Source organism: Beta vulgaris, chromosome 3, assembly GCF_026745355.1.
Source record: "Beta vulgaris subsp. vulgaris cultivar EL10 chromosome 3, EL10.2, whole genome shotgun sequence".
NCBI lineage: Eukaryota > Viridiplantae > Streptophyta > Magnoliopsida > Caryophyllales > Amaranthaceae > Beta > Beta vulgaris.
Window position 1 is genome coordinate 42,450,517 of NC_079204.1, and position 72,089 is coordinate 42,522,605.

A 72,089-nucleotide genomic window follows, 5' to 3' on the forward strand; every position below is an offset into this window, starting at 1 on the left:
AACTCAAACGAAAACAACCAATGCACTTGATAAGCTGGTTAATGTAAGGGAATTGATTAACCCATTTAATGAAAGGTCGGGTTATAGCTAAGAGTTGTTGACTAATTTAATCAAGTCAGTTGAGAAGACTTGTGAAATCTACCGTTGAACCCAACATAGAACCAACACGACGCAACCCATTTCCTTAAATTAGACATCTATTTGAAACATAGAAGACTTTTTCATGGACAAATTAAAGCAAGAACGATCAAGGTAGCAGATTAGAAGTTTTGGCCAAGAAATATGTCTCCTTTGCTGTTCTTTAGCCCACCCTTAATCTAGCATGGGATATTATCGTCATATCAAGTACTTAGTTCTTGGCCAAAACTGAGATACCTCCATAGTATATAATCAGCATAATCAAACGTGCCACACGGCTTGTTGACACTAGTAGATTACTGTTGAGTGTACATGAGTAGATCATTCTTGGATGACATCTCATGATTTAGATACATCTGAAAAGTGTATGGTTCTGATTAGTACGGACAAATCAGCACGACTTGGAACAAAAATTCGGTAATTGTTTAATTTATATCTTTACACCACACTAAACCGAAAAAATTATGCAAAACTTGAGAATTCAACAGTATCTGTGGTAACTTCAACTAATATAATTTTTTCTTTAGGGAAACCTCCATAGTATATACAGGCCCCGTCTTTATTGGGTAGCAATCTTGTAAAAATGCAGATTGTCTAAGATGCTCAATGTCCAATCACCGATTCACCGTCGTGAAATCCCTCAGGTTGAACCTGAGATGGGAGAGCAGAGCCTGCTTGGTTGAACCAACAAAAGGCTTTGCCAAGCTTGACCTACAGGTGTCTCAGTATACAATATACATTACAGATTTCCTCAAAGGTTGGTCTTGGGCTTCCCAGCACCAGGAACACGCCTCGTAGCTTCCCTCATTGTCACAAATTCTTCAGCTGCAGAAGGATGTATTCCCACCTGAGAAAAAGCCGTCGAGAAACTTACTTCAATAGGATAAATCAACCTAGAACTAAAAATGATATTATTCATACGAATGCCTGGGATACACGCATGAAAGCCATGTAAAGGACCCAGAGCTAAAATGAATCACGCAAAACAATCAATTTGCTGTAAAGACTACAATAAAACTAGAGCCAGTAACACCAAAAACATCTTTATCAACATAACTTGTGATTCCTTAAGGGTTAAATTCCAGTGAAGAAGGATGATTGACATAACTCAAATGGGAAAGGAAGTGGATGCATCTTTTTATCTTCAAACATGCACAAAACCAGTAATTTGCAGAAAGAGAACGGAAACACTTGAGCCACTTGGACTAAGGACATGTTTTGCATCATATCCCAATTCTTGACTGGGCCAAATTCCAGGTAGAAGGGGGGGGGGGGAGAAGTCCAGTAAGGCTTCTGAGGAGTAAACAGGACACAAACAAACAATAGCACATAGCGTGAATATAGAAGCTATTATAACATTCAGCAGTCAACTCTGACCTGAAAATAAATAGAAGAGAATGAAGTCTTACCGTACTATCAAACATTGCCTTCGTTGCTCCACATTTCAGTGCTACAGCAATTCCCTGTACAAGAAGAATGTGGACATATCATCAAAGTCTATCTGACAAAATAAGGTTGCTTGACTGAGTTGAAATCAGCATCCTAGTAACAAAGATACCAAATCTTAACAGACCATCACAGCCCAGATGTTCAAAAGAGCAACAGGGAAGACAAACAAATGTTCAGTCTTTTCCATCCTTATCAGCAAACACACACCATCATGCATGACATCCTACAGATAAATAGCATGATAGCTATTTTCATATTCTGCTACTATTTATGGTCATTAAGAAAGAAAAATGAAGGCTTTTCTGGCTGAGGATACCTTGTCCTACCAATTGTCTGAGGCCTTTGTTTTGTTTATATACAGTTCCTACATACTACCTCTGTACTTTCTTAATCGGGACATTTGCTTTTGCACATAGACCAAGCAAAAAGTGCAAAAGGTAGAGAGGAAAGTACAAGGAAAAAGTGAAAGAGGTAGAGAGAAGGGGAGTAAAAGTAAGGAGTGATGGTCAGTCGCCTACCATATAAGGAAAAAGGATCATATGTCCCATTTTTTTTAAAAAAAAAACACCCCTAAATGGCAGAATGTCCCAACTAAAAAACACAGAGGGATTCAAATACAAGTCATGAGACAACTGTCTACTGCCCAACAGCTTATGTCATAAAATCAACATTAGAACTATTAGCTTTGACGGTTTTCACATAATGATTCCAAGACAGAATATATTTACCTGCATAATTTCAGGTGCATCCGGGCCACACATGGATGCTCCGAGCACTTTATCTGTTTCAGCATCAACAACAAGCTTCATAATAGTCTTTTCTTGTCTCCTGTGACAGATGTAATATCGAATGATTAGACATTATAACTTTAATAGATATCAAATTACTGTAAAGTCAGACAGAAATATTGCAATATAGATAATGATGACAGAAAATCTGCATATACATGATACAATCCACAGAATCTCTCATAGGACCCTCCCCATTTTGCAACACTGAATTCTGAGATACTTCCGATTTGACTAATTGCTTATTCACTTTCTGACAATCCTTTGTGCATTGACATGGATACCATGACAATGGATGGAAGTTTCCCGATATAAAATGCAGTCTCTTCAACCAGAGTGCAAAAAAGTGTAATAGTCTGATAGAAGAAATATGTCCAGGAGGAAAGTGATCAAACTTCAAAGGATCTATTTTCTTTCTAATGCTTGAGAATCATCCAAGATCTTTCGACTTCTTTCCTTCTACAAATAAGTTACCTTTTTTTTGGGGAAAAAAAAACAAGAATGAGCACACAAGTATTTCAGTAGAAGACACGAAGCTGGATAGGTGGTAAAGCAAAAGAGTTAGCAAAATAACCAGGCTACACAAACAGAACTAGGAGAAGTACAAGGTCACAGTTGACAGTACTCGCAAAACTTATGTTCAAGAAGCAAAATTCAGAACTTTAGGACAGAGAGTGAGAAGCTCCACATACTGAGATATTGTATTCTTCATTGGGTTGAAGGATGATGTGTACACCAAAATATCACCATTTGATTGCTCAATGGCTTGTTCTTCACTAAGGCCCACCACAGATAAAGGGGGTATGCTGCACGATAGTCCAGATGAGTAATCATATTATGCACTCATTCAAGATAGATAAACCAGTACATGCTCAATCCCAATCATGAAGAAAATAAGAATAAACATGCAAGTAATCATGGAAGTGCTTTTAAGTTTTACCATCTACAATCATCTCAATACTGCTTTTGTTTTTATCCTACTTCCCGTTCCAAGGAAGTAAGAAGGGAATTCTTTTTTCCTATTATTATTATTAAACTAATCAAAGCATACAAACCAACGTTAAAGAGACATTTCACCACGGAAAAAGAATATATAAGAACGAGGATTTTTGTTCAACCATGGAGAACTTAATGTTCTCACACTTTACTTTGACCATATTTAGTGATTTATATATAAGGAAAAACACAGCTATGTAGGATCTTGTTAGATCGTCTCATTATGTATTTTCAAGATATGAACTTTCTATAAAAAAAATTATTGAAGGATTATCAAAAGATATTAATAGTCGAAGTGTTGCATCAGCAAATGTCAAAGTCAACATTGTTGCAACTAAACAAGAACAAAGGAAATATACTAGTAGTGCAAAAGCTATATTGTTGCATCTAACAAACGGAGGTGGTATTATTATATTACTATGCAAGATATAAAACCCACTCATACTTGTATTCTTATAGCTTTTTATCATACCAAATTCACCTAATTCATAGGTCACTCCCGAACGCATAACAATAACATACTTGAACGGCATTCGCTACCCCTAGGTGAATTCCTTTTTATTATGGTTTGAAGTACAAATTTGATCTATGTACGTAAATATGGACAATCTTTGGCCTTAAATCTAAAAAGAATAGTCAAATACTATAGAACAAAAGTGACAAACCAAAAATTTAGAATTATTAAGTGTCAATACTTACAATATAAAAGATAGTAAGTCATTGCCAAAGAAAAAAATGGGTAAAAGATGGTGAATACAAGAAAGCCTCACCCTCATACCCCACTAGCAAATTGTTAAGTGTTAATTCTCGAGATATGAAGAGGTCAATAAGAGGGTTTGCTTGTTCATTAAAATAATACTCCTTTGTCCCACATTAAGCGATACATTTTGACCGGCATAGAGTTTTAGGAGCTTTATTAAACTTCTTTATTTTGTTGTTGGTAGTTAATAGTAAGTTACTTTTTTTGAGTTGGTGGATTGTGGGGTCGGGCCCCAACGGAGTAGGAGTGTAGCCACTACAGTGATGTCTTTTTAATATTGTTGGATTTTGCATGAAGAGAGAGAAATCGTATTAAATTGGTGGAAGTGGAACCAATACCATACCATTTTAGAGAGAGAAAAAATGCCTCATCCTCACCTATCCACCTATTGAGTAGTGAACAGTTAATTTTTGTCTCTCTCTTCTAGAATATTTTTTCTCTCTTTCTACATCTCCCTCGCTTGTGTTCATCGTTTTTCCCACAAAGTAGCTATCACTTTCCGACAAAGCTTCAAGAGTTTGCTGATCTAGTCGTTGCCGTTCGTGAACCACATCGATTACGGAATGCAAGCGAACCACAAACTGGAATGTGCAAACGAATACGAAGTTTGCCAGAGTACCCAGCGGATTATGTGACAATGAGTCATACTATGTTGTGGTCAAAAACCTAGTAATGTGAAATTTTTTGAAAAATATCCCTGTCACGTACCATGATCCAATCCATTTATCCATAACAACCACTTCCATGACAACCCAAACATGAACGCATATGTCATAAATTTCCTTGCCTATGATCTTAATCAGGTTTGATATGCTTTACTTCATAAATGAACTTAGCCTGCAACTTGTAGCAAGTTCAAATCAAAATTTTCTTGCTTAATTTTTACCATGTCACAATATACTTCACAGCATCAAAAGTAATATAATTGTTTTAGGGAGACATTCAGAAAGAAGAAAGATTTTAGGTGAGCAAAAATAAAGGTGAATTATGACCTATACCTAAAAGTAAAGACCTGAGAAAAGTTACTTCTTAACAATTGACTAACCCAACCCAACTGTGGAAGTAAGTTGCTTGTCTTTGAGCTTAGAGAGCAGGTTATACTAGAGCACCATACTGACTCCTTATGTAATCCTTAAGTAAACATGAAAAAAATTGAAAAGAAACAAAAAAATAAATTACAAACTTGATGGTAAATGTTGCTCAATTAATAGGCAGGAACTTAGTTTTTGATATTCAGAAAGTTTGCTGTATATTTGAGACAAACCTATATCTTGGCATAATTTGTAAAAACCTGACTAAATAGCAATATGAAGCAATGATCACCAACACAAGTTGCCACACAAAAATATAGAGTATTATAGAGCATACGCCACATAGAACAAAAGAATCACAAAAGAATCAAAAAGAAGGATACCAGAAGGTAGCACATGCTATATAGCTGTAGTCAGGTTTGCTATTCTGGCTTCCAAATACTGATTTCTGAAAACAAGAAATAATTGATCAAGACTTAGATTTACACTGAGATATTCTACTGTACACAAAGAGTTAGAGCTAATTGAGAGAAGCAAATACTGCTAAAAATAACAATATACAGAACCATACAGCAAAACAAGTTCCTTCCATCAAAGCCACAGGAGTAAGGTTCATTCGATTGGTAACATCACCAATAGCCCATATGCTTGGCACATTTGTTCTTGAATACTCATCAACCTACAATATGAGAATCATTATTTAACAAAAAGAATAACTTAAGTGCATATGATCTGTCCAAGAATGTCCATGCACAAGTGTATATGGCCCTAGCCAGCAACACATTCAAACGAACTAAGTTATCTGACATATCAAAAGGGATATGAAGTGTCTGATGAAGGAATTGGCATTAAAGAAGAGAGATGGATACATAGTTCGTTACTGAACTAGACAATATGCTGATTTGGCCATGCATAACAGAGATGTATTAGTTTGAATGTTATCCTTCTGCGACAAGTATGTTCCTTTCGCATTATTGCAAACGTGTCTCAACAATTCCGGTGTGATACAGGTAAACCAAATATGACAAAGGTGCAAGCCTGATTTGGTTGGGGGTTTTGTACGCATAGTGTGCACAAAAGTCTATTAGGGGGAGGGGGGCACTAAGTGAGAAATTAATGGGCACAATCAGAGCTGAGACAATAAAAACAATACTACAGAAGTCTGGAAGTTCCAAAGCAAGACGTGAGACGATTTTAAGGTAGGCTGAATAACAAATTTAAGCATTAAAGCAGAGGCAGCAACTAGCGTAAAGTTCTGAAATTATTAATTATCACCCCATTGAGAGGGTCAAATGAACGATAATTGTGGACCCGATGAACATTAGTACAGCAAAATCACAATAATCACAGAAAAGATATAACATACTTCCTCTGTTCTTCTTAATTGCAATATTTCCCTTACTTGGAAGTTTCATATTAATTGCAACGTTTCTTTATTTGGTAATATCTTCTCTCTATCTCTCTCCTATCACATGGCTTCCACTTTTTATCTGTCTCTCTCTTGTTCATATGGATTTCTTAAAATATGTGCAAATGGGGTATGTTGCAATAATTATGCACGGAGGAATAAGTCCCAAAATTATAAAGTAAAGCACTCCCTCATTCCTAGATTAATTTGAAGACATATCATGACACATATTTGTAGGAAATAAGTTGTTGAGTGGCTAGCAATCGTTATTTTATTAAAAGGTTAGATGTGATAGGAGTTGGTATGATTAGTATCGCCAAAGGGAGTCGGAGAGAAGTATTAAAAATTGAGTGAAACCATTCCCAAAATTGAATTGCTTTTACTATTATGAGAAAGATGATAAAAAGATGCATATTAGGGCGATGTGATGTGGAATAAAGAAACTAACGGATTTTCAGGGGTTTAACTTGCTTTGCCAAGGCCTCATGTTAAGTTTTGGCATCATAGTGGTACTTGACATTTCTTGAATTTGTACATATAGATAACTTCATGACAGCTCAAAGGCATCAGTTCTTTCCTTAGCCCACCTTTCGTATATGGAAGACATCGATGTCTTTCTTATATAATTTTAAAATTTTATAAAGGCATTTTCTCTCTATGACGCACCAAACGTCTTCGAAAAGGAATAGCCTTACAAATAGTTTTTCCAGCAATATGAAGAGTAACGATAACTGTATTAGCAGACATGATCCACACTCTTGCCATTCTTGTAAAAATGTACGAAATAAGTCACTAAACAACAATAATTGTTCGCCATATCTCGAAGATAAGTACAAGATACTTCACATCAGCCTAAAGGGTTCCTAATACGATCAGTTTACAAATACGCATATATGGAGCTTAAGGTTGTGGGAAAGAGGAAGCAAAGTAAAACCTTAATGGCTCCTATTTGGTCAAGTTCAACACCAACAGCTTCTAGATTCAGCCTCTTCGTGTTAGGAGAACGGCCTGTGGATCAAAACGTGGAAAGATTAATAGAATGGTTAAATGAAACATATCTGCACAGATCATCATGATTTAAAACAAATCTACAGATGTACCATTCACAAAACATATAGCATGAATTATGTGAGAAAACCAACGTTACCTTATTCGCATTATGAGTACAGGTTCACATTTTGCTAATTGGGAAAATTTGGATGGTCTTCGTATGGATTTTGGGAACAAAAAATCATATAATTACTTCTTCATATACAGAAAACTCAGTGAAAATAATGATTTAGAAGAGGTTTTTACATTCATATATATTTTACTATTTCCTAGTATCTTGATTTTTATAAAATACGCATGGTAAAGAAAACAAAATGTAACGGAGCAAGAAAGTATTTCAAAAGCAGTAGATAAATGCTTCTCCTGTTCTCCTCACATCATTTTGTCCCTTCCCAATTGAAAAAAATTTCTTCTGGCACACCAATTAAAAGAGTTATTGCTCTCATAATCAAATTCTAAAGTGCGGTCAAAGTCAAACAGAAATAGTGAATGAATGAGCCAGGGCTGTCCCAAACCGAACTACCCCACAAACAAATTATTTGTAAAATACCAGACGCACGTAGTTTTCAACACCCATCACCAATACACTTCAACTAAAGCTGAAAGAGTGTGAAAGGATTACCAATAGGAAATCAGGGGAAATCACATCACTATGTTTAAGATCTACCTCACTAATGAAAACTCCCTTCAGTAAATCATCCTTGTTTTGACACGTGTTAGTACTTAATTTTCGTCACTGCTATCTAGTTCTCTACCTCCATTATTTTGCTTCACTCCTTTTTTTTTCCAATGCCCTTACTGCACCGCCTTCTCCCAAATTCCTCAAACAGCCACTAACTTGGAACGCAAATATCAAACCCCTAAAACACACCATCACTGCTGAGTGACCACTAGATGAGCCTGCATCCACCCCTTCCTGCCACACTAACCACCACCACATCACCTATCCTAATCAACCTCAAAAAGAGGTAACAAACAAACGCGCGCTTTAGCATCACTAACATCGAGAGGCATGTATGTCAAAGCAGAACAAGTAAGTTCATGAAATCAACAGATGTTAATCTGATGAAGCACAGAACAACTCAGAACCAGTGTTCTACATTTCTAAACTGTTTTAGAAAGCAACGAAATCACATAGGTTTACTTTTGTAGACTGACAAGTATTTAATGAAAAAAAAGAAAAACGCTTCCTGCAATGTGTTTTTAAATGTATTTTGAAAAAAAGTATGTATCTTATTTATGAAAAGCCTAAACTGACATCAAAATCACAATTACCCTTCCATAATCACTAGCAACTCTGAAAGAATGATGTTTGCTTCTACTACAACAAAGATTGAGACTCTTTTCGGTTGTAAGGTTTACGCAAAAAAAAAAAAAAGAAAAAAAATTAGGTGTGGATTTATAAAGAAAGGATAGTTTTAAGAATTAGGTGTTAAGGATTCTGTTTGACAAAGTGAGTCAATACTGAACCCCTTTCTCAATTGATGACCATTCATAGCCTCATAGGTGACAGGAATAAAAAAAAAAAGAGACGAGAAGTGTCTACTGGAGTGTTTTAAGTTCCAGAGAGTACTAGAATAGGGGAATGTGTTCTGATCAAAGAATATGATTCGGAGCTAGTCAAACTACATTTCTCTGTCTAAATTAAAAAGATATAACATATGAATATTCCTTTCCATTTTGTCCTATATCTTCTTCTTTACTCTGTCTCTACTCTGTTCAGATATGAGTTACTTGATTTATTAGCGAAGAATCGCCAAGAAGTCTAATGTACAGAAATACAGAATGAACGCCCAAAAATAATAATAAAGATGAATAAGGAGTAATATTAAAATTTATTTATCTCTTTCTCTTCTTAAACTAGCAATTTCCCTTTCCGTGTCCTTTTCAGTGCTAAAGAAAAACACTGAAATATAAATTATGAAATGATGTTATCAGAAATACACTTGAGCTCCTAGCAATAGTCAATCATGCAAAGCATTACCTACTACCACAGTCTCACACTCCCACATCAAAAATTACACATGTAAAGATTGTAATAAAATTAATTATTTTTCACTAATTTATCATGCATCAAAATATTCTGTGTTTCACATATAAACAGTGACACATATACTACACTCCACTTACAGCATTTCTGGTTTCCCTGGACCTTTAGTCAAACAATAACTAAAATTAACTTCAAGAAGTTCAATAGAAACACAATCGAGCTACAAGCTTTGGCTTCATAATGTTTCACTGGTTAGAAAACAGAATTTTCCGCTTTTTACATTTGATATCAAGTATCAACTCATATCTGTGAGAGGGTAATGGAAAAATACCAGTGGCAAAAAGGACAGCATCTGCTTCAATTTCTTCACCATGATCTGTTCGAACTTTTACACCTCCATCAGTTTTCACTAGCTGGAAAAATAAAACGATTTCAGAAAATATGTGAGCTTATTTGTGAAAGTATTTAGATCAATGGTTGGTTAAATGACAAGATCACAAAAGCAGTTGAGCAGATGCAGCAAGATGGCTGACACTAGAATTATAATAAAACTACAGAAAAGTAGAGTAACCTCTGTCAGAGTTGTCCTTGGGCGCACATGAATTCCTCTACCTTCCAAATTTCTAGCGACAACAGCCCTCATTTCATCATCAAAGCCCCTGCATTTTCATTCAAACCAAAGGACTATCATATTCATAATAAAAGTATTAACATACAATTAAGATTCAACACACTCTTTTTCTCTCATGTATAAAAGAACAAGAAGGTCAAGGTGGAGTATGGATAGAGTCACAAGTCAATGTGGTACAATTAAAAAAAATAAAGGTAGTATAAAAGCTAACATTTGAAAATATTCATCAAAGCAATTTCAGATTTTACATAATCACATTTGTTTTTCATATATGAGTTAAATACGAACAAAGCAAAAGTTAAATTGTTGCAATTTTAAGAAAACAGGGGAAGTATTTATATTAGGAAAATCTAAAAAATTATTTTTGTTACGAAAGCCAAGTTCACACCTTTACAGAGGGGAAGCAAAAAAGAAGCTAACCTACTACCACTCTAGAGAACTCCACTCACTCAGAGCATCTTAAATGACATAGCTAAATAGAAATTGGCTAAGGATGCCACCTAGGTTTCTCCAGCTTTCCAAGCAATAAGCTCCCATTGCTAAGCCAGTACATGAGATGAATATCATGAAGGAAGAATTAAAAGAAATTGTCAACCTTGCAGACAACAAGCATACACGTGGTTCCCACACAGCAAATGCACCTCTCATTTCTGATGTCATGCATTGTGATCACAGCAAATTCCCAAATGTGGCTTTTGTACACATAACACTCAATTGCACTGGACCCACACATTATGTGAAGCAAATTCGGTAAAGCCACTTTGCTTGGCAAAGCAAATGGCTTTGTTCCATAATAATGGTAGAGCAAATAGCTCTAGATTTTCTAAGCAATAAACTCCCACCGTGGCACCCATCGCACACCATATATAATAATACATTCTTGTGCCTGACACATAACCCTCCCACCGTTCTCTGATTCATACTTTTCCATATAAGATTTTCTCCCTCCTATCTTTGGTAAGAGATAATAATACTGGTCAAATAAGGGAGCTTTTAGGCAGATTGCCATTACATATAAACCCAAAATGTGAGCAAGTATTTCCAATTTAATTGTTTAGTACCTTAAGGGAAGTTCCTTTCTGAAGCAAAGGTCCACCATGGCACCCATCCCACACCATATGGAAGCAAATTCAACAGCAATGTACCTTTAACAAAGAATGAAAAAGTTATGAAAATGTATTACTCTTTCTGTCCCATGTTAATCAATACACTTCCTATTCTTGTTCGTCCCACATTAATTGATACACTTTCTCAGATGGCATGTTCCCACAAATTTTATATTATTTCTCTCTTCATGAGAACCCCCACAATAATAAAGAAACATCACCCGCTTTCTTACTTCATAATGTTGAGGCCCCCGTACATTCCACTAATTACAATAAAGAATACCCATTTACCATATACCAATAAAAAATAAATAAGTCAGGTAATGCTCGTATATCTTTGTGTCGGAGAAAGTGTATTGATTAATATGGGACGGAGGGAGTATTAAACAAAATAAGCCATGTAGAAACAACAGAAAGAGACCTTTGTCCCATCCATTAGACAATAGGCCCTTCTTATTACGACCTTTAAGCACTTATACTTACCCTCCCCCGAGTATCACAACGCGTCTAGGGAATTCCTCCAAACTTAAAGCCTCATCAGAAGTTATGCCCAATTCCTAGGAGGTCATGGAAAATCATGTAAGCAGCAATTCACACCTTTTAAGATCAGTCAAAACACTCATTTATGCTAGATTGCCATGAAGAATGGCAGTTACCTTTACCTATACTATATTATCATAAATCATAAGTTGCCTCTTGTACAACCTGAACATGCTGTATTCAATTAATACCCTTCTATGCACTTTGAGTGTCACATCAATGGCCAGGCATAAACAAATTACAAGGCGAGATAAGGGGATAGCAAAAGGCTTTATAGCTTGAAAATATAAGCTTTAACCATCAATCCAATGAGAAAGTTTGCACACTGCAGAAAAACATAGTCAATGTTCCCATTATACTCTAATTATTCACTTGAGTCTAATAACTACAAGATGCAACTAATTATCGAAATTGAGCTACCGCTAAATTCGTCGTCATTTTCTTCAAACAAATCAGGTATGTGTTATATATATATATATATATATATATATATATATATATATATATATATATATATATATATATATATATATATATATATATATATATATATATATATATATATATATATATATATATATGTATATGTATATGTATATGTATGTATAGAGAGAGAGAGACAGAGACATACACACACACACTACCGCCACTTTACTTGTCGGCAACATATATTGGTTCATGTCAAGCAATTGATATTATCCCCACTTCATGAATTTTGGGCCCATGATGTAATTGTTTTCTTTTTTTTTTTTGGATGCATCCATTATGTATTTATGACTTGCAAAGAATTGGCTTTGGTAATTGAAAATTGAAACATGTGCCTAAAAGTCAAAGGACGTTAAATGACGCAAAATACCACCTCCTAGGCCTTGCTTCCTAACCATTTCAAAATATTGAAGTGGCATATCAAATCATGGTTGCACCACATCGCAATCGCATGGTAAAGGTTTTTGAGTTTATCGCGACCATGATACTGGGCAAGACAACCCTAAATCATTCTCATGACCCACAAAAATGTTGTTCCAACTGCATCCAAGATCTAAACCATGCGTTGAAGTTTTGAATAAACTTTCAAGGGCTAAAAAGAAAATGATAGATCTCCCTTGAAGAGAAGCTACTGCACCTTCTAGGCTTCTACCAAGGTGCCTGAGCTACCAGTGGTGGTCAAAGACTGCCATGGTCGTGGAGCGTGGACAGGAAGACAAGTACAAGATAAGAAAAATATTGATTCATAGGCAGAAGAAAGGTAGCGCCTGGGAAACATACAACAGCTTAAAACAAAAAAAGAAAACGAGACAACCTGCCCAGGGATATTGGGACGTTGCGCCCGGCTACCAGTTGCGATCAATATATGCTTTGCTGAGTATGACAATTTTGTACCATCTATCTGTGTCACTTGTACTTCGTTAGGACCAACTACCGTGCCCTCCCCTTCATATAGCTTTACCCCAGCATTTGACAACAATCTTTTGTAAATATTATTGAGTCTGATGATCTCATCTGTCTGCAATATATGAGGGGATGAAAATTATAAAAAGTAGATAATTTATCAAGCACATATTATATGTAATGTATTCAAGAGGATAAATAACAGACTAAAAATCTAAGTCCACAAAATCCATGACATTTTTCTCCTATAGTGAAATAATTTGCCAGCCAATTTCATAGAAAACCAAACCCCTATATCTCAACCAGGCACTAGAAAAAAAAAACTGTTATTTCAGTAGCACTTAAGTTTAGAAAAAGGAACTGAGACATTATACTGTATACACCATAGACATAGAATGTTACGTACAAGTAAAGGCTAGTATAAATATCAAACAATATGGAGGTTAAGAATTATGAGCATTATAATGACCAAAAAAAAGGAAAAAAGATACGAGCACCAATATTAACTATTAACAAAAGAAATGTATAAATCACATTTTCGAAGCAAGTAATAGATTTGCATTAAAGCCTTGAGAAATTCAGAGGTTTGAAGCATAGATATTGAGGGGAAGATCTGCTGAGAGAAGAACAAAGTTGGTGGGAGAATGATAGAATTATGTGGAGGAAGATGAAGAAGAAAATGAAGATGGGGAGGAAAGATGAAGAAGAAGAGGATTTTATGGGGGTTAACCCTTTGATTAACAAATTTTAACAAGTATTAATGATCAAATGTGCGTTTCTGAGACCATTAGAGTCAAATAGTCTGATACAAGGGATATATGATATATCATGCTTTTTTTAATTTTTTGTTCCTATATTTGATTTCATATAATTCCTAATATACAAGGAGAAAAGTACATTTATGTGATTAAACCTATTCATTAAAGGTGAGTATCTATCTTGACAAAAAAAAACAAAAAGTACTCCCTCCGCCCAAAAATTATTGTGCAAACTCATAATTAATGAGATAATTTTATAAGAAAAGAGTCCTCATAATAGTTCCATTTCCATCCTCTCCATGTCCATTAAATTTAATGGTTAATTAGTTAGAAAGCACATAATAGCAGTATTGCAGTTGTGATAACGACATATTAGCAAGCTGCATATGAGGGACAGCTATCTTTTTTCGGCTTAGTGGACAAATTTACATAAAATAGCCTAAAGCATGATATTTTTGTCCAAGCCCTTATTTTGTAAATGAGATACACATTTGTGTGTGCTATCCATTACTCCTTAGATGAAAGAAGATATAATAGTTCTATCAACAAAGACTTTGAGAGCTACTAACCTTCTTTTGTAAGAGCTTCTTCCAGTTGAAATCGATCTTCTCATTTAACTCCCAACCAAAGTTTCTTGCATCCTATAAAACCAAAATCATAGCAAAAATAAAAACATTTCAGTTTCAGAGACCATACAGCTCCAGATGTTGCTAGCTCTCACAAGACACTTTGAAAGCTACCAAATGAGCTACAAGATGGATAAGATAATTTGACAACCCACCAACAAAGATGAGGGAAAGAAAAGCCTGGAGATGGAGGAGACGTTTAAAAGTATTATGAGTGTCACATATAGCCAACTAAGTGTTCTTAAAACCCCTGAAAACTAAAAATAGGAATTAATCCCTTGTTCCCATGGGTTTGCCCTATTGAGACTTTTACTTCTTAAATGTTTAGGTGGAGTGGAATTGAAGCAAGACAAGAACGGTGGGACCAAATATTGTAAATGTAAGAGTGAAGTGATGAAATCCCATAATCATTTGTAGAATGACGCAGTCTTTTGGGGACATTCCAAAAAGGAAAACAAATGAAGTAGTTAATTACATCTCTTGCTACCTTAGAAAAAGTTGCAGCTTTGCAAGCAAATCTGACATAATGATTTCAGAGTATTCTAACACCCTAGAAATACTTCAACTAAGAATTCCTCACTACCTACAAACTAATCAAGCATTTCACAGTTCACACCCAAAAAAAATTGCTAACCAAGTACTGGTCTTGATAACTTTATTACTGCTTAATGTATTTTCATCTATCATTAATTCCCACAATCACAAACTCAATCAGCCGTTAGCACATATAAAATAATTTGAGACACAAACTCACCTCAAGTTCACCACCAAAAGAGGCTCCATACACCAAAATCTTCTTGGGAACACAACCACGTATTACACATCTAGAGGATCATAAAATAAAGATGCTTGTTTAGCTTCAGAAAGCAGCACAACAATGATAACAGTAGCAACAACAAGCCAACATCGGCAATAACACCTAGCTACTGGAAGAGTTCACCAATAGGATGCATAATATCCCCTAATAGGCAAGGCTACTAGTAGCTAATATAAATGAATCCAGCATTTTGAAACTTAGAACGTAAAAAAGATATAAGGCCTGCCTAGAAGATAGGTCTCCTGAACACCTAAGCATAAGGTAAGAGACAAAAATACTCAACTAGGAATTTGTAGACTATATGAGATAGCAACCAATATGAGAAAGCCACCACTATAACTTGAATTTACGTTGGACAAAATCCAATTACAAAGATGGTGAGGCCCATGACATTTCTTCTTTTCTCATAGCAAGCACGCAAACAAGAATAAGTCACAAAGCTTTCACAGGCTCAAGACCCAGGAAATGCCTCAGTGAAGTTGCCTTCCTAAGATCCATAGCCTTGTACTCAGATCCTCAAGCTGCCCCATTTTACAAACTACACAGTCAGCTAGGCTGACATTATATTAGTCCCTTAAATATGTAATGTGAACAAGTTTTTGCTCGATTTATGTTACAATAGTCCTTACAAATAAGCAATACAAAAAAATGGTAACAGTTAACTGAGCGCTTCCAAACTGTGTAACACATAAACGGTCAGTAGAAACAGAAACATTATCAGAACAGCAAAAGTCGGGTCCCATCCATTTCCGGGCTTCAATAGCACAAAAACGATGGGAGCTTCCGGAATACATTGCTGGCAAATGAAGGCATGTATTAATATCAAATCAGAAGCACAAAAAAGTGAAACAAGGATAACCTAATAAACTCCAAATATCCCACAAACACAGATACAACAACAACAACAAGATTAGAGCGTTAAAAGGAAAATGCTTACGTTCCACCGACACCTCCTATGACCTCGGAACTAATGGGATGAAATGGAAGCTCGCAAATTCCAACCTTCAAACATCAACCATTCAATAAATTAAATCAATACAATAACAACAACAACAACAGCAATAAAGCCTTAGTTCTAAAATGATTTCAGGTCGGCCAACATGAATAGTCATAAAAAAAATCACTTATGTGACAAATGACACAATAATTCAATCAATGAGTTAGTAAAAAAAAAAAAAAAGACCACAATAACAGTAAATTCAACAGAAGTTTAATGATAAAAAAATTCCAACATCGGGAATAACCTTAGCACCAAAATTGGCGGAAAATCGAGCAGCGCGAACACCACCGCTTCCAGCGCCGATTACGAACAAATCGAAATCGTAATGAGTATCATCTTCAACATTAGATTGGTTTGATTCTCCGTCAATTAGCATCTTCCTTGACGTCATGGTTGGTCGATCCTTGTTTTTCTGTGTTCTTGAGTGTAAGAAAAGAAAATGAAGAACAAATTGAGAAATTAGGATTAAGAGAGAGAGAGAATAGAGATGGATTGATTCAATGTTTAGAGTTTAGACAATTAGTGCAGCCGTGCAGCCGTGCAGGTGTCCAAGGATAGTTTTGGAAAGTAAAGAGTTCTACTTCTTGTGCTCCAAGGCAATGTCGTTTGTCAATTTAATGTTAGTCTATTTGGTACTACTATTTACTATTTAGGCAAGTTGGGTAGGGCACTAGGGCTGTAGGAGTGTTGACTGTCGAATTTAAAGGAGAGACCGAGAGATTGAGTTGTGGCACAATCTAAGACTGGAAAAAAAAAATCATTTGACTTATATGGATTCGGTTCACCTTAATGTTAATGTGTCTTAGATTAAACACAAAGTATTAGGCTAAAATGCCTAATTATAACATTACAAGTAGGCACCTCAGGCTCAATATTTTGTGAGTCCCCAACCCATAATTAAACCATGCACAATATAAGACTGAAAAAAAGAAGAAGTCATCTGACTTATGTGGACTCGATTCAGATTAATGTTAATGTGCCTTGGGTTAAACACAAATTATCAGGCTAAACTGCCTAATTATAACATTAAAAGTAGGCACCTCAGGCTCAATATTTTGTGATTCCCCAACCCATAATTAAACCATGCCAAAAACATTTGTCATCTTAGCCTATATAAGCCATGAAATTCAGCTGCCATATATATTATGTTCTAAACCACTAAACCAAATTCCATAATCTCTCTCTAAAGAAAGAAGTTCATCGCCATTAATTGCATGAATCTTCTTCGTTTTCTTCGCAATTTATTCTTGATCTTCTTCGTCTTCTTCTTCGCAATTAATTCTCGATGAAAACAATGAGTAATCAACTGTTCCTAAATTTTCTTATTTTTCACTTAATTTTTTTAGCTAATAGTTGTTGCATGTAATTTTGAATTTCTTCACAAATAGTTGCTAGCTGCTACAATTTTTAGCTTGATTGAGGTATTTTTTTTGTATTATGTTCAATTTGGAGAAGATTTTGTTCAATTTCGTCTACACTTTGTTTTTGTTTGCTTTATAATTATTGATTGCAATCAAACTTATTTATGTCCAAAATCGATAATTCATTTGGATTATTTGTTTGATTTTGGAAATTCAGCAATCATGTTTGTTCAAATTCGAATTTAATTGCAGTTAATGAATTTTCGAATTCATTTTCGAATTCAATCGCTAAGTTTATTTTTTTGAATGGATTATGAAATGTATGAACGTTTTGAAGAATTTTTATTGGTTGACGCAGCACATAATGAAAATGAATCAGCAAATCCAATCATTCATAATCAATTACAAGTAGTTGATGCAACACATAATGAAAATGAACCATTAGATGCAATGATTCATAATCAACTACAAGCAGTTGATTCAATTGTTGAAGAATGCACTGGTAACACAAATTCTTATATTTCTGTTCATTTTCTAGTACATTTTGTTAGATATGTGTTGATTCAATTGTCCATAATGCATTAGTATATTTTGATTCAATTGTTATGATAGTGACTTTATGGCATAAACTGTTCACTAGTTAAGCTTTTCTGGTGTTTTTTGGCAGAATATATTGTTATATTATATTTGAATATGACATTATGTATTTTGTTATAATAGTGACTTTATGGCATAAAGTGGTAAGTGATTAAGGTTTTTTGGTGTCTTTTTGTGTTTTGTGGCAGAAGATAATCTTGATGTTAGTGGTAGTCTTATTGGTGTACAAAATAAAACAATTAAGGAATTGTTGTATCGTCTGCATTCTGAAGCATTGGGTTTTAGCATTAGGAAGTATACATCTAGGATTGGTAGGGTTAAAGAAAGTGTGTATTTAACGAAGGAAAAGTATTTTGTTTGCTCGTGTCATGGAAAACCAGATGGTCGAAGTGATTCTGTTTCTGCTCCGGATGTTGTTGTTGATGAGGATGATAATGAGAGGAAGCGGAAGCAACGGAGCGTTATTGTTACAAAGACGGGATGTAATGCAATGATGAGGGTGAAGTTAAATGATTCTGAGATGTATGAAGTGATAGGTCATGTGCTTGTGCATAATCATGAGCTCACTCGTAGAATAATTGCTTATTGCTGTGACTATATTGTTGCGGTTTTACCTATACGCAGCAATATACACTACTACATTAAAAGGCAAAGGCAACACACCAAAATCGTTGCAATAGGGCTAAAAGTCGTTGCAATAGACCTACTGCAACGGCTTTGTACCGTCGCATTTGTTGGCGTTGCAATAGGCCTACTGCAACGACTTTTTAGCCCTATTGCAACGGATAAATGTGTCGTTGCCTTAGATCATATATCTATTGCAACGGCTTTGTTAGTGGCAGGTTATACAACATTGTTGGCTACTGCAACGCCTATTATTTAAGCTAGTGCGACGGCTTGAAGCTACTGCAACGGAATTTTTTTTTTCCATTTTTTGTGTTGATATTGCAACGATTATTAATGTAACCTGTTGAAAACCTAAATATTACAGCTCTTGATATATATTGGTAACGATACAACAGATGCAAAAATACTCTTGAAATGCCAAAAATAATTATCAATATATCTGTATCATAATATCCAAAAATAATCGTCATATATATCTGTATCATAATATCCAAAACTAATTAAACTAAGAGTATACATGACAAATCCTAATTAACGATAATTAACGTACTCAATCAAACCCAACTAATAAATATTTGTTTTAGTACCACAAATTCCTTTTAAGTACACATATAGATCATTTTGCTTCTAAATATCGCTCCACTTGATCTATTTTGCTGCTCCCGAGTTTCACTAATTAACCAAAGGTTGTCCGGCTCGGTTAGATCCCAAATCTTCCGGAATTTCACCAAGTCTCTCCTGAAAAGCAAATATAAAGCAATGAGTAATAATTAGCCCATTGATTTCATTTGGTAAAGATTCTATATTGCTTTGCACCAAGAAAAATATTGGAAAAAAAAACATTAATGCTTATTATTCTGCAGACAACAGTAAATCACTTGAACATGTATGATAAGTGGAAGCTGAATTACAAAATGAAAAAGATAGCACCCAACAAAAGAAGTGGTAAGAAAACCAATTCCCTTCCACGAAGTTTACTATATGTACACTTGTCATATTTTGTGGCAATTAAGTTCATTTTCAAGTACCCCAATTACCCAACCGCATAGAAAATCAATAGACTTACTGTTTAATATTATGATAGGCAGTCAAAGAAAGACCAAAATCGAGCATGATTCAGAGAGATAGGCAGTCAGAGAGAAATTCTAGACACTTTCTTAGGCAGAATTGCTAATACTCTAGCTCTAATTATGCTTTTAATCTATTATTTAACACTAACTTCAATACTGGGAACACAATGCTACCAGTATAGAATTTATTCCTTGCTATATTACATACACTTTCTATTTAACAGTAACTTTCTTAGGCAGAATTATGATAGGCAGCTTTAGTATTATGATAGGCAGTCAGAGAGAAATTCTAGACACTTTCTTAGGCAGAATTGCTAATACTCTAGCTCTAATTATGCTTTTAATCTATTTAACACTAACTTCAATACTGGGAACACAGTGGTACTCCTTATCATAATTATAAATTGATGTGCCTCTAGTTCTCCTTATCATAATTATAAATTTTCAACAGGTCTGATTTTTTGTTTTGTTTTCCTTATCATAATTATAAATTGATGTGCCTCTAGTTCTCCTCACCTACGACTTGTTACTGTACCTAACACCTTATGTGCTTCCTTCCATGCATCATGATTAATCAGCTGTCATAGCTCTTATTAGGGGACATGAAACTCATGTCAACTTTAAATGTCTAGATATATCTGGCACTTAACACCTTATGTGCTTCCTGTAGTATAATTGAAATGGTACTGGTTGAGACTTGATACGTGTATAAGGAACAATGAGTTAAGAACTTTAGTGCCATACATTAAGTTTTTATTTCTTAAATTTTCACCAACTTTTTTTAGCAAATGTAGCATTGGATACAAGGTAGGTGATACGCCAAGTAAGCGTAGCTGAGGATAAGGTTAGAGATTGAACCAATAGTTGCATACTTTATCTGTCTAATGTCCATACAATATCAGAAAGTAAGATGGAAGATTCATGTAGTTTGTACTATATGCTTGTTTTCTTGGGTGAACTAACTTACAGGAATAAAAGATCTGTATTGGAACGAAGTTAGATATTATTTAACAGTTGTATAAGAAAGACAGTACGTGCTTCAACAATTCCAAACTTTATTTGTATGAAATATCTTTCATTACATGCAATGCGTAGGTAAGTGACGACAACTTTTGGCCCCCACCTTCGGCTAAAATAACAACCAATCAAGTATTCGAACAATTGCTACCAAGATTAGAAGTTTAAGGTGAAAAATGTATCGTTAGAAGCGAGGTACCTAGGCACTCTAAATCTTATAGTCACACACTCACACACAAGAAAAGGGGATGAGGTAATTCATACTCCGGAAAGTTGACTCTTAATAATATTCAACAACTATTACAACTAAGGCACAACAGCACAAGAGTCTCAATTATACCCATCTGGCTATAGGAAGAACAGAAAACAACTAAGGCACTGCACTACCACTCCCCCCTCCCTGCACTACCACTCCCCCCTGCACTGCCTCCCTTCTTGCACCCCTCCCTCACTGCACACACTCCCACACTCACTGCACACCACCCTCATTGCCTTGCACTCCCTGTCCTGCACTCACCACACACCACTCCCCACACATTCACTGCCCACCCCTCCCTGTCCTGCATCACACACACACACTCCCCACACACTCACTACCCACCCCTCCCTGTCCTGCACTCCCCACACTCACTGCACACACTCACTACCCAACCTCCCTGCCACTCCTCCACACACTCACTGCCCACCCCTCCCTGCCCTGCCACTGCACACACTCACTGTCCACTGCACACATCACTGCACAAACTGCACAAACTGCACCTCCCTCAACTCCCCACTCCCCTCCCTGCCACTCCCCCACACACTCACTGCCCCCCCTCCCTGCCCTGCCACTGCACACACTCACTGTCCACTGCACACACTCACTGCACAAACTGCACCCTCCCTCAACTCCCCACTCCCCTCCTTGAAAAATTTGGTTTGGGCATTGCCTTATTAACTCAATACTTGTATATGTTATCACGAGCAAGCATTTGACAAGTCATATTTTGAGAAACTGATTTCCAGAATCGCATCCATAAACAAGACAACACAAATATGCAGCAAAAAATGAACCAAAGAAAAACATATGGAGACCAAAGAAATAGATAGATGAATATATAAAGGTTATAATAAGCCAGCATAACCTAATAAGACCACTAGAGATAATATACACGTAGAAATTGAGCGGAACAAAATCACAAACCTCCATAGTATTTTGCCGCGCATCATTATTAGTTTCGTTCTCCTCGTCATAACCCTCATAGTCTGATGTGAAGTACTCGTCATCAGATGAAAATATTTCATCATCTTCCATCCACTGAGAATCTCCTGAGTTTTGTCGAGTAATGACTTGTTTGCCAAACCTCCAAACCCTTTTGCTTTCATTCTTTCTTCGTTAAACCTCACTCTCTCTAAACGTTGCCTCTCATAAGGTGGAATCTGATGTTGTCCAACATTAAGCTTCTCTCTATTCCTTTTCATCTACAGGGGGGGAATGAGACAATCAACGTTATTGTATATTTTTGGGGAAAACAACAGGAACACCAAGCAGTGGGAAACATTGTACTACATGCCATTGTCCAGCATCCAAGGACACAAAGCCAGCATGTAATGATTTACAGAAGAAAGAAAATGCTAACACTATCTCTGTCAAAGACATGAAATCTGATGCACACGCAGTGACAAAGAAGAAAGCACACGCAAGTACAATCCATAAGGATGCCAAACAAACTACTTGTGCAGAGCTGAAGGAGGAAAAGCAGCATATAGCAAATTTTCAATCAAAGGATTCAAGAAACCTGCTAGTGCAGAGATAAAGAAAGAAAAGAAGGAACACCATGCAAAAAGCAACACAACTACTGCATGCAACACATTGGTCAAGAAAGAACACAAGGATGAACCAACCAACCACTGCTTTTCAAGCATGGCAGATCACTGGAAGGAGAAGATCATTGATGGTTAATTACAAAAATAAAAAAAAACCGCAAAGATATATTTTATGAGACGATAAATCATGAATTAAACACATGCATTGTAATTCAATATAGACACGAATTCATATCGAATACCAGAGAAAAAGCCATATATAGTACCATCAGAAAGTTCTCTAGGAAGATTTTGAATAGCATAATGCCAACCCTCTTTAAGCGGATCCTCAATAAAAAAAACTTGATGTGCTTGAGATGCCAAGATGAAGGTTCTCCTTGTGAAATATTCTTATTCTTATTCACGACATCCATCCCAAAATCATCCTTTTCCGAATGAAACCACACACATCTGAACAAGATAACACTAAAGTGACTATGATAAGATATCTCAATAATATCTTCTAACGAGCCATAATAGTTCACAGCCCCCATAACAGGATTTTGATCTCTACTACTAGCAAAACTATGCGTTAGAGCTGTTAAGGTGACTCCACTATTTTGAGTTACGCCATTTTTCTCTCGTTTCATGGTGTGGAACCTATAGCCATTAACAGAGTAGCCACTGAACTTCTTAGCAACACAAGATGGTCCTTTTGATAACCATTTGATATGATCCGTTATTTCTTCCCCTTCTTGAATATTGAGATCAACTTTCTCTCAAACCACTCCATGAAATTCTTGCTATGAGTATGCGCGAAATCCCATTTTCTTTTCCTGTGGCTGCTTACAGACAACTTATGTTCACTGTGATTTTACTAAATATGTTAGTATCTATCACAATTAGCAAGATAAAAAAATTAGAAAAATAATTAGAAAAAATTCCGTGTTAAGTTATCTTACTCGATGTATCTCTCAACTTCCTCAGAATCACAATTGAATAAGACATATTGATGGACTTGGGCCCGTGTAATGTGATCCATCATAAACCATAATCCTTCTTCTTTCTATTCCTTCCCTTTCCTCTAATAGGTCGGCCAATATTGGGAAATAATGTATTTGAGATACTAGGATCAACGGCATTATTATCTGAAGGACTGTTTGATCGATTCAAGTATCTTCTACAGAATGCGAGACATTCTTTGGCCAAATATCCTTCAGCCATTGAGCCCTCCGGACGACCCTTGTTCCGAACATCAGATTTTAACTCTCGGAGGTACCTCTCTATTGCATACATACACCTAATTCCAACTGGACCACCAAGCTTAATTTCTTCCACCAAGTGAATTGGTAAATGAACCATGACATCAAAGAAGGTAGGTGGGAAAATTTCTTCTAACTGACAAAGGGTTTCAACAATCTCAGTTTGCAAATAGTCGAGATTTTGGGGGTCGATAGCTTTCTTCCATATGCCCTTAAAAAAGGCACACAACCTTAGCAAAGGTTTTGCAACATCTTTGCTCAAAGTTGTCTTGATTGCAACAGGAAGCAAGTAATGCATTAGAAAATGAGCATCATGACTCTTATATCCAGTGATCTTCCTTTCACCAACTTGCACACATCGAGCATATTTGAAGCATATCCAAGTGGTAGCTTTGCATTTTTAATGACCTGGCAAAACAATCGCTTCTCTTCTAATGACATCGAAAAGCGTGATTTTGGAAATACTTCCTTACCATCTTCTAGTAATTGAGGATGAAGTTCAGGCATCCAATTTAGGGCTTTCAAATCTTGACGAACATTAGCATGATCTTTGCTCTTTCCAGGTAAATCTAACAGTGTGGCAATGATATTATCACATACATTTTTTTCAATATGCATTACATCAAGATTATGGCGAAGTGAACAATGCTTCCAATATGGAAGTTTAAAAAATATTGGTACCCTTTTCCATGGAACTTCCTTTTCTTGTTTCGTTATCTTTTGCAACTTTCCACATTTATTTCGAAAACCACAAAGTAACTCCTTAGTTTCGATTCCTGTTAAATGCACTGGTTGGTCTCTTTGCCCCGTAACTCCAATAAAATATCTCTTATTACGACGCCAGGGGTGGGACAAATCAAAAAAGTAGGGTGACCCATATAGCAATGTTTGTGGCTTTTGTTGAAAAACAATGATTCAGTTTCATAATGACAAGCAGGGCATGCAAGTTTCCCTTTTGTGCTCCAACCAGACAACATTGCATAAGCAGGAAAGTCACTAATGGTAGACATCAATGCTGCGTGCATATCAAACCTTTGATTGCTTAAAGAGTCATAAGTTTCCAATCCAACCTCCCACAATTCTTTCAAATCCTTAATTAGTGGTTGCAAATAAACATGAATATCATTTCCCGGGGATAAGGGACCGGGAATAAGCAATGCTAACATAAAAATTCAGGCTTCGTAAGTAACCACGGAGGTAAGTTATAATTGATCAATATCACTGGCCACGTACTATGTACAATGCTCATATTGTGGAATGGGTTAAACCCGTCTGAAGCTAACCCAAGCCTCACACTACGAGCATCTTTGGCAAAGTCTGGATATCTCTTGTCAAATGTTTTCCATGCTTCACCATCCCTTGGATGCTGTAAAAGCTCATCTTCTGAATCATTCGTTTTATGCCATATCATGTACTTTGCAGTTTCCGGACACATAAATAACCTTTGCAACCTTTTCTTAATTGGAAAATACCTTAGAATTTTAGCAGGAATTTTATAATCCTTCCCATTAGTCTTTTCTTTATTAGTTACTTTCCACCTTGAAGTCTTGCAAACAGAACAACTTGTTGCATTTGCGTGCTCCTCCCAATACAACATGCAGTCATTAGGGCATGCATCAATCTTCTGACAATCTAGCCCTAAAACTCTTAAAACATTTTTTGCTTCATTAAAAGACTTGGGCAAATTTGCATCTGGTAGCGTGTCTCTAAATATTCCTAACAAAGCCGACATTGCTACATTGCTCAACTTATGGTCACACTTGTATATAAATAGATGAATAAGAAAGGACAGTTTGGAAAATTTCTTGCAACCTGGATATAATTCTTGTTGACCTTCTTCTATTAATCTATAAAACTTCTTTGCATCTTCATTCGGCCCTTCTCTCATTGTATCATGCAACAACCCCTCTATGTCATCATTCGTGTCTAATATCGCATCATGTTCTTCTGTCACATCCGGTTCTTTTTCAATATTTATATCTAAGTCTAACAACTTATCACTTCTGGGAACAAAACCATTAACAATGATATGATCCCTAACAACATTTCTATACTGCCAATAACGATAATGACAAACATTGCAAGGACAACAAATCTGGTTCCCTTGTGCTTTAATAGCAAAAGCCTTACTAATGTACTCCTCAACTCCTTCTTCATATTCATCGCTCCATCTTTGAAGCATCCACCACTTTTTATCTATGTTATCCATTTTGTTCCTTAACGGTATGTTGCAAAACAGATTATTGAGTCAGCATACAATTTTAAAAAATTATAAAAATCCTTATATTTCAAAACAAATTGTTAATATAAACTTTGAACTTCAATAAAAACAAACCAGCTCCCAAAGCGTTTCACCCGCTAATATAGGAGTAGACATCTTTTAGAATTGCGACTAAATACATTTATCATATGCTATTACCCTCCTTTTTGCTCGCCAACCACTTTAAGAAACTGAGATAACTCACAATAGATATCTTTGATTCCCTTTAAAGTGCAAGTAAACAAATGGTTAGTAACTTAGAGGACACTTCTACTTCTGTATCAATGCTCTTTTATCTCCTTGACTCAACGTTATCAACTTAGAGGACACTTCTACTAATATCGACTCAACGTTAGCTGCCATAAAGATGTGGTCCTTTATTTCCTTGTTTAAAGTCTTCATATTCCACTAATTAACATAGGACTGCTGATCACTAAGTTCAACAGTTTCTACAATAAATTGAAGAAGTTGATGCAATATTCCTTCCGCATTTATTCACCGAATAAAATCACAGATTTTTTTAATGTTTTATTAGGTAATTGAATTTTAAAATTTGTCCCTATAGAGCATCCAATATGGATTTGAATCACACAAACCTACACCACTTATTGGGTGATCAATTAAACATCATCATTCATCAAACATAATGCACACAATAGCTCAATATCAGTTTTGGCAAGCTTTAATAAGCAACAGGTAGTGCACTTAGTTCTTCAATTTTCACAAAGTTTCAACCTTTCGAATTATTAGAGTTATAAATCTTCTACATTTAGACTTAAATCAAAACTCGAATAAAAGGAAAAACCTCACATCTAAGTGATTCCATGTACAGCTAAGTCGGTAAAACAAGGTAATTTAGAAGTTCAATTTTCCCAATTTTATTGTATTAACGAAATCCTATCAACACTTATAATTGATATTAGTTTAGTAAATTTTTTTCTATTGATATCAACTGCATAATACTTTTACACATGAATACTAACCAATTAATGAAATAAATAGTGCAGCGACAGAAAATAATTGAAGGAGAAGTGAAAGTAATATGATACAGACTACAAGCACATAATCTCGCTGCTATATATGCATAATTCGAGAACCCCATGACAATGGAAATTGAAGAACATACCTCTTGTAACTCCGAGTTTCGTCTCTTTGTTGGGGTTTCTTGAATGTCGTCACTTTACTTGAGTTTTCTTGAATAATTTCACCTAATTGCTTCGCTCAAGACTTGAATTTTGCATATATTCATGAAATTTGGAAGAATTTTGGAAGAAATCTCGTAAATTCTTAACCTTCCTCTTGCAAGATGTGGGGGATTGGATTTCTGTTCGTTGTGTTTCTTCAGTTATGTGTTAAGGGTTTTTGTTCCTGATTTCACGACGAAGTATAGCGGGTATAAGTTTTTTTTTTTTTTAAGTTTTTGAATTTTCGGCTAAAAATATAGAGGGAATAGAATTTGCGCCAATTAATTATTAATTAATTACTACGTTGCAGTGTCATATATAACACCTACTGCAACGACCCTATTTATAATTTCATCTAATGCAATGGCAATCACTAAACCGTTGCCATAGATATACCTAATGCAACGGTCAACGTAAAGTCGTTGCAATAGCTCAATTCATGAACCTAAATTGAAAAGGACCGTTGCAATAGATGATCCTACTGCAACGGTATAAAAAACAGTCGTCGCAATAGCTTATTTTAGTCATTGCTTTTGATTAAAAATGTAGTAGTGATATCACGTAAAAAGAAAAGGAAAATTATAAAATAACTATATTGCTGCGGTTTTAGCCGAAAACCGCAGCAATATAATTTTGGCAAAAAATTTTTGAAAATTTTTGACTGTTTGACCTAATATGTTGCTGCGGTTTTTAAGAGAAACTGCAGCAATACATTAAAATATTAATACTTTAATGTATTGTTGCGGTCTATAAAAAAAACCGCAGCAATATAAAAACCTAATATTGTATAAAAACCGCACCTCTCTCACTAAACCCTAAAAAACCGCCTGCCTCACATCTCTCACTCTCCTCTCACGCCTCTCTCTCCTCTCCCCCTCTCTCTCCTCCTCACCCTCTCTCTTCTCTCCTCTCACGCATCTCCTCTCACGCATCTCTCTTTCTCCTCTCCTCTCACGCATCTCTCTTTCTCCTCTCAGCTTTAACCACCCAACCACATCAGATCTAGTCCTTCGTCAGTCCTCCTGTCGTCGTTCTGTATGTTCCGGCGAAACCAAATTCGTCTTTGTTCCAGTTCGTTCGTCATTCCTTCGTCGTTCGTCAGTCCTTCGTCGTTCGTGTGCCGTTCTAGTTCACTGTTTTACTCGCCGTTCGTGCGCCATTCATGCACCGTTCTACCAGTTCGTCGTTCGTGCATCGTTCTAGTCTAGTCCTCATCGTTCCTGTTTGTTGTTATTTTGTTTTTTTTAAGAGATGTTATTTTGTAAATGTTGTTACTTTTGTAATTGTTGTTATTATAATTTTTTTGCAAGTATTTGTGTACGAAATTACTTTCAAATCTAGTGTTTGTAATATTAAATATAGTTGTAGTATATATTTTTCCTTATATTTTTTTTGGAGTTACATTCCTATTCTTATGTTGGGTGTTTTTTATGATAATTGTTAGGGGGTGTTTTGTTCACTAGTTTTGGGTATGAGGTATGGGTTTGGAATGAACAAAACCCATACCTAGTGTTTGTTTAACTTATTTCTAAATTTTAAACCCATACCTCAAACCCATAAGGTATGGGGTTTAGAAACCCATGGGGGAAGGTGGTATGGCTCATACATTACCTCTAGGTATCAAATAGAAGAAGATTTTTCATTCCTAAATGAAACCAAACACAAGGTATTAAGTATCAAGTTCCAAACCCATAACACATTGGTTTCATTCCTGATTCCAAACCCATACCATTATATGAACCAAACGCCCCCTTATATTTTTTTTTCAGATCTGTTATTTTTGGTACTATAATTTTAACTTTTTTACAATCTGCCTTAATATATTATAATAATATATTTCAATCTGTCTTTTTGTATTTTTTTATGTTTTCGAATTTTGTATAATAATTTTTTGTCATTAATTTCAATCAGTAATGTTTTATTTTCTTTTACCTTTTTTGTTTTTCAAATTTGATGGCAAAATGCAAAAAAAAAAAAATTACCTGTACCAGTACCTATTGCTGCGGAAAACCGCAACAATAGGTGTAATATAAATCTGATATAAAATAATTATATTGCTGCGGTTTTAGCTAAAAACCGCAGCAATATGTTCAAATATTGCTGCGGTTTAAAACCACAGCAATATATTAATTACCTATTGCTGCCCCCTTAATTGATGCGCGGCCAAAACCGCCGCAATAGACCCCTTTTTGACCGCAGCAATAAGCATTTATTCTACTAGTGGCTTAACGTACTGAGTGGCAACAATACCGTCGTTCGGAGATCTAGGATCATTGGGGATTGGCAAAGCGAAAGAAATTACTGTTATGACAGAAGCATCAATGCCTCCTGGTGTGCAATATTGATATGAAAGTCACCAATATGGTGGTGCGAAGACCCTTGGTCACACTTCTCGTGACCACTATAATTTTGTGAATAGGCTAAAGATTAAGGCAATTGAAGGAGGTGATGCACAAGCTGTCATCGATAAGCTTAGCCAAAGTGCTACTGATGAGGATGACTTTTTTCATAGGGTTAAATTGGATAGCATCGGTAGGTTGTGTAATCTGTTTTGGCGTGATTCTATGATGAAGAATGATTATGAATTGTATGGAGATGTTACTATTTTTTATACCACTTATCGTACGAATAGGTATAATTTGATATGTGTTGTATTTGTGGGTATAAACAATCATTGGAAGAATGTAATGTTTGGGTGTTGCTTTTTGTCGGACGAGACAATTGATTCATTTGTTTGGCTCTTTGAGGTTTTCAAGAAATGTATGGGTGGAGTTTGTCGTGTGTTAATATTTACAGACCAGGATCAGACCATAAGCAATGCTTTGTCTTAGGTATTTTTGTTCAAATTTTTGAGTCTTTTTATCTTATATGTAAAAGTGGTCACAAAATTAACTAAACTGGTAACTTGTAAAGGTATACTGAGTACTTCAAAGAAAACTGACATTTATGACTTTTAATTATTATGTAATGTTTAGGGATTATGTTGGTCACTAAATGACATAAAATCATTACTTAATGGATTTATCTGGCTACGGAAGTCTTAAATGTGTTTATAACAAAATCGTGGTATGTAGGTGTTTCCGAACACAAGCAAGGGTGAGGCTATGCCAGTGGCATCTTTATCAGAATGCAGTTAGTCACTTCAGGACTTTGAAGAGTGATGACACATTTTTCGATGCTTTTAAGAAATGTCCTTGTGGTTGTTATGATAGCGTGTTTGAGGCAAGTTGGGATTATATGATGCAGAAGTATGGCCTAATAGGAGACAAGTGGTGTGCTCGTTTGTATGAGTTGAAGGATAAATGGTCCACAGCATTGAGTAAGAACTTCTTCTCAGCTGGAATTTTATCTTCCCAGCGTAGTGAAAGTATTAATAATGCTATAGGCTTTCAAGCTTCCAAGGCAACAAGCTTGTATGACTATTTTTGGTATGTTCCAAAGCACTATTTTACGATGGAGACAAACTGAAACCAATGATGAATTTGTCGATTCTAAATCTGTCCCTAAGTCTTATTTTCCTATGGCGGGTATGTTGAGACATGCTAGTCAAATTTACACAGCTACAATGTTTAGGGATTTTGAGCAAGAATTTTGGTATTCTTTGGGTACTATTTATGAGTTGTTGACTATGGATGACACGATATTAGTTATAAAGCGTGGCCTGAGAAACATCCACACACGGACACACCAAGTCAATTTTGATTGTGTCAACAAGTTTGTTAGTTGTTCTTATAGGAATCTTGAGGAGGTGGGGTTGTTATGTTATCACTGCCTAAGGGTACTTCACATGCACTCGGTTAGTGAGATATACCTTCATCTTATATTATAAGGCGGTGGACAAAGTTTGCCAAAACAGAAGTTTGGGACCGTTTGAAGCAATAGCGAGTGAACATGTCATCACTAAAGAAAGATTGCATTCCGTGGTCATTTCAGATGCTGTTTTTGATCCTCCTTGGGTTAAAACGAAAGGAAGAAGTGTAAGGCTGAAAAGTGGTATTGAGAAAAGCAAGAGGGGCAGAGGTCGTGGGAAATCTATTTCAAATGCTGCAAAGGGGTTTGGCTCTTACACTCCACTTGCAAGATTATTTTGACTTGCTTACAGTGAGTTAAAAGGGTGACTAATAAGCTTTAAGTGGTCACTAACGGGCTTAAAGTAGTGACCAATAGGATTATAATGGTTAGTTAATAATATGTTTTTTTTATGACTCATTTAAGGGGTCACTAATTCGAAATTTATTTCTTCATTACAATTGAATAATATTTTTGTTTTGACCAATTTTTTCTTCATCACTTATGATTTTCGAAGAGTTGCACAGTTGGTAATAACCAAATGAAATAAACTGATGACTATATGACTATACTAGGTCACTAATTAACATAAACTACTGACTAATAGGCTTGTAGTGGTGACAAATAAGAATATTGGTTTTAGGCTTATGACTAATATCTTAATTAAGAATACCCACAATACAATACTGCTTTCTAGTGTTTTATACTTCAAACGTTATGTTTTCCAAATATTTAAAATTACTTATGCATACTAGGTCACTAATTAAGATAAACTGGTGACTAATAGGATTAGAGTGGTTACAATTAAGAATATTGGTTTTCTTTTAATTATTTAATACCCACATTTGAATACTGATGAGATAAACTTAAAATGTTAGTATATTGTATAAACTGGTGAGCAAACAAACAAAACATTTTGAAATACTTCTCCATACATGGTTACGAATTAGCATAATCTGGTGACTGAAAGGCTTATAGTGGTCACAAAATAGAACTTTGCCTACTGCCTACTATGTCCTTAGTTTTCATATTTACATTTCAAAATATAACCTAATATACCTTATCAAAGTTGTTGACATATTAACATATAACCTAATTGATTGGAAAATGTGGCATCAACATTTATGCAAAATACCATATGATTAGAATGCATAATATGGCTTTCTAGGAGACATTCTTTGTTTTTCTAGGAGACATTCTTCTTGTGGGGTAGCCTTTTGGTGGTACTTCATCGACTGCTTCTTGGTGTCTCTTTGATTGTCTTGTAAAGACTTGGGGAGGAACAAGTTTGTGTTGATCTTCCTGTTGTTTGGGTTTTTTGGGTTGCTTTTGTTGCTTCAATTCGGGTATACCCAAGTCAAATGATATCATGTCTTCAACTGTTTGCCTTGTTGTTGTTAGGAGCTTATCAATGACATCAATCTATTGAAGAACTTCAGGGTTCTCTAACAGTTGAGTCAATGCGGGTGATCCATCTTGTGGAACATCTTCCTTCCTTTGTTTAAGCTCCTCCAACCTTCGCGTGTGCATGTTATAACAAACATCTAGGTCGCGTCCCAATTTTAGACGAGCTTGATTAATAGGCTGTGAAATTTCCAAGTATCATCATTGCAAATAATTGAAATAATAATATATTAATGAAATTAATCTAGTAGAACTAATGTATACTCACTAAAATATTATGACAGTACTTTGTAATTAACCTAGTGGCAAATGTAATTAAACCGGTAACTTAAGTAACTATAATGGTAACAAAAAAATGTACTGCATTTTAAGAGAAAATTTGATTTTGGTTGTAATAATTTAAACCTACATCTTTTGTAGTTTGTTCAATTTATTCATCAGTCATCGTGCCTTTGGGAAGCTTGATTATTATTACCCTCTCTGCAGAATTTGTGATCACCATTGGTTGTGGCTTTGGGCCCGTCATTGTAGGGTTTTATTATGATGCAATAGAGGATCTTCATTCATGTTTTCATGCTGAGTTTCATACCTGTTTCCATTGAGTAAGATTGGGAATAGTAGATTATATACCTAACATGAAGGTATTCTAAACAGACATCAAGGGGATAATTGACCAATCAACTTTAGGTTAAATGAATTAAAGTGATTCCAAAATGACTTAAAATGGTCACCAATCAAGTTATAGTAGCTACTAATGTATCTAAATGACTCAAATGAATGAAATTAGTGAAATCAGATTTGTAGTCTGTAATTTTCATATATGAAATAGAAGTACTTAAAATGTAACTAGCTTAGTATTGAATTAGCAATGATATAATAATTTACAGTGAATACGCATGTAGTTTTAGATGATAAGTTGTTATTTAGTTATCAAATGTTATTTTATTGAAAAGTAGATGTGATAGGAGTTATTAGTTAGCAAAAGTAGTATTATTTTATTTTAAGGAGAGAGAATGTGGGCCATGGTTAGAGTTGGTAGGTAATAAGAGTGGTATTATTTTATTTGGTGGAGAGAGAGTGTGGGGCAATAGTTAAGAGGTAGAATGATTAAAATAATAATGGGTCATATCCCAAAGTAGAAGTGTAAAGTGTATTCTGAGACAGATAAAAAGGAACGGTATAAAGAGTATTCTGGGATGAAGGGAATTGTGTCTAAGCTTCTTAGTGGCCCAGACTAGTGCAAGACAAAGTTTTTCTAAGGGAGTGTAACGGGATTCATAGTCTAAGAGCTTTTTTTTACTAAGGTAGTAAATGACACACTCTTCCCCCTCAACCTCTTTTGCCAACATGGCCCCGGCTGCGGTCTTAGTCACAATTAAATAGAGTCTAAACGGTATGTCGGGTAAGGCATGTGCTAGCTAATTGCCCAAAGTGAGAAGCAAAAATATTCTTGAATATTTACCCAGACGTGATAGATTATACATTTATATATAATATATAGATAAATGGATTGGATATATATTATGTGATTTTGTCAAAGGCTTTTGGGCAATCTTCATCCTATTCGGCAGCGACACTCTTTTTAAGCTTTTTGAAGATAGGCTCACACACCATGGTCAGTTTAAACATGAACCTACTGATGTATTGAATTTTGCCTAAGACCCCCTTATCTGATTTTCATTTTTAGATGGAGGCATGGTCATGATAATTTTTATTTTAGTAGGGTCAATTTCAATCTCTCTAGAGCTGATGACATAACCTATTCCCTCGAAGTGACACCAAAGGCATAATTTTTGTACTAACTCTCGTGTTATATTTTTGAAGTCTTTTGAAGAACTTTTCAAGGGAGGTATGGTGTCCCTCTCGACTTTGGAATCAACTATAATGTTATCTACATAGACTTCTACCTCTTTATGCATCATATCATGGAGAAGGGTAGTCGCAGTTCTTTGATAGGTTGCCCCAACATTTTCTAATCCAAAAGGCATATGATATGATGAAGGTGGTCTTTTCCATATCATCCTCAACCATTTTTACCTGATTATATCCCCGCGTACCCGCATCCATAAAGGATAGAAGGGAATGATTGACAATATTATCTACTAGGATATCTATGTGAGGTAAGGGGAAGTCGAATTAGGACTTGCTTTATTGAGGTCTCTATAGTTAACGCACATCCTAACCCTCCCATCTTTTTTAGCCACGGGCACAACATTAGTTGTTTAGTCAGGGTAGTTAGCTACTTGAATAAAATCTACATTAAGTTGTTTAGTAACTTCTTTAATTTTTAAGGCTACTTCGGGTTTCATTTTACACAACTTTTGCTTGTCAGGTTTCATGCCTTTGATTAGGGGTATGGTATGCTGATCAATTTCACAATCAATGCCTGGCATGTCTAGATATGACCATGCGAATACGATGATATATTCAATTAACGTTTTGATTAATTGGGCGCGTTCGCATTGTTTAAGGTTAATGCAATTTTTACCTCCTCTGGTTCATTATCATCCGAAAGATTTATTTTTTCTGTTTCTTCGACGATTGGAGTCTTATTTTCATGTTCTTTCACAAGTTCAATTATTTCTTTTTCAATGCATTGTTGCAATCAAAAGGAGAAGAAGAAGTACATATAGTGCATAAGTCATAAGCAAATGGGTTCATATTATTAAAACAAAAAATCATAAGGTTGAACAATGACTCGGTAGAAAGTAAAGACTCTACTTGGACACTAGAATTAACAGACTTAGACATAGTCCCATCTGGAACGCTAGACTCAAAAGACTCAGACTCAGACTCAGACTCTCACTTGGACGACTTGGACTCTTTTAACACCGGGCCTTCCCAAGTGGTGAAGATTATCTTATTTTCATTTGGAGTAGTTAGTTTGATAATCTTCCTTCAACATTACATAGTGCTACTTGTAAGAGTGATTAGCATAGCAGGGTTGAAGGCTTCATGTTGTAGTACAACTTGAATGAGAGCATTGTGGTTTGGGCATTCGACTATTTCTTGACTGAATATAAGTCCTAATGCCTTGTAGTCTAAACAGTCTTATCTTATTTGTTTAATAATGGGATCAGGAATCCTTTCTTCCGAAAAGTGACAATCCAGGAATATCTCAAATCCTGGGTAGATCACTCCAACTTGAGCCTAGTAGAATGATTCAGGGAATTGGTACGGTAACAAGGATAATCTTCTCCTTCCCTTAGAAATTTCCCAGTTAGAGTGGGTTGATAAAGAGGAAAAGGGATATTGTCCATGTCCTTGGTGTTGCGATATGCAATTCATTGTGCGATACACTTTCTAAGCTCCTTCCTAGTAAGCTTGCATCCTAAGGCAAATAGATTTTTCACTGATTCAGAATCCGTGACAGGAGGTGCTCTGGACTTCTTACCACCAAATGACATGCTTGGGAAGGATCCTTTTTGGCGCATGAAATAATAGATTGCTAAGTTGGAGAAGCAATCAAAATTGAATGACGCTAAGTCCACTTATATGAGGGATAGTTCTTCGGGAACGAAACCTCGAAGACCTTCGTCCTCTTCATCATGATCTATGTGAATGAGAGGCTTTTATACTACTTTTTCTTTCATTGTAGAGACATCAAGTGTTATTTGAATGCCATCTACAATCATATTTACCTTGTGATGCAAGGAAGATGGGACTGCACCAAGCTCATGAAGCCATGGTCGTCCTAAAGTAGGTTGAATGAGGCCTTGATATCTGTAACAGCCCGCTCTTCCGAGTTGCTAGCGAAACACAATCAACATTCATGAACTAAAATTAACTATTAAATAAATTAACTCACAGCGGAAAAATAATCGTAATTACACCAATATCTCGACTAATATTCCCAAATATTATATACAACGAAATATAAATAACTATTCTCAAATCAACTATCTAGATACAAACTAAATCCTCAATCTAAGACGACATCATAATCTTGATCCACTTCCAATTTCGACTCACAACACCAAACCTGCAAATTCAGGAAGAAAATACAAAACAAACAAAATTCCAAAATGAGTGGAAAACTCGTAACCTTTACTTCAGCCCGTTATAAACATTTTATTTCTCAAATCATTTTCATCTCATTACAACGCTGGCATAGTTCACTCTCTTAAACAAATCAGTGGCAAGTACGGGCTTTGGAAAAAGGACAAAAGCTGCCTCCAAGGTTCGTTATGGAGCCCAGCAAAACTCCCCCCAAGGTTCGTTATGGAGCGTAGCCAACCATATCAGGTCAAAAGAGTAACCATCCTCCACCCATACCTTGCCCACTTTCTATTTTCAGTTCATAAACTAAGCCAGTAAAACAGTTGCGTATTCAGAATCAATCAATGACATTCATTATCACATTCATATCTATGGCCATAGTACGAACTGAAATATTAAAAACATAGATCCACACAGAAGGGCATGAATAAAGGATTTTACTAAACATAAAAGTTACCTGAATCGCAATACAATTCCACTAACATAATTTCCTTCATAATCCCGAATGATACTTCACTCCGAAATCATCCTCCAAGAGTCATCTCACAATTAGAACGATAATTAACAACCAATCTTAACTATTCTAAACTAGAAAATGAAACCATAATCAATTCTCAATCTAGGAATTACCTCCACTTTAGCATTCTAATTTCCTATATTCTCAATTCATAACTACTACTCTAAACCATCAAACTAAACCATCTTAACTCAACTAATAACTTTACTAAACAAGCAAGCAACTAATTTTAATAATATGAAAATAAGACAAAACTTAACTGTACCATTATCCATTAAGAAATTACAACCTTAATGACGTTGTTTCTTCAATCACAACACACACCACAACCACTAAGAGTAGCAACGACAACACACTAACAACAACAGACAACAACAACAACCCCACAACAACCACTACAATGCAGCATCAGCAACAAAGCATCACCACCACCAACTACAATATAACAGCAACAACCATAACAGTACCAAACAACAACAACCCAACAACAATTCAATAACCCATTAACAATAAACCACAACAATTGCTCTTAATTAAACTAATACTCCATAACCAATTAGCTAGTCAAGAATTCTGAATTAAAAACAAAGAGGTAACTTTACCTCTGCTCTACTAGGAGCAGCAAAGAACAGTACCCAGGGGTGGAGCACCGATGAACTACTAAGCATCGATAGCCTCCACGCACAAAGCAGTAGCAATAAAACAACCACAACAACAACACCAGCCGCAGTGGTCACACGACAGAGGGGAGAGAGAGAAGTCAGCAACAACGCAACAAAAACAAACAGGGGCAGCACCACCTGCCACGAACAACAACAGCACGATAAGATTCCGACGACTGTTCATTGAGCAACAACTCAAGGCAACAATAGTAGCGAAGACGAAGATAACAGAGGAGTCACGAGAAAGAGAAAGAGACGCGATGGGTTGCGGGTCCGACGATTAGCACAGCTCCGACGAGCCTGGTGAAAAGTCAGGCGAACAAAGGGGAAAACGCGAGGTAGGGGATGAGAGAAAAATCACGAGGTCTGGGGTCGGGGGTTCCGTGGGTTTTCTCACGGGAGAAGAGAAAATGAGTTTGGAGGGGTTTTGAGGTATTTTGGGTTTAGAAGGCACGATAGGTAAATAGATAATGATGGGTTTTGGGTTTCTATTTCGGGCGAAATACAACTCAACTAGTTGCACAAATCCAAAGTCCAAAATAATAATAATAGAAATAATCTCATATAATTAAATAAATAAATACATTACAACACGACAAATAAAAATCACATTCCACAACTCAAATAAAATAAAAATTTTCTGAACGTAATTAACTTAATAATTATATTTAATGTTTAAATAATCGCTCTTAAAAACAGGGCTATTACAATATCAATGACCTAAAAGATTGTGCACTTTTCTATAACCCCTATAAACATATTTTGGGATATAGTACCAAGGATTGGCGGCAAGCATTGTCATATGCTTGGATGCCATGGTGGGAAGGACTGAAATTCGTATCTTTGAAACCTAGACGGCGCAGAGTCCTCAATGGACACAATTTGATCACAAATCCATTGTCTACTAATGTTGTCGGGACATTCAAGCCCATGCATGCTACAGTAAAATGCGGAGCCTTGTTATGTTTATTGCTTTCGAAGGAAGGTGAGTTTTAGTAAAGGGAATTACTTTTCCTTGGATTGGCTTATCAACAGTCAGGAAGTTGACCAATCCTTCAGGGGATGTGTCGGATGACACATTCATTTTCGCAAGGGCGTTCAGTAGTGCCATACGATGCTCATAAGAGGAAGCTATTAATTGCCACATGTTAATTTCAGCTTTTGTTCTCATGAGTTGTTGAATGAGAGCGTTCTATTTGAGAAGAAGCTCTTTAAGAGATGCATGCAATTATGGAGCACTACTCTGAATTGGTTGGTTCAGTCTTTCAGTTCAAGTGAGTACTTGCACAACTTCCTCTTCGGTACTTCGATACCAATCTTCTCTTAGAGTGATAGGAGCATCATGAATATCAATAATCTCATTGTCGTCATATAATCCTGGGGGTGGAGGGATACATACTCCCTTATCAAAGTCACTTTCCTCAGTGACATATTCGTATTTATCATCACTTGCATAAATACCATTGATATCGGGTGAGGTTTCACCAATAATAATGGTGGGGACAATATCCCCTAATGGTGCAATAAGGAAAGAGGGATCATAATAATATTGATCCTCAGAGATAGCTAAGACTTTCTTTAATGGTCCATTTTTGGTCGTTAGGTTTCTTCCCTGCAGGAGGAATGAAAAATCTATCTTCATCAACCATGTCTAGGATAGCATTTTTCAGCTTGAAACATATGTAAGTGTCGTGATCATTTCCTCAATGGTACTTGCAATGAGCATTATTGTCCCATTTTGGACCCCTTTTATTTTCTTCTGGATTGGGAGTTGGTCCAATGGAAAACAAAGCGCCTTTTAACTAAAGACGATCAAAAGTTTTGGCATATGACATGCCTATTGGAGTGAATGTACTCCATTTCCTCCGCTGGAAGGATTTGTTTGGTTCCTTAAGAAGGTTCACTCCCACCTTTAGAAGTGGATCCATATTCATTTTTCTTGTTGTTATTATTATTTCCTTTAAAACGATTGTTCTCATTTTGGGAATTTTTTCAACAAGTCATCTTGAATTTGCACGCCTATAATATGCAGCTTTGTAAAAAATTTCGATACCTAAGTACTTGAGATGGTTTTTGTATTTAGACAACAAATTGGTGATGAAGATCCACGCTCGATGATGCCAATTAACTTAGTAATATTTTCGTCACCCACACTTGTTTATGAGAGTTCCCTTACTTCAGCTATTTCAACAGATGGGAATTCTCTTGTATGTGTATGAACTTTCGAAAATGTCTTCTCAATTCCCCTGTTTGAAAAGTACACATTGACTGATGACTCACTAAAAAAATGGATAGGACAAGAAACAAAAGAAATGAAGGAATACATGTTCTAAAACAGTAACTTTTCAGACAATGGTTTTTAATTTGCTCAAAACTCTTGCAAAGAGAAGGAAATGTTCATGGAAAGAAGTTTATTTTGCAGAGGGAGAAGTTTATGATGATATTTTTGGTTATGGATTTTGTGGAAAATGATGAAGTATTTGGTTATGGATTTTGTGGAAAATATTATGTGGTGATATTTGAAGATCGAAACATGGGATATCGATCGTATGATGATTTGGACATTTGTAAAAGTAATATGCAGAGGTATAGAATGGAGACTTGGCAAGCAAAAGTGTTTTACAAATCGTAATAAATTATCGAACAAAGATAAGAATATTTTGTGAAAACAAAATGCGATAAAGTTTTGTTAATAAAAATGTATGTGGTAAATTGTTAGGAGGATAGAAATATCATGGGATAGTTAAATTAACAATAAACATGGGATAGATAGACTGCGCTCCACGCAACTTAGTGTGCGTTGCGCGCATGCTATCCATCTGGCGCAGGAACAGTGCGCCAGGCGCAAATAAATGCATTTGGCGCACTGTTCCCTGGCATGCATATTGGTAGTTTGACGAAAGATCAAACGATAAGTACGATCTATTTTAGACGTGAGTTTTCGGTGCAAGGCATATCAATATGTTAATAAATTAGCAGCAAGCAAAGATTGCAATCATACACAAATGTCAAGTAACATGGATGCAAGAGTTTTCAACCTAAAGTCTAGTTCTACATTCAACTTTGATCAGGTTTAGGGTAAGGCTGAAAAAGGTACATGACTAAGAGACCGATCCCACACTTCGTACCTCTGCTTAAAGAGGTAGCCACATGTAAGACACACTCCAGTTCAAGTCAGGAACAAGAGAACAAATGCTATTGTTGGGTAGGTTTGCTTATGACTAAAACCAACGCTATTGCTCAGGAAGCTTTTTGGAAGGGCAAAGCGCAAACCCCACGGTGGTGGCCTACACATAGAACATGTGCTAATGAAGCAAGGTATATTGTCCTTATGGTGGATGAACAATAGCCATGCATATGCAAAATGATATGTTATTCAAAGGCATAAAAAGAGAATGAATCGTATTTTTCAAGTTTCACCCACTCATTTATAAAATTAATTTTTTAAAATCCTCCCCGCTGAAGTCGCCAAATTGTAGGCGTGTATTTATTTCGCCTACGCGGTATGAGCATGTATTTGACTACCCCATTGTTAAATTTTTATTAAAATACGTTTTTGAAGTCACCAACAAGCCTTTTAGAGGAAAACTTATTGAACTAATTGGATATTTAGGAAACTGTAGGGACATTTTAGGGACTTATCGAATATAGATTTCCCCATCCTGACACCATACAAATTTAATGAACCAAAAATTGAGTTCAAGGGTAAGGGGTACGAATACAGTCATGAACTATGTCGCCCATTTGCTAGAATAACATAAAGGTTAGTAATAACGATACATCAATTTGTGTAATAATTAAAGATTTATAAAAAAAATGAGATATAAGTAAATAATAATGACATAAAACTAAGTACTAATACCATAGAATTGAGTTTGCCTAAAAAAATATATCATAGAAGATAGTTATAATGACATGAACCAGATTTATAAAAAATGATACGTGACAGCTCAAAAATGACATGAAATACTACTTCCTCCGTCTTTTTTTAGTTGTTACATTTACTTTATCACACAGACCAATGAAACATGTGGCACTATTGAAAAGTAGAGCAATAAAGCATAAAGTAGTTGTCTTTTTGTGTGATGATGACAAAAATAAGGGTATAAAGGTAAATAATATGTAGGTACCAAATACTAAAAGTATAAATATTTGGCAAATGTAGCAACTAAAAAGATACATGTCGAAATGGTAAAATATAGCAACTAAAAACGAAGGATGGTGTAATGACATAACAAGGAGTAACAATGATATGGTATATAAAGAGTTGATTATAATAATAAAATAGGAGAAATTGATACAAATTTGCTGAAAAATGACATTGAATTGAATAATAATGACATAGAAATCAGTAATAATGACATAGAACTGAGTTTACTAAAAAATGTCATGGAAGATAGGTATAATGACATGAAACATGTTTATAAAAAAATGACACAAGACAGCTCCAAAATGACATGAAATAAGTCAATAATAATATGAAAATGAGTAATAATGGTATAGTATATAAAGAGTTGACAAATAATAATAAAATAGGAGAAAATGATATGACGATACAACTTAACTTTGCTGAAAAAATGAAATAGAAGTGGGTAAAAATGACATACAAATGAGTAATAATGATATAGAACTAATTTTACCAAAAAAATATCATAGAAGTCAATTATAGTGACATGAAAGAGTTTTATAATGACATAAAACTGAGTTTGCTAAGAAAAGGTCATAGAAGTTAGTTATAGTAACACATAGAATTGAGTTTTCTAAACAAATTTCATAAAATTCAGTCATAATGACATGAAAAAGTTTTATAATGACATAGAAATGAGTTTCCTAAGAAATGTCATAGAAGTCATTTATGATGACATAAGAGATTTTTATAATGACGACATATAAATGAGTAATAGTGACATAAAATCGAGTTCGCCAAAAAATGTCTTAGAAGTGAGTTATAATGACACGAAAGAGTGTTATAGTATCATAAAAATGAGTAATAATGATATAGGAATGAGTTAGATATAGTAGAATAAATGCTTATTGTTGTGGTCATTTTTAAACCATTGTGACATATAAAGAGGGGGCAAAACCACAACAATTAAGGGGGCATCAATAGGTAATAAATATATTGTTCCGGTTTTAAACCACAACAATATTTCAACATATTGCTGCGATTTCAGGGTAAAACCGCATCAATATATTTATTTTATCAGATTTATAAAGCATACTGCTGTGGTTTTCGGAGAAAACCGCAGTAATATGTTGTATTTAATAATAAAAAAATAGGCATATTGCTGTAGTTTCTTGGGAAAACCACAGCTATAGGTACTGTTACAGGTAATTTATTTTGCATTTTGCCTTGAAATTTAAAAGACAAAAAGGCTAAAAGAAAATAAAGCACTACTGATTGAAACTAATGACAAAAGATTATTATACAAAATTCAAAAACATAAAAAATACAAATTGAAATATATTATTACAATATATTTAAGGCAAAGTATAAAAAAACCAAAATTATAGTACAAAAATAAAAAAACAGCAAATCTGAAATCACATATGAAGATAAAAAAAACTAGTTATATAAATAATACAAAAGATCAAAAAGTAAAATGAAAAAGCAAAAAAAAAAATTGCTACAACTAACTGACTAATTACAAAAAATATAATAAAAACAAAAAATACATTAGAAAAAATAAGAAACTGATTTAAAAAAAAAAAAAAAAACAAAAAAAAAACAAAAAAAAATCCTAAAACACAAAATCAACATACACATCTAAAAAACGAAAAAAATAAAAAAGAATCCTAAAACAAAAAATCTACATACAGATCTTAAAAAAAGAAGAAAAGGGAAACGAAAAAAAGGAACAAAACAGATCTATTCTCGCTGATGGCGCCGGTACGGTGGAGATGGCGCTTCAAATTAACTGATTTCGACGAAGGGATATGGAGAGGGATTTAGGGTTTTGAGCGAATGATCGACCGACGAAGGACGAACGAAGGAACGGTCGACCGACGAAGGACGAACAAACGAATGGCCGACGAAGGACGAACGAACGAACGAACGAACGAACGATGGAGCTTCAAATTCTGATAAGAACGAAGGACGAACGAGTTTGAGAGGAGTTGTAGGATTCGAAGTGTGATTGGTAGGACGAACGATGGCGCTTCACATGAAAAAAATTCAATTTAGGGACGAACGAGTTTGTCCAGGTACGAAAAGGAAGAGGAGAGGGTAGGATCGAAGATGGCGATCGGAGTGAGATGTGAGGGAGAAATAAGAGAGAGGGAAGAGGGAGATCGACTGGGAGCGAGATTTGAGAGTGAGAAATGGGAGTGAGGGAGGCGCCCCACTTAGGTTATATTTAGGGTTTCATTTTTTTTTGTTAGATATATTGTTGCGGTTCCAGATAAGAACCACATCAATATATTAAAATATTAATTTTTTAATATATTGTTGCGGTTCTTGTCAGAAACCGCCAACAATATGTCTGGTCAAATGTCAACTTTTTTTCAATTTTTTTTTTCCGTTGAAACCATATTGCTGCGGTTTCTGTCGAGAACCTCAGCAATATGGTTATTATATATTTTATCTTTTCTTTTAACGTGATATATTGCTTCGTATAGGTAAAATCCCGGCAATATCACCGCAGAAATAAGCAATAATTATACTAGTGTCTTAGAAGTGAGTTGTAATGAAATAAAAATTAGTAATAATGACATACAAGTGAGTTTGCCATAAAAAATATATCATACAAGTCAGTTATAATGACATGAAAGAGTTTTATAATTAATGACATTAAAAAGCTCACATGTGTGAGATGCTATATTGCACGGAAGATGCTTTTCTTAGTGTGATTACAATTATATTCTCATAGAAAAACGAGATCAAAAGAGAAAATTTAGGGGAAAACAACATTCAAGCGCTCGGATTAGATCTGACTCGGGTGGGTCAACCCAACAACCAAGGCGGGTCGCCTTGATAAGAGTTGTGTTAAGGTTTGTTACAAGGTCAGCCGGCTGGGTAGCCTAACTTAGGCGCTCAGGTCACCTTATTTTTCTCTCCTTGATGTCGTTTTGGCTCTTTTGATGGTCCTTGAGGCTTTCTTGATGCTTCTTTGACTAGTGGCGGATCCAGGAACTACGACACGTGGGTTCGAACTTGTAACAGCCCATCCGCTTAGTTGCTTAACTTATAATCCAATCCATAATTCTCTTATTATGCATGCATTAACCATCTAATAAGCGTGTGAGTGTTACTAGTACTACCTCCAACTACTAGAGAGGTAGCTTCATGATATAATACTTACTCTAATTAATATCAACAAAAGTAGTTACTAATTATTACATCCTATTCTAGAGGATTTAAACTAAATTCCCAACTTAATTAATTTACATAGCTGATATTAAACAAAATTAGTTATTTAGGTAACGTAGTTTAGGTTACCCGCTTCCGTTCTTCTTATTACTACTACTTCATCCACAAGCTTAGACAAGTAAGATGATCCTCCCACCTTTTCTCCTTAATCTTGCAAATGAGGGGACTCTGCCCCCACCATAATAGACAATCCACAAGATATTTAATCAGCAAGGCTGGTACACAAGATCCACTCATCATAAGAAGTAAGTAAAAGTGATTTTTCGTAAATTAATTATTTTCTGGATTTCGTTCCAAAAACACAATACCAACTAGTTCCAAAATTTAACATATTTCGTTTATGCCTATATTTGAACGGTTGAGAATAATGAATAGTCTTACGACTTAACTTCGCAATCACGTAATCTTGACTAGGAAAAGAGAACCTGACTAGAGAGAGATATTAATCACGTCTCTAGACTGATGAGGGACGTCTCCCTTCCTTATCATAACTGCTTGCAAGACTTTCAGGACATGTCCTGATACATATACATATTACTTATCATATTCCTTATAATTTCACATAAATGTTCATCCCTGCTAAGGCAGCTTCTTTCCCTAATCGCTTAACAGAAGGAAATGATAGCGAAATTATAATATTAACATATACGGAAAATAAAGAATACTTAGGAATTTTGTGGAGACCTCATTTTCCTTTAGAAAAAGATTTTAACAACCAGTGGTGTCATGTGAAGTTCCCACTAGAAGAGATTTTTTTTTGAAAGAAATATTTTATAACAAAATTTACAAGAAGTCATCTTTCTTTAGATAAAAGAAACCGTTTAGTTGTTAGGAAAACAAGAGTAGTTCTTCCTTTTTAAACAAATTAGTTATGTATTAGTAAGTATTAACTCTTAAAGAAAAACATCAAGTATTCTAAGTAAAAATATCATCCCTTAAGAATTCCACCTTATTAAGGTAATTAGTGTGATTTACGAATGAATCGTTATTCTACTTCTTCGTAATTAAGAATTCAAGATTCTTATATTATGATTAGCTTTGTGACCTTCCTCTTTATGAGATACTTGTCATTAAAAGTGTGTTTATGTTCCCTATTTGTTTTCTTTGTATTATTACTCTTATTAGACAAGTTTAGGATGTGGAAAATGCATTTTTCTTGATTAGGAGTCTAGTTGAAATAGTATAAGTTTTCAAGTACGGTGATACATAGGTTTTATATTCTCTTAATAGACCCTAATGCTACTGCCTTAAACATGTTAAGGTTGGTTGGGACCCAATTTATAAAAATTAATCATTCTATCAAATATGATAACAATTTTCGGTTTTAGTACTTTGACTTAAGATCTATTACTTTAATCTTTTAACCATATAATTTATCTATTTAAAAACAATATAGCTATTGTCCTAATGTAATTTCTAAGTCTTAGCTTCATAATAAGCATTTGACTCAAGAATTACAAAGCTTTAAGTCCAAAATCACGTTTTAGAGCAAAATAGGCAAAACATAAATGGAAACTTCACATGCACTTAATTAAACATTAAAATCATTGTATTTACAGAATTATAAATCACATAATTCAATATGCAACTCCCATTTTCGTATCAATCACAACACACATAACAATTAACGTAAATATAACCCAAAATAGAGTATTCTAGAGTAATGCTTGTGTACCTTGCCTTCTTTCCGAGTTTCTCACACCTAATCCTCCTTGAACTCTTGCTTATCTACTGTATTTTCTACTACCTATATCCAAAATTATATCTCAACATCAATTCCTTGATACTTCTTTCAAGAATCAACCAAAAAAAATAAGGTTACAACCTATAAAACACTTACCTCACCTACATTCTTCCTTCCTTGTTTTAGATTAGCTTCCTTGGATCTTTGGCTTGTATAAATTACTCGCCAACATCTATCACAAGCTGAAGTACTTAGATATTAATTTGCATGTAAAATTTAGGAAGTTTTGATGCAAGATTTTTAGAGAGAAGTGAAGTCGTGGTGATGTACCTAGAAGAACCAGAGCAGGCGAGTAGAGAGAGAGAAGAGAACTTCTGGGTTTTTTCGAGGTTTGCTCCATATGTTACAATTTTAACCCTAACTTCCCATAGGTATTTAAGACAGTAGGGTATAGTTTATTCCAAGGTTGGACGGAATTTCCTAGGCCCAAATTCCTATTCCCCAAAAAGGTGTATCCAGAAATTTCTGATCAGTCCAACCTTATTATTTTATCTTTATTAACCCCTCTTAAGCTTTAATACCAACTTAAAAACTTGTACATATGTTTATTTTAAGCATTTCTTTCTATCTCCATATCTCAATTCCTATTAAAGAGTTATTTTAATAACACTTGTTTGGGGACTAATGGTTTTCAAAAGAAAATCCTAAATCCAACTATTTAGCTATATGTATTTATTATCCTTAACGACTTTCATTAATTCCTAACGTAATACTATTTAGGACGGGCTATTTCAGAACTTATTCAAATATAGAACAAAACTAGCCTTATATGCCGCAGGCAATATTAACACTTATACTGGTTGCTTGTATTTTAAGTTGGCACTTTTTAATTTTAATTTTTGAATGAGATCAACAAATATGTATTTAAAATTATTATTTTAAAATTAAGCATTAAAACTCTTTCTTTTTAACATATATTGATAAGTTTTGATATGTTCCCTTCTAGGAAAATAAGTATAGGAAACTCTATTAACTTTCACAAGTGAAAGGAAAAAAAATGAAATACTATTAACGATAAAAAAGTGAAATCTAACATATAGTATTAAATGAACACCAACAATGGGCTCTTTTTTTTTTTGAGGGGCTGACAATAAGCTCTTTGTATTGTAATTTGCTAATAAATTATTAATGCTATCGATAATTGATTGCTTAAACAAGAAAAATTTGAAGAAAAGATGAGTTTTTTAAGGGAAAAGAAAGGATGAATGAAACAAGGTATTAGTACTTGGTGGGAGGGGAACATTTATAAATTGAGAAGGAAAGCTAGAAAATGGAGCATTAAGAAACAGAAAAAAAGCCAAAGAAATAAAAAAACATAAGTCAGAAAAAAAAAGTTGCAATAATAAAAAAGAAGTGAAAAAACACATGCTAGTCTTATAGTGGCGGATCCAGGAATTACGACATGTGGGTTCGAACTTATTCAAATGTAAAACAAAATTAGCCTTATATATCGCAGGCAATATTAACACTTATACTGGTTGCTTGTATTTTGAGTTGGCATTTTTTAATTTTAATTTTTCAATGAGATCAACAAATATGTATTTACAATTATTATTTTAAAATTAAGCATTAAAATTCTTTCTTTTTACCATATATTGATAAGTTTTGATATATTCCCTTCTAGGAAAATAAGTATAGGAAACTCTATTAACTTTTACCCCCTCCGTTTCCTAAAGATCTTCCCTCTTTCCGTTTAAGTGCGTTTCCAAAAGATCTTCCCTTTTTTTACTTTATTCCTTATTTGGAATTTTTTTCCCTTTTTTACCCTCTCATGTCCCTATCATATGGTCCACCATTACATTATTAATTCAATTTTACCCCCTTTCTCTCTCCTCCTTTAACCCCTTTTCATTTGTTTATTTATCTTAACCCTTTCTCTCTCCTACTTTACTTACTTCACACCTCACACAAATGGATCCTCCTTGGTATATGTAGGAACAGTAACAAGGAAGATCTTTAGAAAACGGAGGTAATACAAGTGAAAGGAAAAAAAATGAAATACCATTATTGACAATAAAAAAAGTGAAATCTAACATATAGTATTAAAAAAAAACCCCACAACGAGCTCTTTTTTTTTTTTGAGGGGCCGACAATAAGCTCTTTGTAATGTAATTTGCTAATAAATTATTAATGTCATCGATAATTGGTTGCTTAAACAAGGAAATTTGAAGAAAAGATGAGTTTTTTAAGGGAAAAGAAAGGAGGAATGAAACAAGGTATTATTGCTTGGTGGGAGGGGAACATATATAAATTGAGAAGGAAAGCTAGAAAATAGAGCATTAAGAAACTAGGAAAAAAAAACCAAAGAAATAAAAAAAAATAAGTTGCAATAATAAAAAATAAGGAAAAAAAAACATATGCTACATTAGGGGCTTGATCCCGCAACCTTTGCACGCCAAAGGTCTTATAATTTACGTTGCCAAACCACTGAGCCATACTATATGATTTTCATTATTTTGTGCATTTTTTGTCATAAACCTTTATTCTTTTCCTCTAAATTCCAGTTTCATCCGCAGATCCACTGAACCCACGATAGATCCGCCAATGTCTTTGACCTTCTTCTTTGATCGTCATATTTGGAATCGTGCAAACATACCTTCTGAACATGATATATTAAGTCCTAAAAATATGGCAAAAGCACAGAAAGAAAGATCATACAAAGAAGAGTACTAATTCACATTTCAATCAACTAACCATGTGAACCAAACTAACTGAAAAGCCCTAAAAAGATATATAAAAATTCCTAAGAAGTAACAAGATAAACTAAATGTCAATAAGATGAGAAATTGGCTAAGAAGTTATGACTTATACAATGTTAATTAGGACTGTTCAAAGTGCGGTATGGACCGCACCAAATCGCAACCCAAACCGTTTTTTCGCGGTTTGGGTTGGTTTGCGGTTTTAAAATTGCGGTTTGGGTTATGATTTCAAGCAAACCGCGGTTTGCGGTTTGGGTTGGGTTTTAATTTTTGTAAACCAAAACCGCACTGCAAACCGCAATGTTACATATTTAAAAAATAAAATAAAATTAAATACACTTATGAAGGTGACATACAAGTATAAAATTGAAAAAAGAAGTTCGAGGTAAAAAACTTGAACATTTTTGATAAATCATTATATATGTTTAATTATGCATTCAACTTCATATCGATTTGGACTCTTATTAACAAATTTTTTTTATCTTAGATTACAAAAGTAATGTCGCGGAGGAAAAAATGGTTAAACCGCAACCCAAACCGCACCAAACCGTTTTGCGCGGTTTGGGTTGCGTTGGTTTGGGAAAAATTACGGTGCGGTTTGGGTTGGAAAATTTTCAAACCGTATATTTGCGGTTTGGGTTGGGTTACATCCCAAACCGCACCAACCCAAACCGCGAACACCCCTAATGTTAATATCTCATAAACAAGTTTTATTGCATGGACCATTTACTCATCAACCGACCTAAAAAGAAAAAACCAATATCCATGAACACTTTCCACTCTCTACCCTATAATCCAACTAATTACTATATATGCTACATCTGCCGTTCCTTAGTATCTATGGAGATGACTTATATCCCCAAACTTTTGAGCTTCAACACATATCAATAAACAAGGAAGTTGGAGTCCAGCTAATAGGGTGATCGAGTGGATCCCTAACATTTAATCCTGAACTCATGTAATTTACATTAAATTCTACTTTTGGTCTTATTATCTGCACACCGCCGAATCACAGGGATTTATGGATATGCATGCACGACACTGACGGCAAAAATGCACTACACCATTGCACAACCTTAAAGGAAAATATGAATCTGTGTATATTACATCATAGGGGAGTTGGTTTAAATCAGAAACTATTATCTGAAAACTTCGTCACATTTGGAAAATATAAATGAATCCCGTCTCATATGTACCAATCAAGTTGACCATTTTACTTTCGCATTTTCAACAGTTCAACTTCCATCAATTGATCATATTCACTCTACCTAAAAGCTTTTATTGTGTGTAGTCCTAAAGATTGATTAAGAAGTATTCTAATATTTTATAAAATTGTAAGAGTTAATTTTTAAAACTAAGGGAAAGGTACGCATCAAAAAGTGCCATATATCTCCAATAATTATAATCATATCATTTTCTTTAATAGAGGACTTCTAATGAAATTTTATTAAATACTCGGGTATATCGTGAGTATGGTACACTCAAATTTCTTTTTTCTCATTGCTCATTTTAAATCATTGAAATAGACAAAATTATTAAAAGAAGAGAGTTCGAAATAACCAAAAATTATTCATGGATATGCATGGTACACCCAGGTATATGATGAATGAACTTGACCTTCTAATAAAGAAACTAGCAATTGACTAATAAGTTATCGTATCTCAAACGAATTTTTGTGGGTAAAAACTAATTAAAATACGGTTTTTGTGAAAGCGTCACTTAATTTTTTTTTTTTGAACGGAACGATGAATTAAAATACACTTGTTGGCAACTAAATGCATATTATGATTTTCTAGTCAAATTGTTATTTTCTCGACTTTGAAAATTGTTTTCCCTCCAAAACCTTATTTTATTTTTATTTTGTCTTACTCACCAAATCCTTCTAGATTTCTCTTTTCCCCTATTAACACCACATTATTACTTCTTCCCAACCATCAAAATGCAACCATCTCTATTTTTGAATCTTTAACCCTTCTTCAAATCACTAACCAGGACCAGGGTCTTCTACTCCATCACATGATTATTTATGATATTTCTTTGCCAATCTGTGCTACCATCATCCAACAATCAAAACATGCTATTACATCCCCTACTCTAATTTTCGGATTATAAAATTTGCAACCAACAAACATCGTACCCGGATTATCTTTTGTCAAAGATCTAACCATTGAAATAGGAATGCCATAACCACATATGATTGGGATTTGAGTGGTTGAACATGACCCCTTTGACATTATTAAATCTCTAATTGAATCTCAGAAAAAACAAAATCCTAAATTACACGAACTCTAAAACAAAATGGAAGGCCGAAATTCATTTCATTATAATGAAATTAAGAACTAACCTTGGTTAGAAATCGTTTTAATGGTTGAGAGTTTTACCTGATGCAATGGTGAGGGAATGACAAAAATTTAGGTAAATTGGTGAAATTAGAGATTTCGTACAATAAGAAGGGGGTGGGTATAAGACAAAAAACTGAGGGTTTGGAGGGAAAACAATTGACAATGCCGGAAAATTGACAAATTGGCCTGAAAATCATATTTTGGAATGAATTTTTTTATGATACTTCCTTTTATAAAAAGTTTTAAATGTTGCTTGTCCATAAAAACCCTGTTTTTCCACAAAACACCCTGTATCAAATTTCAAAGTTTTTTTTTGTTGTTGTTGTAATGTAAGCTCCGATGCTCAAAAATCTTGTTGAGGATGACTTTCCCGAGTTGGAACATTTGGAAAACTAAAATTCTACATAATGTTTTGTGTATGACCAGTTACAATAATATATAGCAGGACTACATTTGTGTATCAAAGTAAAATATATTTATTATTCATAAATGTGGTCACATATACTCACACGGTAACTTTATTATGTTCAGTAAAATTAATCTCAATTTAATATATATGTAAAATAGCCAATTATAAAAAGGTACCTCATTTGTTTTTTTAAATAATCCTATTATTTTGACTATCAAAAGAGTCATTCTACTGGTTAGTAAAAAGAAAACCTCATATTTCCATTCGACTAACCCCATATATCAAGATAAAACCCATTAAATATCGTTGTAACTCCTGATAATTCCTTTTAACTCTTATCTTTTTAGATAAGGATAATTGACTTCAATGTATATATTTAAAATTCGACAGATTATTCCATGAGAATAAGAGTGTAAAACTTAAACATGTTCAACAATTGAACAAAATAATTTCTTTTAATAAGTTTTGTATAAATTATATCTTGTAAATTATAATATATAGATGTAGCTGTGCAGTTAGTTAAGAGATTAGTTAGCTATAACTAACTATAAATACTCTCTTCTCTTCTTCTATTCTGGTATTGTAAAAAATACACATTGTAAGAACTTCATTCTCTCTCTATCAATAATATTTCTCTTCCTTGTCTCTAAACTAACAGCAACATTGCTTAGCTGATTAGTTTCTTCATGGTATCAGAGCTAGATCTCTTTTAAGAGATTAGTTTCATCTATAATTGAGTTCATCATTCCGTGTGAACTAAATCTTCGAATTTTTCTTGTGAGTCTTGAAATAATTCTTGAAGATCTTCTAATCAATTCATTGATTAGTGAATATGGCGATTTCTACTGCAGAATCTGGTGAGAATGTAACTTCTAAGAATTCAGAAGTTGGAGGTAATATTGATCCTTTGTTTATCTCAAACTCTGATAATCCTACCTCAGCGTTAGTTGCGGTTCAATTTTCTGGTGTGAATTTTATGCGATGGAGCAAGAATGTAAGAGCATTAATTGCTAAAAATAAAGAAGGTTTTATCAATGGAGATTTGGTAATGCCTAATGAAAATGAAAAGAATTATCAGCAATGGAAGCGTGCTGATTACATGGTGATGAGCTGGATATTAAGCTCAATGACTGCAGATGTGGCTGATGATTTTGGTTTTGTAGAAACTTCTGCAGAATTATGGAATGAGTTCATGAAAGATTTGGACAAGCCAATGGTCCATTAATCTTTCAATTGAAGAAAGAAATTGATTCTCTCAAACAAGAAAATATGACAATCATCGCATACTATGGCAAAATTAAAAGATTGTGGGATGAGTTACAGAGTTTAAAAAGACTTCCAATATGTACTTGTGGTGCTATGAACAAATGTTCTTGTTCATTTCTGAAGAAATTGAGTGATCTGGAAGCAGAAGATAAGATGATTCAATTTTTGCTTGGATTGAATAGTGGTTTTGAAACCACAATTTCTAACATCCTATCTATGGATCCTATGCCTTCTTTAAACAAAGCATTTTCTATTGTACAACAAATAGAAAAACAGAAAGAGATAACTGGAGTATTTGAACACCTAGCTGAAAGTAGTGCCATGGCAGCACAACGAATGTTTAGAGGAGCTCAACAAGGCAATTTTCAGAAGTACACTGGAATTGGAAGGAAAGATTGGAAGAAAGAAAAGTTAGATAAAAAATGTGATCATTGCAAAGGGAAGGGACACACCATAGACCAATGTTTTAAAATCATTGGCTATCCTGAATGGTATAATGCCATTAAATCTTCCAAACCTGGTTCAAGAATTGCAACAATGTTCATCTTACAAATACTGGACAAGGTGATTCTCCTCTGGATGATAATGAAGTTGCTGTTAATTCTTTGAATTCAGATATGCTATCAACCTTATGTCAAGAAGTCTTGAAATCAATGAAAGAGAAGCAGTCTACAGAACAATCTGGAGCTTTTGCTAGCTTTTCAGGTAAAACTCCTACTGTTCTATCTTGTTCTGTGTTTAAAAAGAATGATAGACACAGTTGGATAATTGATTCTGGTGCATGTGATCATATGGTGTTTGATGAGTCTTTGCTATTCAATAAAACAAGACTCTTAAAACCTATTAAAGTGGGTTTACCTGATGGAACATATAGAATGGTAGAATTGGTTGGCAATGTGGTGTTAAACAATAAGATAACATTGACTGGAGTTTTATTGGTGCAAGGTTTTGAGCATAATCTTCTGTCAATTGGAAAGCTAATTGAGCATACTGGTGTTAGAGTATTTTTCACTAAGGATACATGTTATTTTCAGGACCATTCTAGTAATGGTGTGATTGGAACTGGTTATAAACCACATGGATTGTATTACTTTGATGTTGAAGGATTAGCTGGCACTCAGAAGCTTGGGAAGAATAATGCTGCTGTAAGTAATACTTGTAATGCAGTAGACAATCTTGATGTTGGTATTTCTTTACCTAGTAAGAGTTCTACTAGTATAATGAATAAAGGCAGAGATAATGTGTCTTTAGAGGTTCTTCATGCAAGATTAGGACATGCTTCATTGTCCAAAATGAAACACATAGCAGCTTGTAAGTGTGATGATTTAACTGAATACAATTGTACAGTTTGTTTGCCTGCAAAATTTCACAAACTTCCTTTTCCTATCAGTACAAATAGAGCTTCTGAAATTTTTGAATTGATCCATGTTGATTTATGGGGGCCATATAGAGTAGTAGCTTTGAATGGGGGTTCATACTTTCTAACTGTTCTAGATGATTGCAGTAGAGTAACTTGGACTTTTCTTCTACACAACAAGTTGCAAGTTTTGAAGACTATCAGTGATTTTCTTATTATGATAGAAACACAACATAATAAGAAAATTAAGATACTTAGATCTGATAATGGGACTGAATTGATAAAAGAACAATGTGTTCATTTGTTTGCTAATAAAGGTATCATACACCAGAAGAGTGTTCCTTATGTTCCACAACAAAATGCAAGAGTTGAAAGAAAACATAGGCATTTGCTAGAAATTGCAAGGGCTCTTAGGTTTCATGCTCATCTGCCTAAGAAGTTCTGGGGGGACTGTGTGCTTGCTGCCACTCATATTATAAACAAGCTTCCTGTAAAGGTGTTAAAATGGAAGACACCATATGAAGTATTATTGGGTAAAAGTCCTTCTTACACTGAACTTAGAGTGTTTGGATCACTATGTTTTGCCTATAATCATGCTATGAAAAGAGATAAGTTTGATGCCAGAGCAAGAAGGTGCATCTTTATTGGATACCCTTATGGACAAAAGGCTTTTAAGCTTTATGATTTGGATAACCATAACACATTTGTTTCCAGAGATGTTATCTTCTTTGAAAATATATTTCCTTATGCTAAACCTGTTGCATCTTCTATTATTCCTAAAGTCAAATTAATTGACTTTGGTAATGAATCTTCAAATTCCTCTTCTCATTATGATATTCATAACACTGAAATTGCTTATTTTTCTGATACAAATGATCATAATCATTCTGATCATAATATTTCTCAACCTATTTCTTCTGATTCTCATTCTTCTATTTCTCCCATATCTTCTACTTCCATATCTCCCACATCTTCTCCTACTGATACTCATTTTGAGCCTGTAGTCCAAAACAAATCTTCTCTCAGAAAATCTTCAAGAGTTATTATTCCCAATGTGAAACTGAAAATTTTTGTTAGCACATATACACCACATACTATTGGTGTTTCTGATAATCAATCCATTTATTTTGCTGTAAACTCATGTAAGATAATTGAGCCTAAATACTACAATCAAGCTAAGAAAGATCCTAATTGGATTGAGGCTATGAATAAAGAATTGAAAGCTTTGGAAGACAATGAAACATGGGATCTCACTGTTTTACCTAAAGACAAGCAAGCTATTGGGTCCAAGTGGGTTTACAAGACCAAATTAAAACCTGATGGGACAGTTGAAAGATATAAGGCAAGGTTAGTTGCCATTGGGTATCAACAAATTGCTGGTCAAGATTTCAATCAGACCTTCTCACCTGTAGCAAAGTTAGCCACTGTCAGGGTTGTGATTTCTCTTGCAGCAGTAAAACATTGGCCTCTCTATCAACTGGATGTAAATAATGCGTTTCTACATGGCTTTGTAGATGAGGAAGTCTACATGATTCCACCTGCTGGCTATACAAAGGCTAAGATTGGAGAAGTTTGTAAGCTTAAGAAGTCTCTGTATGGTCTTAAACAGGCTTCAAGGCAGTGGAATAAGGAACTAAGCAGATTCCTAAAGTCTATTGGTTTTAAACAATCAATGCAAGACTATTCTCTTTTCACAAGATCTCTTCATGGTCAATTTTTAGTTGTCCTTGTATATGTGGATGATATGCTGGTGACAGGGACATCTATTTCTCAAATAGAAGATGTTAAATTGGCTCTTGATAAAGCTTTCACAATAAAAGACTTGGGGCAGTTGAACTACTTTCTGGGTATTGAAGTAAAAAGGAATGATCAGGGTATTTTTCTATCTCAAATGAAATATATCACTGATATTCTCACTGATTGTAACATGGTTGATTGCATAGCTGCTCCTACTCCTTTGTCAGTTGGTTTAAAATTATCAACAGAGGTTGGTGATGTTCTTGAAGATCCTGATGTATATACGAGATTAGTTGGCAGGTTGTTATATCTGGGAATCACTAGACCAGATCTGTCTTATGCTGTGCAACACCTCAGTCAATTCATGCACACACCTAGAAGTCCACATTTGAGGGCTGTTATGCATGTGGTAAGGTATCTAAAGGGTACAATTGATCAAGGTTTATTCTATTCTGCTAATTCAGATTTCAAAATTAATGCTTATAGTGATTCTGATTGGGGTGCATGCCAATTCAGTAGCAGATCACGAAGCTCTTATGCAGTATTTCTTGGATCTAATCTTGTGTCTTGGAAGACAAAGAAACAGCAAACAGTAAGTAAATCATCAACTGAAGCAGAATATAGGAGTATGTCATCTGCTGCTTCTGAACTTGTCTGGGTTCATGGTCTTCTTGAGGACTTACAAATCACTGTTGCTCTTCCTATATCATTACATTGTGATAATAAATCTACAGAACACTTAGCCCAGAATCCTATGTTCCATGAAAAGACCAAGCATATTAAGAGGGATATGCACTACATAAGGGAGCAAGTAGAGGCTGGATTCATACAAACATTTCATGTTTCTAGTGCTGATCAACTTGCTGATATCTTGACAAAGGCTCTGAATTCTCAACAGCATCATGCTCTTAGTCTCAAGCTTGGACTTACATCTTTGGTCCAGCTTGAAGGGGGAGTATAAATTATATCTTGTAAATTATAATATATAGCTGTAGCTGTGCAGTTAGTTAAGAGATTAGTTAGCTATAACTAACTATAAATACTCTCTTCTCTTCTTCTATTCTGGTATTGTAAAAATACACATTGTAAGAACTTCATTCTCTCTCTATCAATAATATTTCTTTTCCTTCTCTCTAAACTAACAGCAACATTGCTTAGCTGATTAGTTTCTTCATTTTGTACATATTTTTTTTTAGAAAAGTAATCTTATAAAGAATAAATCCACTTAAAAAAGGATTTTTAATTAATATTTTCACATTTCTCTCATTTTGCGCATCATCATTTAGTCGGAGTCTTTTTCATTTTTCTATGGTTTCATCAGTATGTGAATTAGCATAGATTTTCTGATGTCAAACTATAAGTCGATAAATAGCAAAAAACGGTGTAAAAAAGAACAAAAAAAGGTATAAAAAAGAACAAGTGTCCTACCAGATGTAAGCAAAACAAGCAGAAAAGACACGTATAGTACTTCAATTCTGTTGTCATCTCTAGGTTGTCTTGAAATCCTCAACTTTCTAAATGAAGGCCACAGCGTCAAGCTCATCAGATACGCATTTCTTTTTCACCACTTTATTAATTAATGAAACTCCTTTTGTTGCACATTCACCTACTTGTTTTTATACCCCGTCCGATCTGACCCCCTTTCAGTAATATTACAACTGCTTTTATTGCAACTCCTTGTAAAAGACAGAAAGAGCGAATATTGCAAAAACACCAAGTTATTAAGTCTGTGATACTACAATCAAAGATCAACTGGTAATTATTAGTATTTGAAGAAGTAAAAGTACAAATTTCTTGAAGTTAAGGAGGTGAAATTGGAGAAAGATGGCAACTGTAGGAAGGAACACAGCAGGACCGTTGTTGTTCTTGAACTTGGTTTTGTATATTATTATTTTGGGGTTTGCTAGTTGGTGCCTTAACAAGTATATCAACTTTTCTACTCGTCATCCTGGTATGTCATTATATTTTTCTCATGTAGTATGTGTTTCATCTTTTTCATAGTTATATCCAAGCAATAGTAGTTATATAGAAGTATAATAAAAATGGTAAATAAATTACATATGAAGAGAGAATAATTTCCTAACAGGAATTATAGAATTGATTCAAAACATAGAAATAAATACGGTGCTATTATTGAAAAATGAGGTGGTATATTTTTAATACTCCTATAGTACTTTCGTCTTTGGATAACACTTTGAAAGTTGAAGGTCTAAAGATAAAACGTTAAGATTGACTGATTGACGATATTAGAGTCATGAGATTGATAGTGTATATATGTTAAGCTATGATCCAGCTATTAAAAGATAAACGTGGGATTCATAAGCATCTTGAAATAATGGAAAACATGCATGTTTGCAAGTATAATTGTACAGGTGTGGAAAATAATTGTGTTAATCTGAATCCTAGCATTTAATATATATATTAGTATTTATAATACATACCTATGATTAGTAGAAGATCATTCTACCCTTTCCATATAATGTTTTTCTAATAATGATGTATATGTATTTGTCGAATATAATTTAGTGCAAATAATCAGGTCTTTAGAGTATATTGATACTGGACGATGTGAAGCGCTGGTAGAGTTTCTTACAAAAAATTGTATTTACCATTTCTTTTGTTAGGCCGTAATAACAGGTTTTAATCGTAATATAATTTTAGTCTAATGTTGTTAGATATAATGAAATTATATCCTTAAAACATACCTATTTATCAATGTTATTCCATACTAGCTAGTAGCTACACCTATATTACAACTCTTCAACTCAATAAACATCATCAATACTCTGCCTTTTAGGATGAAAACTAGTTATTAGGCCTGGACTATGTCCCGGATAAGAAAATTTTTATTTATTAATATTGTACTTTGATATGATAGCACTAAATACTACTTGGTCTAGTGGTTAAAATTTTAGTATATTAATTTCTAATTTTTTTATTGTACATAGATTACATGATAGATTTACGTACGCCTTTTAATATATTAGTATAGATTTGTTTGGGGATGAAGTATCCATTATTTTTGGGTATCAAGTACTCCAAAATACATTCATTCCCACGTAACTGCTTACCGAGTTGGCCGTTAGAGCATGCTCGTGTACAATTGCAAATCATTTGACCTGCATAGTGAAATAATTTAGTAAAGTAACCAACTAGTTTAAAAGTGGGTCACATAGTAAAACATGGAACATGGGTCTATATATCTTTTTTGTTTTAAAAAAATCATGATGTTCATTTATTGATGCATGGTAAGTAATACAACTATGCAAGTAAATGCAAATTCTTTTGTTCTGTTATTGATTTTATTACTCGTTGAAATCTGTAACTAAGGATTGGGAGGCAACGGAGCAACACCTTTTTTCCTGATTCTGGCAATCTTGGCTGGTGTTATTGGGGTTATCTCCAAGTTGGCAGGAGCAAGCCACATTAGGGCATGGAGGAATGACAGTCTTGCTGCTGCTGGATCTTCGTCATTGGTTGCATGGGCCATCACTGCCCTCGCCATGGGGTAATTATTTCTTGGAAATATTAATATGCATAATAAATTTCCTTTATCTTTCCAAAATAATCTCAAAATATTAGATTATTCGTGAATATCCCTAATTTTAGTGGTGCCTTAAAATTATTCGAATTATTAATTTTTTTTATAGAGAACAAATTTAAAATGGATTGGTGTAGCTAAGAAAATTAATAGTTTGGATTATTTTGGAAGGTCTACCAGAATTTGGGGTATTATGGAATAATTTGAAGTTTGGATTATTTTGAAAACATAGGTGAACATTGAAATTTCTGTCCATTTTTCATTATTTTTTTACCCGCTCGTAATCTTTTCTTATAACTGGTATGCACAAATGTAAAATATACAACTACATATATATGGCCAGAAAGTGTATCACAAGTTTGATCCAATTAAAATCATGCTTTGCAGCTTGCTTGATTAGTATATGATATTATTTGAGGTGTAAATGATGTGTGTCGAGTTCGAGTTTAAGTTAGTTCGACGCGGTAGTATGTTGAGTCGAGCTCACTCGAGTTGAGTTTTTGACCGATTGAGCTTTGATCGAGTTGAGTTTTCATAGAGTATATGTCCAAGTAGTTTTCACTTTTCATTGAGTATATGTCTTAAGTAGCTTGTGATGTCCTGTGTAAAAAGCAACTTAAAGTAGAAAATATGTTAAATTTATGTATGTATATAATTGGGTATCGAACTCTCTCATGAGTTACTATTCTGATGAATAGTAAATGTCCCTTTCGTTCATTGTGCAAGTAGTGTATAACAATACCTGAATCTTGGTTTGCAGATTAGCTTGCAAAGAAATCAATATAGGAGGTTGGAGAGGGTGGAGGCTCAGAGTGCTGGAAGGCTTTATAATAGTAACTACAGTCTTTGAGCTGTTGTATGTGTTAATCCTTCATGCTGGTCTGTTCAGTAGTCGATATGGCCCTGGGTATAGGGAGCACGAGTACGGCATGGGCACTCAAGGCACTGCAGTTGATCCGAAAGGAACGACGACAGCTAGGGTTTGAGATAATCACTCAATATAACAACTGTAGATGTAATCATGTTCAAATAATAGACTGGTTCTATAGTGTGGAAAACATGCATGATCTAAGATTCTAGCTAGTGTTTTCTTTTAGATATCTTTTGGAAAGAAAGACAAGGATTATGTATGTTATGTTTTTATGTTAATAGCTGTAGTCGTCTTGTATTTACTCATATAGGTCTTTGTTGATCTGTTTGTAAGGATCTTTGATGTTCCTGAGACAGTTCTGAAGTTGTCTCATTATTACTGATTCCACAGTTCTTTTCACTTGGGTGCTCAACAATCTTAAATTGTGCTTAATTTATTTAAAATGATCAAATCTGATAAAATTTTAATTTTGCTGAATTTAATTTATGAGTTACCGTGATTGGCTTTGATGGGTTATTGATGACCAGATAATATTATATCTGGCTAGAATTTAAAACACCTCACCGAACTTATCAGGAGTATGTGTTTTTATGTAGAAATTGAGAATTGCTGAGATGTGTTGAGTAGGTGTGAGTTCTAAGAATTTTTGTCCGAGTAGTTTAGGGAAGATATTCTAGTTTGTTTTGTGAGAATTTAACATATGTTCATTAATGAGATAATATGTATTTAAAGCATTGCGAATTTTTGAAAAGTCAATTTTGATAGGTTAGGCTTTTTCGTGATTAATGATTATGTTGCCTTTTCAGGTAATTAGTCTTTCGAGCTTCATTTGTGGATCCTTTGATAATCTGAAAGTATGTCAAATTTCGTGTGGGACTTGGCGTGCCATCTATCTGGTAACTCTTGATGATATGGTATAGGTGTTGGGTTCGCTTTTTATCGAGTCCAAAAAATATACATATATATTGATATGATTTGTTATATACTACTCCCTCCGTCCCAAAATATAGTTCCCATTTCTCTTTTTTCACGGTAATTTATGCAAGTAGAATCTAAAAGGGATAATAAATATTTTTTGTTTATTTAAATAAATATTGTATGGGAAAAGATGATTTTAAGAGAGATAGTGGAGAATAATTGGTGAAAGAGCATTAATTGTAACATTTTGGTTGAATAAACAAAGAGAAACAAATTTCAAGAAGAAAATAAATGATGGGACACGGTTTTTCTAGACAAATTACAGAAAAATGTGGAACTAAATATGGAAATGGGAACTATATTTTGGGACACTCAAAATGGAAATGAGAACTATATTTTGAGACGGAGGGAGTAATTGATAATTTTCAACTTTCAGAACAAGATAAACCAACCATAACAATATACAAAATGAATTACATGAGAGATAGAACATACTAATTGGCAACCATTTGATGAAGTACGTAGTTGGAATCGAAACGTCATATAAGAGATTTAGTTCAAAATGACAAGATCATGGCATGTGCCTATAGTGTAATTAGACTTAATTATTCTTGAATAAATTATACTTCCTCCGTCCCAAAATATAGTTCTTATTTTCATTTTGGGGGTCGTAAAATATAGTTCCCATTCCCATATTTAGTTCCACATTTTTCCGTAATTTGTCTAGAAAAATCGTGTCCCATCATTTATTAGCTTCTTGAATTTTGTCTTTTCCTTTATTTATCCAAACAAAATGTTACAATTAATGCTCTTTCACCAACTGTTCTCCACTCTCTCTCCTAAAATCATCTTTTCCCATACAATATTTATTTAAATAAACAAAAAATCTTTACTATCCCTCTTATATTCTACTTAATTGCATAAATTACCGTGAAAAAAGGGAAATGGGAACTATATTTTGGGACGGAGGGAGTATTTTGTTTACCAATATCAATAGAAGGTTCACCTTACTACTTTTTTCCGAAAAAGAATTTAACATTTGTCATGGTTGATCGACTATCAACTAGCGATTTACGCTTTATGCAGGCGAGTTGTAGCCAACAACATGAGTTAGAGAAAAAATAATGATTTTTTCGAGAAAAATGATTTTGCTATTCAAATATGAAATGATTGATATAATAAAAACATTCTATGCTTTCCAGGAAAATGTTAATTCAGTAAAAATAATTATATAAGTCGTTTTATCTATAACATGTGTGTAAAATGTTAGAATTTATCTCTTGGTTTCAATTAAAAGTTCAATTATAGGTCTAATTATAAGAAATGATAATTAAGATGTGCTTCTTCCATACTTGAGGTTGTGGCTTCAAGATTTTGCGTTGTCAATAAAAGTTGCATATGGCAATGTTAATATTTGTCTATTTGAGGGAAGGGGTTAATATATGGGCTCCTAAGAGCATCTCCAGCTGCAAAAAATGAGATGTAGTTTGAGAATTCTGGAAACTTCAGTTAGTAGCTGACTGTTGGCGATGATGGGACAATGTAGCCTGGCAGAGCTATGTTGCTCTTTTTTTTTTTTCTGACATCGAGAAAACGTACAACAAATAGAAAACAAACTAATTGATATATGTCCTAAAAAGCCTACACCATCGTGCTAGAAGATGTGCTGAATTCACATAGGCCCTAAGCACCTTTATGAGCTAACACCAAAGAAAATCCTTGCCTAGAGTAGTTCGGATATTGGCCATTGTGTATTTGTTTGTAATGTGCTAGACTTCATCCGATTGTAGGCCTTGCACGAGCATCGTGGAGTCAGTATAGAGTTGCAGGTAAGAAACTCCTTCCTTCCGTGCCCACTAGAGTGCACAAAGACAGGCTACGACCTCATTGATCAAAGCCGAATCTAGAAACAAAAAAGTCCTTGTTGGATACCAATGGCCGAGCTAGATGGGGAAGCGACCCATGTTGCGCCACCTATTTTGGTGGCCTTATCCAAGGATCTATCAAGTGATAAGGTGAGTGTTGGTAGACCACATTTTGATAAGCAAAACCATGGAACAAACTAACCTAAATGCTCTATAAGCAAAGCTACAAGCATGACATGCAAGCTAAATGAGTTGATAACAAGATATAGTATACCAACCAAACACAAGAGGAAAGATGGCTAGGAAACACAAGAGCGACTTAAGAGATTTGATCCACTTATCAATCGAGTCTGTAGGCTTTTTTAGAGTGATTTCTCACTCCTCTTTACTTCCAAGTCCCGAGTTTGAATCCCCCCTAGGGATGCTCAACCATAATAGCTCGCTTCTACCACATTTTGTTGACACTCATCATGACTTGCACAAAATCTCACCCGCCGCTACTAAATTGACCAAGTCCAATCTAGAAGTCAAAATGGACATTATTAAGGTTGTAACTGTAATACTCCGTATTTTTGGAACTAATTCATAATAATTAAGAAATACCAAGAAAATAATAAAATGGTATTTTAGTAGTATTTATAGAATAATAAGAATAAAATAATAATAATACGATTCGGTTGTGTTAATTTCGGATTTATAAAGGTTAAACCGAGTTCACCCGATCTAAGGTTACCACTTTTAGAAGGGTATAAAAAGGGAAATTAAGAGGAGAAATCTCATAAACCCTAAATTTCTTCCTCTCCTCCCTCAGCCGTCACTCTACCTTTTTTTTCTCTCTCCTCTCTCGCTGCTCTCCTCTTCTCTCTCGGATCTCTTGCCTCTCCCTCACCGTTCGTCTCTTCTTTGTCCCCTCACTGGGTTCCTTCGTGGATCCTCGTCGAGGCTGCGGGGAGTGCGGAGACGAGCGCACGAGCGTCGCTGTTGTGCGAACGACAGGCAAGGGCTAGGCGCACGTCGGGTGGTGCGAACCTTCGACGAGACTCGAAAGCCTGGTGCGAGCGAAGGTGTAGTGCGAGCGAGCAGTGTGGTGCGAGGGTGTGCGAGTCGAGGTGCTACGAGGGCCGCGCGAACGAGCGACTGTGCGACGACTCGGGTGCACGAGAGGGGCTATGCGAGCGAAGCTGGTGCGAGGCTCGTGTTGTGCGACGAGCGAAGGGTCGCGAAAGGGTGCGCGAGCGAGTGCTGTGCGTGCTGCTGTGCGACGTGCGAGCCTTCGTCAGGGTTTGGCCGTGTGCCGGAGGTTGGTCGCCGGAGTTGGATGCCGGCGAGCTTAACGGTATAAAACATTTTATATATTGAAAATATTATATTAAGTTTAATTATAATTTATGTTTTCATAATTATGATAAATTATAATTAATAAATTAATAATTCAAGTTAATTAGTTTATTTTATTATTCTGACTAAAGTTGCGAATTTGACTTTTGGATATAAAACATGATTGGACTTATAATTTAATTGGTTTGGTAAAGATAGTGGACTAATGACACTAACTAATATTAGTATGTTCACTAACCTTGATCCCTAAAAGACGTTAAACTCTTTATAATAGAAAAGTAACGAAAATTCTTAAACAAGGAGTTTAGTTATCGTTTACTTCGAATTATTAAACCGTATAGTCTTAGTTACGTAGTAGTTGTTAACATTACCAACGACGTAGCACTAAAGCTCTTATTTAACGGTTTAGGTCCCAATTTCATAAGCGGAACGTTCGATTAAGACAGCGAAAATTCTCCATTACAAGGTACGTACGCGTACCAGTTTAATCCCAAGTATTAGTATCATGATTAGGTTGCAATCTATGTTATTGGAACCTAGGAGCATGATAGGGAACGTTTGATTGATTGAGATTGTCTGGTTAGACATTTGTAATTGAAATCGATATGTTGCATTGGAATGCGTAATTCTATCGTAGTATAAACATGAGCATTATTAATCTTATCCATAGTGTAACAAGGGTGTTATAAGAGATATGATTTGAGCATTGTAACTAAGAGGACAGGTAAATGATTCTATGTATCCATAGTGTAACAAGAGTGTTACAAGAGATACGATTTGAGCATTGCAACTAAGAGAACATGTAAATGAATATATGTGGTTATGAAATGAATGGTTAATATTAAAATGAATTATGGCAATATCTTGTAGCTGGACTTCCTACAAGTGATGAACAATGGGGGGGGGAGTGTGGGACTTGTCCTACGCTCCTACGCAGGCCTACTGTGACGACAGTAGTGTCCTTATATTTTTGATAACTCAAGTAGGCGGAAGGTTCCGTTCGATCTTGGGGGTATGCATACTAAGGTGATGGGTGTGAGACAGAACAAAACCGTATTTGCATTTCATCTAATAGACCTAGTGTCTATTAAGGATTCAGTAGCCCGTATGATTCTAGTAAGATGACGGTGCCCGTTCGATGCCAAATAAAGATTAAAGATTAAAGGATGTAATAACGTAGCATCATGCTTAAGATTGGTCATGTGTGCATCATTTATGCTTATATGTATTCAATGGTTCATTACGTACTCAGCATAGCTGATTGTGTGTTATTATGTTTGATGAACTGCGATGAACCATTGATGTTACAATGGGGAGCAGACTAGGTGTGCTGGAGCTGCTGCATGATACCGAGCATACGGGGGCTAGTCTTTGGTATTTGCATTTAAAGCATTTGAAATAAGTATTATTGGTTTTTCTAAGACTTATATAAATGGTTTGTGGTTTGAATGAAAGGGGTCATTGATGATTCCCAAGTTGTATTTATATTTTAATTCCGCTGCATTTTAGTTTTCAAGACAATGTTTTAAGTTATCGTTAACTCTTATCATGCCTTGCGTTCCATCGCGGCGGTAAAGCGCCCAAAGTCGACGCGACGTAGCAGTGGTAGACGCGTGTGGATTTTGAGGGTGTTACAGTAACAAGGCTAGGTTAAAGGGGTGGATAACAATTTAGGAACGTAGTGAAAAGAGTAAAGTGGAGTACAAACTAGGGGGTAAACCCCCCTCCCCCAAGCTACTCTAAACAACAATTCACATCGAATTCTCACACAACTTTGATTTTCAATTTTTGAAAACATTTTTTTCATTTTTCTCATCCTCTTTCTTTATTTTCTATTCAATAGTAATCCAAATGAAATACTAAGAGCTTTCTTTCTTTCATTTCTTTTGCCTTTCCTTTTTGACAATTTTCTTCAACTTTTGTAATTATACATGCATATTAATTCACTTTCAACCATGGACTTAATAACAAAACAACTTAACTCAACATAAAATAGACATGTACTCCACTTTGGGAAAAGTTTATCCATGACTTATTATGAGGGTTAATCAAAAATAGGATAGAAAGGCTCAAATGGGTTGAGAAGCGCCGGTAGAAAAGCTATTTGTCTTTTGAGCTCCTATTTCTAGCAAAAAGAAACGCCCTAAATCATTCTTGTATAGCATCGGTCTTATGCAATCTTGGGTAGCTAAAATGCAAGTCACAAGTTACGCGATTAATGGTGAGGGTTGTAAATGAGTCTTACGAGGTTCTTGGCCCTCGTTCAGGGTTCACCGCACAAGGGACAAGATAATCCAATCAACAACTCGCCTAGTTTCAAAAAGACTCTACCAAAAGTTATCGTTCTCAAAGATCACCTAAAGTCACACCAATCTTTTGTAAGGATTGTGGTGGGATCGGTCATACATTGGAAGAATGTAGAGCAAAGAAGTATGAAGTGGCTTTGAGGAAAAATAAGCCAAAAAAGGTATAGGTAAAGAAGACAATTGTTCCTTCTGTTGTGGACAAACAACCTGCAATTATTACTATATATTGTTGATCAGAATGGAGCTAGTGATGTGGGTGAGCCTGAAATGCAGCAGAAAGATCATACAACTGTGAACAAACATTAGGGATTGGGGCAGAAACGTAATCAAGAGATTGGTAATGTAGTAGTAGAGAGAGATAAAGATGGGAATGAAAAGTCTGTGGGTGCAACTTGTAGTTATACAGGAGGGGCAGAGGAGGTTGTGATTCTTCCTCATGGCTAGAATAGGCTTCTGGAACGTCAGAGGCCTTAATAGTCCTACTAAACACTCTGATGTGAAATGGTTTCTTAGCCATTACTCAGTGGGACTTTTTGGGTTTTTGGAAACAAGGGTAAAGGCTGTAAATTTTGATAAAGTCTTCCCCAAAATCTGCAGAGATTAGAGCATTGTTACCAACTATAGTTATCATCCAGGTGGTAGAATATGGTTGGCTTGGTTACCTAATATTTTTGTTGGTGATATTAGGTGTCATGGTGATCAGTTTGTGCACTGTGAAGTCTTGCATAAGGCTTCAGGGAAATTTTTTTGGTTGACTATTGTTTATGGTTCTAATCACAAAGCTGATAGACAGAGGTTATGGAGTACTCTTTGCCATTTAAAGAGTAATTTGAAGGGAGCCTGGAATGATGGGTGATTTCAACAATGTGTTGAACTTGGAGGATAGAATTGGCTCAGCTATGACGCTAGATGAAGTAGGTGATTTTAGGCACTGTCTTAGGGAATTTAAGATTCTAGAGTATTAGACTAGTGGGCCTTTTTTCACTTGGTCTAATAATCAGGAGGGAGAGAATAGAGTTTTCTCTAAGATTGACAGGGTGTTTGTCAATGATGCGTGGTTTGATACTTTTGCAAACTGTACAGCTGAGTTCCTTCCCGAAGGCATATCTAATCATTGTCCATGTGTGATCACCCTGTGAATTCAGTGGTGTCTAAACCTAAGTCTTTTAGGTTTTATAACATGTGGATGTGTGATCCTGATTTTATGATTAAAGTGCAAGAAGTATGGAGTGTTAATGTTGATGGTGTGGCTATGTTCAGAGTAATTAATAAGCTTAAAAAAATGAAGCCTGTTGTTAAAGCCTTGAATATGGAAGAATTCTCTGATATTGAAAATGAATCTGCTGCTGCACTGGTGAAACTTGTTGAGATACTGTAATAGCCTGAATTTTTAAGCAGGTTCAAATATTTTGTTAGTTATAATTAAGTCTTCATCAGGCTTTGGTCCTTTAAGTAGTTAGAATTCTCTCCAACATCATTCTAGGACAAAAGTGGATAAGAACCATCATTCTTAGTGGTTAAGAAATCTTGTAGAATAAGCATTATTATTCTTAGTGGTTAAGAAAGATTGTGGATAAGCACTAACATTCTTAGTGGTTAAGAAAGATTGTGGATAAGCACTAACATTCTTAATGGTTAAGAAAGCTTGTGGATAAGCACTATCATTCTTAATGGTTCAGAAAGGTCAAAGAGGATAAACATTATCATTCTTAATGGCTAAGAAGGCTTTGGGAACCGATACATAAGTTAGAAAGTCCTTGAGAGCCTTAAACATTGATATTGTGAAAATTGTTTTATCGGGTAACGATGAACTTCCAGTTAAAGAGCCTTTCGGGGTTGAATTCGAGCTCAGAACCTAACAAAACTTGATATATGACGTGCTTGGGATGTCTTAAGGTTAAAATTAATTACGTGGCTCAATATGGTAAGTTCCTTACATAGTAAAATCTGGCCCAGCTGAAATATCAGTTCGTACCTATCCTCAAATAAAGTTTCTTAGCAGCTGCTTGAGTGTCGATCTCTTAAAGATCTTTGCATGCATGAAAGCCAACATCTCAAGCTAATATCTCCAACAAGAATCAGCCAGAAACTCCAAGAAACGACCTCACCCAGAAGTGGTTTCCCTCCCCTGGGGTACTGCCAGAACAACTTAGAAAAGCCTGTTCTAGGTTTTCGTCTCTTGTTGTATAATATGAGCACTATAAGAGGGGGGGGGTGAATTATAGTGAGAGAATAAGCACTACTTTTTGCGGAATTAAAAGTAATCTTGGGAACAAACAATGGGAACACGAGAGATTTTACGAGGAAAAACTTCCTAGGCCTAGTAGGAAGAAACAACCTCGACCACAAGGGATTTTAAACAACTTTCCACTATAATAGGCCAAAACAACTCTGATTACAACCTATTACTTTTCTCTCGATTCTCAACTTAAGTCACTCAACTCAAGTTCCCAACGACAGTTCCCAACAACTGACGTTTTCTCTCAAACTTCACTCGAAGTTCCTTTCCTTTCTCTTTCTTTCTCTCTCTTGCTTCACTCAAAGCTTTCTCACACTTACAAGAGTTCACTCAAACCCTTTTTCTAAAAATACACTTTGTAAAACAATGGAAGAGTAATGAAAACTCGATTAATGTAAGTATGAATTCTCTTTAAGGAAAGGCACTGACACTTTAGATAACTTAAGACAAATTAACTAAGTCAGACACAATTTTACTCAAATGAATTAGGCGCCTATTTATAGACCATTAAGACAAGACATGATTTCCACTAACTTAGACCATTATCACATGTTCTCCATGATTTCTAATTAATAATTAATTAAATAATTAATTATTCCATGTCATGTACATCATCCACTAATCCACTACTTCACTTCCATAGAAGAGTAAAAATACGTGGTTTTCAAACTTGGAGAATAATTAATCTTATTTAATTTAATTAAATACTTGAGGATAATTAACTTAAGCCACTAAATCCACTAACTCCATAAACATGTAGCAGAATATTTTAGGCGTGTAAGCTAGAATTTAGGAAATAAATAAATAAAAATCCTTTAGCTAGTTTTTAGGAAAAAATATCTTTTTCAAAATCTTTTATAAAAAACCGGAAACAATTTTTGTATTTCAAAAAATCCGAAACATTTTGAAAACCGGAAATAATATATTTTCGAAAACTAAATCTTTTAAATAAAATATAAAAGATAAAATATATATTTTAAAAAGATAAGATTTGAAAATCAGATATTTTAAAATCAGAAAATCTATTTAAAATCTTTTCCTAACAAACTTAAACTAACTTCCTAAAATTATGGATCTTAGTCAAATTATCCCTAAAAACTCTAACAACTATATTGGGCACAAATATATCTTAGGCGCACAATATTAGTCACTTAGAAGTTCCTAAATTAGTTTTAAAGTCTTGTTCCCTAATTATTAAGCCTTAGCCTTGTTCCTATAGTGCCAGGTCTGTTCCTTTCATGGGAACAGAACCAAGTTCCTTTGAGAATTCACCACGAACTTAATAAAGCTATTACTCAACCTTAACAAGAAGATTAATAAATACCCTAATGTATTCTAATCTTCATTCCATGCTTGATTCTTCATTTCTCGAACATCTTTACTTCGATCTTGATTAATTCTCCGCTTTAATCTTCAATCAAGTATTCTCTTAGCTCGAGCATGAATTACCTTGCAATCAACATAAATAAAATATACTATGTCTTTTGTGGTTAGGTCATCTTCAAAACTCAAGGGTCAACAATTTCCCCCTTTTTGAAGATGGCAACAAAAGGCATATACTAAAAATATACACATAAGTCATATAAAAATAATTTTAACAAAGTATGTAACCAAGTTAAATTAAGTATTATAGACTCGTTATTTTATTTTGTAAAGTCGAAATATGAGAACATAATTCATGACAAAAAAAATTTACTCTGATTTGCCTTATCTTTCCCCCTTTGGCATCTTCAAAAACATAGTCCACGATTTCAAAAAGATGAATATTATTCACTAAACACATCACACCACCAAACTTGTAAGAAATAAGTTGGTTAGTATAAGCAAATAAAGCATTCAACTCTAAAAACCGCAATCCAAGAATATTAGCCATTCATTTAGACGCACACATGCAAAAAGATCAAACTTAGAATTAAGCAAACCAATAAGTTCCATTGTAGCATGATTAAAGGAGAAGGATAGAAAAGACAAATATTAAACAAAGTTCATGTTCCCACACAAAATAAAACAAGCTAAATGAGAAAAGTTTATGATTTAGGAGAGGGAGGTTGTTCTACTTCTTCCACCACATCATGAA

The 72,089-nt window shown here is 34.8% G+C and overlaps 3 protein-coding genes and 1 long non-coding RNA gene across 4 annotated transcripts; 1 reads left to right on the plus strand and 3 right to left on the minus strand.

Moving 5' to 3' along the window:
• Positions 1–539: 539 nt before the first annotated feature.
• Positions 540–17,024, minus strand: LOC104906832 (glutathione reductase, chloroplastic). The gene is made up of 16 exons (XM_010695660.4): positions 16,722–17,024; positions 16,415–16,479; positions 15,415–15,484; positions 14,604–14,675; positions 13,188–13,391; positions 11,831–11,904; positions 11,303–11,386; positions 10,182–10,269; positions 9,942–10,023; positions 7,505–7,578; positions 5,734–5,841; positions 5,546–5,610; positions 3,068–3,181; positions 2,316–2,415; positions 1,548–1,601; positions 540–985 (listed from the first exon to the last, which is right to left on the minus strand). The coding sequence occupies exons 1-16, from the start codon at positions 16,866–16,868 to the stop codon at positions 890–892; spliced, it is 1,497 nt and encodes a 498-aa protein (XP_010693962.2). The 5' UTR covers positions 16,869–17,024; the 3' UTR covers positions 540–889.
• Positions 17,025–24,493: 7,469 nt separating this feature from the next.
• LOC125495681 (uncharacterized) lies at positions 24,494–26,405 on the minus strand. Its single transcript, XM_057393381.1, has 2 exons — positions 25,430–26,405; positions 24,494–24,765 (listed from the first exon to the last, which is right to left on the minus strand). The coding sequence occupies exons 1-2, from the start codon at positions 26,403–26,405 to the stop codon at positions 24,494–24,496; spliced, it is 1,248 nt and encodes a 415-aa protein (XP_057249364.1).
• A 10,197-nt stretch (positions 26,406–36,602) lies between these two features.
• Positions 36,603–38,498, minus strand: LOC104906833 (uncharacterized). The gene is made up of 2 exons (XR_791953.3): positions 37,290–38,498; positions 36,603–36,815 (listed from the first exon to the last, which is right to left on the minus strand). It is a non-coding gene; the product is annotated as an uncharacterized LOC104906833 (long non-coding RNA).
• A 20,044-nt stretch (positions 38,499–58,542) lies between these two features.
• On the plus strand, positions 58,543–61,745 carry LOC104906834 (hypothetical protein). Its single transcript, XM_010695661.3, has 3 exons — positions 58,543–58,885; positions 60,265–60,442; positions 61,236–61,745. The coding sequence occupies exons 1-3, from the start codon at positions 58,759–58,761 to the stop codon at positions 61,459–61,461; spliced, it is 531 nt and encodes a 176-aa protein (XP_010693963.2). The 5' UTR covers positions 58,543–58,758; the 3' UTR covers positions 61,462–61,745.
• The last annotated feature ends 10,344 nt before the right edge of the window (positions 61,746–72,089 follow it).

Excerpts from the sequence above, each read along its gene's own strand:
- LOC104906832 (XM_010695660.4), bottom strand. The coding sequence starts at position 16,868 with ATGACGTCAAGGAAGATGCTAATTGACGGAGAATCAAACCAATCTAAT. Across the intron at positions 10,270-11,302 it reads AGAAAGGAACTTCCCTTAAG|GGGCTTTGATGATGAAATGA; the intron begins GTACTAAACAAT and ends ATGAAAATGCAG. Across the intron at positions 3,182-5,545 it reads ATAGCATGTGCTACCTTCTG|CATACCCCCTTTATCTGTGG; the intron begins GTATCCTTCTTT and ends ACTATCGTGCAG.
- LOC125495681 (XM_057393381.1), bottom strand. The coding sequence starts at position 26,405 with ATGGATAACATAGATAAAAAGTGGTGGATGCTTCAAAGATGGAGCGAT. Across the intron at positions 24,766-25,429 it reads CAATATGAGCATTGTACATA|ATTTACCTGGAAAGAGCAAA; the intron begins GTACGTGGCCAG and ends CCACACTGTTAG.
- LOC104906834 (XM_010695661.3), top strand. The coding sequence starts at position 58,759 with ATGGCAACTGTAGGAAGGAACACAGCAGGACCGTTGTTGTTCTTGAAC. Across the intron at positions 58,886-60,264 it reads CTTTTCTACTCGTCATCCTG|GATTGGGAGGCAACGGAGCA; the intron begins GTATGTCATTAT and ends TCTGTAACTAAG. Across the intron at positions 60,443-61,235 it reads ATCACTGCCCTCGCCATGGG|ATTAGCTTGCAAAGAAATCA; the intron begins GTAATTATTTCT and ends CTTGGTTTGCAG.